Source organism: Cimex lectularius, unplaced genomic scaffold (assembly GCF_000648675.2).
Source record: "Cimex lectularius strain Harlan isolate CLEC.00 unplaced genomic scaffold, Clec_2.1 scaffold415, whole genome shotgun sequence".
Taxonomy (NCBI): domain Eukaryota; kingdom Metazoa; phylum Arthropoda; class Insecta; order Hemiptera; family Cimicidae; genus Cimex; species Cimex lectularius.
In genome coordinates this window covers 2,590-71,439 of record NW_019393002.1, presented here as the reverse complement: position 1 = coordinate 71,439, position 68,850 = coordinate 2,590, and the positions used below count along the sequence as shown (strand labels likewise).

At 32.7% G+C, this 68,850-nt stretch overlaps 10 protein-coding genes and 1 non-coding gene across 30 annotated transcripts in view; 3 read left to right on the top strand and 8 right to left on the bottom strand.

The window, feature by feature from the left end:
- Positions 1–11,135, bottom strand: part of LOC106666461 (unconventional myosin-IXa-like) — a 23,702-nt gene extending 12,567 nt beyond the window's left edge. The window contains exons 1-18 of one of the 5 annotated variants that reach the window (XM_024229729.1): positions 10,834–11,135; positions 10,127–10,772; positions 6,831–7,074; positions 6,385–6,755; positions 5,773–5,935; positions 5,561–5,696; positions 5,302–5,492; positions 5,065–5,240; positions 4,792–4,992; positions 4,214–4,349; positions 3,949–4,147; positions 3,820–3,886; positions 2,343–2,579; positions 1,002–1,230; positions 777–934; positions 477–702; positions 232–411; positions 65–162 (exon numbers count right to left, since the gene is read on the bottom strand). In XM_024229729.1, coding sequence (XP_024085497.1) covers positions 65–162; positions 232–411; positions 477–702; positions 777–934; positions 1,002–1,230; positions 2,343–2,579; positions 3,820–3,886; positions 3,949–4,147; positions 4,214–4,349; positions 4,792–4,992; positions 5,065–5,240; positions 5,302–5,492; positions 5,561–5,696; positions 5,773–5,935; positions 6,385–6,755; positions 6,831–7,074; positions 10,127–10,467 — 3,353 coding nt within the window. In that variant the 5' untranslated portion in view covers positions 10,468–10,772; positions 10,834–11,135. Of the gene's footprint in view, positions 1–64; positions 163–231; positions 412–476; positions 703–776; positions 935–1,001; positions 1,231–2,342; positions 2,580–3,486; positions 3,535–3,819; positions 3,887–3,948; positions 4,148–4,213; positions 4,350–4,791; positions 4,993–5,064; positions 5,241–5,301; positions 5,493–5,560; positions 5,697–5,772; positions 5,936–6,384; positions 6,756–6,830; positions 7,075–7,195; positions 7,737–10,126 lie in introns of those variants that run through there. The other 4 variants (XM_024229730.1, XM_014393660.2, XM_024229732.1 and 1 more) reach the window with 4 other exon arrangements.
- Positions 11,136–13,663: 2,528 nt separating this feature from the next.
- LOC106666507 (regulator of nonsense transcripts 1-like) lies at positions 13,664–24,641 on the bottom strand. The gene is given in 19 exon segments (XM_024229738.1): positions 13,664–14,522; positions 14,594–14,773; positions 15,747–15,898; positions 15,977–16,144; positions 16,203–16,452; positions 17,875–18,108; positions 18,188–18,414; positions 18,478–18,691; positions 18,775–19,033; positions 19,333–19,421; positions 19,494–19,688; positions 19,755–19,914; positions 19,979–20,346; positions 20,348–20,372; positions 21,228–21,440; positions 21,510–21,682; positions 21,744–21,893; positions 21,968–22,075; positions 24,170–24,641. Coding segments are annotated over 19 exon segments (3,351 nt in total). The 5' UTR covers positions 24,347–24,641; the 3' UTR covers positions 13,664–14,513.
- Positions 24,642–25,568: 927 nt separating this feature from the next.
- Positions 25,569–36,503, top strand: LOC106666494 (5'-AMP-activated protein kinase subunit beta-1-like). Of its 2 annotated transcripts, none has more exons than XM_024229742.1 (7): positions 25,569–25,741; positions 31,643–31,828; positions 31,892–32,061; positions 34,818–34,911; positions 35,601–35,718; positions 35,782–35,894; positions 35,966–36,502. In XM_024229742.1, the coding sequence occupies exons 2-7, from the start codon at positions 31,643–31,645 to the stop codon at positions 36,110–36,112; spliced, it is 828 nt and encodes a 275-aa protein (XP_024085510.1). In that variant the 5' UTR covers positions 25,569–25,741; the 3' UTR covers positions 36,113–36,502. The 2 variants fall into 2 exon arrangements, with proteins under 2 accessions (XP_024085510.1, XP_014249225.2); XM_014393739.2 differs by lacking the exon at positions 25,569–25,741 and adding an exon at positions 29,227–29,277 and having other exon boundaries at positions 35,966–36,503.
- LOC106666448 (39S ribosomal protein L48, mitochondrial) lies at positions 27,608–31,125 on the bottom strand. The gene is made up of 4 exons (XM_014393648.2): positions 30,971–31,125; positions 28,170–28,384; positions 28,005–28,107; positions 27,608–27,943 (listed from the first exon to the last, which is right to left on the bottom strand). Exons 1-4 carry the CDS (start codon positions 31,022–31,024, stop codon positions 27,752–27,754), a joined length of 564 nt encoding a protein of 187 aa, XP_014249134.1. The 5' UTR covers positions 31,025–31,125; the 3' UTR covers positions 27,608–27,751.
- On the bottom strand, positions 35,277–35,350 carry Trnas-acu. The gene has a single exon. It is a non-coding gene; the product is annotated as a tRNA-Ser (tRNA).
- Positions 36,504–37,339: 836 nt separating the features above from the next.
- Positions 37,340–39,686, bottom strand: LOC106666492 (protein KBP homolog). 2 transcript variants are annotated; one of them, XM_014393729.2, is made up of 5 exons: positions 38,863–39,686; positions 38,715–38,798; positions 38,169–38,323; positions 37,815–38,094; positions 37,340–37,745 (listed from the first exon to the last, which is right to left on the bottom strand). In XM_014393729.2, exons 1-5 carry the CDS (start codon positions 39,582–39,584, stop codon positions 37,427–37,429), a joined length of 1,560 nt encoding a protein of 519 aa, XP_014249215.1. In that variant the 5' UTR covers positions 39,585–39,686; the 3' UTR covers positions 37,340–37,426. The 2 variants fall into 2 exon arrangements, with proteins under 2 accessions (XP_014249215.1, XP_014249216.1); XM_014393730.2 differs by having other exon boundaries at positions 38,172–38,323; positions 38,863–39,685.
- Positions 39,687–39,721: 35 nt separating this feature from the next.
- Positions 39,722–41,867, bottom strand: LOC112128011. The gene is made up of 2 exons (XM_024229743.1): positions 41,788–41,867; positions 39,722–40,154 (listed from the first exon to the last, which is right to left on the bottom strand). The coding sequence occupies exons 1-2, from the start codon at positions 41,802–41,804 to the stop codon at positions 39,860–39,862; spliced, it is 312 nt and encodes a 103-aa protein (XP_024085511.1). The 5' UTR covers positions 41,805–41,867; the 3' UTR covers positions 39,722–39,859.
- Positions 41,243–46,374, top strand: LOC106666493 (proton-coupled folate transporter-like). Of its 8 annotated transcripts, XM_024229740.1 has the most exons (12): positions 41,631–41,732; positions 41,822–41,861; positions 43,958–44,109; positions 44,175–44,363; positions 44,424–44,663; positions 44,728–44,902; positions 44,982–45,171; positions 45,231–45,384; positions 45,445–45,540; positions 45,610–45,837; positions 45,897–46,053; positions 46,199–46,374. In XM_024229740.1, the coding sequence occupies exons 4-12, from the start codon at positions 44,207–44,209 to the stop codon at positions 46,305–46,307; spliced, it is 1,506 nt and encodes a 501-aa protein (XP_024085508.1). In that variant the 5' UTR covers positions 41,631–41,732; positions 41,822–41,861; positions 43,958–44,109; positions 44,175–44,206; the 3' UTR covers positions 46,308–46,374. The 8 variants fall into 8 exon arrangements, with proteins under 8 accessions (XP_014249220.1, XP_014249218.1, XP_014249219.1 ...); XM_014393734.2 differs by lacking the exons at positions 41,631–41,732; positions 41,822–41,861 and adding an exon at positions 41,243–41,521; XM_014393732.2 differs by lacking the exons at positions 41,631–41,732; positions 41,822–41,861 and adding an exon at positions 41,243–41,613.
- A 1,948-nt stretch (positions 46,375–48,322) lies between these two features.
- LOC106666568 (peroxisome biogenesis factor 10-like) lies at positions 48,323–51,325 on the bottom strand. 4 transcript variants are annotated; one of them, XM_014393853.2, is made up of 5 exons: positions 51,261–51,325; positions 51,100–51,207; positions 49,355–49,512; positions 49,052–49,294; positions 48,323–48,988 (listed from the first exon to the last, which is right to left on the bottom strand). In XM_014393853.2, the coding sequence occupies exons 2-5, from the start codon at positions 51,128–51,130 to the stop codon at positions 48,641–48,643; spliced, it is 780 nt and encodes a 259-aa protein (XP_014249339.1). In that variant the 5' UTR covers positions 51,131–51,207; positions 51,261–51,325; the 3' UTR covers positions 48,323–48,640. The 4 variants fall into 4 exon arrangements, with proteins under 4 accessions (XP_014249339.1, XP_014249340.1, XP_014249338.1 ...); XM_014393854.2 differs by having other exon boundaries at positions 51,100–51,197; positions 51,261–51,301; XM_014393852.2 differs by having other exon boundaries at positions 51,100–51,321.
- A 1,205-nt stretch (positions 51,326–52,530) lies between these two features.
- On the bottom strand, positions 52,531–61,259 carry LOC106666524 (regulator of microtubule dynamics protein 2-like). 4 transcript variants are annotated; one of them, XM_014393789.2, is made up of 8 exons: positions 61,205–61,259; positions 55,092–55,329; positions 54,925–55,035; positions 53,804–53,912; positions 53,630–53,729; positions 53,305–53,519; positions 52,806–53,039; positions 52,531–52,738 (listed from the first exon to the last, which is right to left on the bottom strand). In XM_014393789.2, exons 2-8 carry the CDS (start codon positions 55,256–55,258, stop codon positions 52,685–52,687), a joined length of 990 nt encoding a protein of 329 aa, XP_014249275.1. In that variant the 5' UTR covers positions 55,259–55,329; positions 61,205–61,259; the 3' UTR covers positions 52,531–52,684. The 4 variants fall into 4 exon arrangements, with proteins under 4 accessions (XP_014249275.1, XP_014249273.1, XP_014249274.1 ...); XM_014393787.2 differs by lacking the exon at positions 61,205–61,259 and adding an exon at positions 57,879–58,014; XM_014393788.2 differs by lacking the exon at positions 61,205–61,259 and adding an exon at positions 57,875–58,009.
- LOC106666523 (protein sly1 homolog) lies at positions 58,374–64,586 on the top strand. Its single transcript, XM_014393786.2, has 15 exons — positions 58,374–58,485; positions 58,639–58,798; positions 61,403–61,616; positions 62,014–62,101; positions 62,170–62,259; positions 62,315–62,456; positions 62,520–62,744; positions 62,832–62,922; positions 63,323–63,458; positions 63,514–63,698; positions 63,752–63,831; positions 63,892–64,030; positions 64,084–64,275; positions 64,393–64,482; positions 64,555–64,586. Exons 1-15 carry the CDS (start codon positions 58,458–58,460, stop codon positions 64,582–64,584), a joined length of 1,890 nt encoding a protein of 629 aa, XP_014249272.1. The 5' UTR covers positions 58,374–58,457; the 3' UTR covers positions 64,585–64,586.
- The last annotated feature ends 4,264 nt before the right edge of the window (positions 64,587–68,850 follow it).

The window sequence follows — 68,850 nt, the reverse complement described above, 5'->3', positions numbered from 1 at the left end:
GCTTTTTATAAATCATCATTCTTTAACAATTGATTATTATTTATTTGAATATAAAAAAACTCACTCGACAACTGATAATTCAACAGGAACTTTAGCGGATTTCTTTGATGATTCTTCAGCTGATCTAATTTCAGCCTCCTTTCTAATTCGTGTTACTTTCATCTATGAAAATAAGTTGAGTAATTATAAGATTAAAGGGATTCTGAAGTAATGCTAAAAAGCTGAACATACATTTTCGATGTTAGATCGTATTAAATAACCTTTAGCATGAGCTTGAAATATGACAATGCCCCTTTTAAGTTTCCTCAACCAAGAAGACTGAGAATAAGAACGCCATGCCCTTTGAATGTGTACTGCTGCCAATTGCAGCTGCCTCTTGTGTTGTTGGACCATTACCATTCTCCAAAATGCCTGAAAAAGTTTTTTTAAAATTTTATTTTGTAACAATAAAACAAAATAATATGCAAAATCATTACTTGGATTGTTATGACTGCTGATTTAAGCCTCAAAAATCTTGATCTTTCCAGGATTGCCCTAAACCATTGTTGGATCCTCACGATACTTGCCATAATTTGCTGATGGAGTCTATAATCTAATTTCACCTTTTCACACTCTCTCATGAATATTTTACTACTTCCAACTTGATAATTATCCCGGTTAAGGTTCAGAGTTAAAAGAAAATTTCTGACGTCAGCTTGGGAACTTAAAAAAAAAAAAAGCATAAATAAAAAATAATAGTGTAGAGATAGAGAGATTTAAACAATAATTATACAAACCTAAGAAGTCCCTTTGGTAAAAGTATTCTATAAAGTTGAATAAATTCATCATACGTTAGACGAACGTTATACCCTGCTTGCCGAATTCTGACTGTCTCCAACATCCCTGTATACCTAAGTTGCCTTTGAACTGTATCTTCATCAAACGAATTTGGTACCTAAAATTTTGCATAAATTGCTATATCTTGTTTTGTCGAAGCACAAAAAATGCAATAAATTTATTACCTTGTTACTGTTACTTTTAATACACCGAATAAAGAAGGGGTTTGCTTGATTCAAAGTGTCCATTAAGCTCAAAAGAGACTGTTGAAATTGAGCGGTTACAGTCATCGGTTGCTTTCTAGCTTTCCCCATTTGTCCTAATGATTGTGTTCTTCCTGCTAAAGTTTTGACACTTTGGAGGTTTTTTAAACCCTTTTTGCCTCTTTCCCTAGGTCTGAAAGACTTATTTTTCCTAAAATCATAACGAAACTTGATTAATTTGCAGTCCAAAATTTGACCTCTGATAAAGTATCAAAAATAATAGAAAATAATTTAGTTATAAATGGTTGTAATTAAAGTTGAATATTTATTTATCAAGAAAAAATGTTAAAAGGAAATCCCAACATATTGTAAAGTAATTTGTTATTTTATTGCACATTATGTTTTCAATCAGAAAATAAATTTTACAAATATGAAATTTAGTGCCCCAAGGTGTATACTAAAAAATGCAAAATTTAGATGGCTGGCTTTACACCAAAAAAAAAAAAAAAAAAAAAAAACCAATTAGATCAATTTATTATAGCATGTGAAGTTCTCCTACACTTGCTGTTAGGCTGTCAGTCCATTAAATTATTACAATGACCAATCATTTTTCCATTTTCTAAAGGAAAAATGTTATTATAAACTGAATATAATTAGAAACTTTTCCAATGACTTGGGTGTCAGTTTGTTCTTTGTGAGTGTTGTATTTGTATGTTTTTCTGTTTTTTGTACCTGATATAAAATTTTACATTATTACAAAGTTTGTTTTATCTGTTTCCTCAAATTAAAAAAAAACAAAAAAAAAAAACATTACTACAAAATAATTCCTACATAAAACCATTATATTCATATTTTTTATAATAAAATTTGCATTGCATAACTTTCCTACCCTGGAAGTAGAACAAAAATGTCCACTATGATAAATAGTGCAAATAAAAATAGGATACAAAATATAAAAAATAAGCTAAAAAGTAATGAAAAAAGTTGGTTTACTGCAATGGTGATTATAATAGCATCTAAGGTTTAAAGCGTACAGGTGTTTATTAAAATAATATTTGTGAATATTTCGTCAGCTTGATAATAAAAATTAAAAATTTTAAGGTACTACTGAAGAAAGAGCTTAGATTAAACAATTAAAGGATACATATGTTAATCATGCCACAAAGCTAATTACAAAAGCATGCCAGTGAGGTGATAAGAAACACTCATTTAATAACTGGTATTATATGTGAAATATTCATTTCTATAACAGCTTGTTTTGTTGGTTTTCCTTAAATATTATCCAAAAGCCCTTCACCTTTAAAATTAAACTGTATTACATACGCCAAGATTTGGGTTGCTCTTTCAAAAACCCTAGCTTCATCAGGGCATAGAACTTTATGTAATATCGGTTTATCACAGATATTCTCCTTAACGTCGTTGTTTTTATTTCGTTGTAAATTTTTAGCTGGGCCATCGTTGTTGAAAAGTATCAATTGATTATAAGGTTGTTCCTCCTTTTCATTTTGCAACTGTTGTTTTGGGATGAAATTCTTCATGTTACCATATCGTGGATTGAATCTAAACATTCACTTTGGTTATTAGAGTTCTCTGAATTTCCTAACTTTACAAGAACATTGAGTAGACTAATGTACTGTTTGCAAGTTAGTAGGCAACTTACTCTGTATTAAATCCTATAAGAAATAAGTTGGCTATAAACAAAACAAAAATCACGAAGTTCTCTTAAAAGCATATATTTATATCAAACTAAAGCTTATTTATGTGAATTAACTTAAACCTATCAGGAAAATAATATTTTCTTGCATAATTGCTTCACAGAAAAATAACCCAACACATATAAAAATGTACAATTCCAATAAATAATTTAACATAAAAAATTGTCATTTGTATTTTTCATACTATGATACAAAAAATAAAGTACTGATTAATTTTCAAATAGTTCTGCTCACAATAGGCTTGTTTACAAGGCTTACTTATACATAATCTTATTTAATTCTCATTTCCAGTGCCAGCAAATATCAAAAATATGTCAGAATTTTCTAGTTTTTATGACTTTCCATCCTTTTAACAGATGTACTTAATGTGTTAGCAGTATCTTGTTCCAAAAACTGACATGCTCTTGTATTTTACATTATAAAGTAACAGCATACATCTAACCTTAACATGCAAGTAAACATCTATTAAATAATATTCGATAATTGTGACAGACCTGTCAGTATGTAAATTAAGATTATGAGGACAATATTTAATCCCTTATTAAATTGTAATTTTTACATTAAATTTAATCAATGTAAAGCGTACATTTCTGTAAGAAGAAATTTATAAGAGAAAATTAAGGGGAAATGAATACAAAAAAACTATAGCTTTAGAATGATTTATAAAGGATAAATAAACGGTAAATTCATGCAGAAAAACACATAGACAGCAAACATCAAAAGTTTCAAATTAACTGTCTATTTAAACTTACGCAATCCTGTTAACTGTTAGATTTACTGCAGACATGGTCACAAGTTGGCTAGACAAATACATTCTTTGTCAGGTCATTAACTACAGCTTCTGAATGAAACTAATGACAGGCATTTGAATTTGCCCAAATTTAATCTTAATAACTTGAAATTATGAATGCTAAAGTATCAAAAGTTACTGTTTTAATAAATTGATCACATTAAAGAAGTTTAACAATTCTTTAAAATCCTAACGGAATCTACAAAAGACTTTCTCACTAGCAGCAAACTCATATCTGGATTAGTAGTAATAATAATAAATATGCAACAAAAAAGGCATTTAAAAAAACTCTCACCTCAAAATAGTGTCATTGGGGGTGTGATTTCGATATCTTGTATGGAATGAACTTGGTTTGCTCCCTTCTGTCAAATAAATTATTTTTACCTAATAATATTTAAAAGTTAGATATAAACATTAAAAATACCTCTTGAAAGTCGATGCTTTCTTCCTGCTTCGTGGAAAGCAAAATAACCACGGAAAAATGCCCTCACAATTGCCCATCTGAAAACTGCGACTGGATCAGCTCCGACAAGTTCCCTTACAAATGCCATATTGGAGTTTTTCAGAACGCCAACTATTTCTTGCCTCATCAAGTCCAAATTCTTCTCTCTCATTTCAACAACCTGATTAAATTTTAAACAAAAATGTTTATTTCAAATTTAATCACAAACACTAACGTAAGAAATCACCTGATATTTAACTTTCCCAGCGTAATGTTTCACAATAAACGCTCCTTCTTTTTTCTGAGGCATTTCATAGAATGGATTTTCCTTATGCACAGAATTAAATTTTTGTAAAAGGGTTTCATTTGAAGCTCCCGGAAAGCTTAAAGAAAAAAATTAATTAAATTCTGTTCTCCTTGAGACTAAAATTTTTTTCATTAACTTGATTCAGATTTAAATTATTTTACTGGCAATTTGCAATACTAAGGTTTAAAAATTAATATTATTTCCTAAATAATAATATAAACTTACATATAAGTGAAAAAAGGAACATTTAATATACAAGTTGATAATTAATGTGATGTACTTTATGTTAGTATTCCAGAGTTTCTAGTTTTCTAGTTTGACTAATTGGCAACAATCAAAATTGTAAATGGATACAAATACTGCATCAAACCATCCAAATCATATGAAGGCAACTCAACAATTTTTTTTATTAATCCAAATAAAATTTTATTTGCCATTTTACCTATTTTTTATGTATTTGTACTTAATAAACAATTGATAATTGAAAATTGTGATTATAATTTTAAATGTTGACTTACTTGCATTGGTCATCCAAAACACACAACAATCCATTGGGCTTTCCTTCGATAAGAGATAGACAAGCTGAATTATCGGAAAATCCAATATCCCTCCATTTTATTCCTTCTTTTCGATATTCTTCTTGTTCGTATTTGAACACATGCTGATTGAAATAATACTGAAGATGTTCATTCGCGTAATTTATGCAAAATTGTTCAAAACTGTAAAAGCAAAAACAATAAATAAGAGAGAGAGGATTTTAAATTGTTTTCGAAGAAATAATTGTAGCTCACCTATTACACACTCCAAAATCCTCAAATCCAAATATGTCCAAAACTCCAATTGAATTTCCTTGGTGTTCTCTCAGTGTGTCTTTTTTTGAAAGAAGAGCATGATTGACCTGAAGCACAATCCAGTCAAAAAGAGCACCGTAAAGACATTTCGCCATGGCATCTCTAGCAGCAATTGCCTGAAAGACAATTTTATTTTCAACCACTGAGGTGATTCTGCAATTTATGCCATGTACACACCTCATGCAACTTGTAATTAATAACAAGGGTTTCACCAGAAGCTCGGGCCCTTTTTGCTGTGAGAGCAGCTAATAATGTTTCTTGTTTGACTCGAAGCAATTCGGATATTAGCAAAACTATTTCAGGATTTTTTACTGCTACAGCTTCATCATGGTGGTAAGCTGCTTTTCTTAATTGAAATTCTACATTACCTATAATGGACAGTTTTTAAATGTACCTATATAATTTTTAAATCTATTATTTTGAAAAGTCTATATACCCAACAAAAGAACAGCTGAGAGAACTGCAAATAATCGCCTCTGCTTTTCCGGAGTAAAGCCGACCATTTCCATTGATTGCTTCAGCCTTGAAAATTCATGGGCTTCGTCAACATTATCCAAAACATAACAGCCACTCTGAAAAGACAATTAAATTTATAATATGCAAACATTTATCAATTAGTAAGCTTATTTTATAAATTGAAAATATTACTCTGTTCAAATAATTATAGTAGTCTACAGAACGAAGATGAAGTTGTTGCTTATCTGTATCACTTGCACCAGCAAGAAGATAGTAAAATACATGATAATTTCTTTCATTTCTACCTTGTGAACAGATTCGTGATTTTTCTAGGAGATATTTTTGCACAACAGCTCTATAAAAGATAATAAAAAATTCATTAATTATTATAATTGAGAAATCAAACTTTCTCTGGTAGACAAAATAAAATGTACCCTTATTAATTATTCAGTTCAGAAATATTTTGAAGTAAGAATGGAATAATACCAATTTTATAATACCAATAATATTCCCATCTTAGGGTGCCGGTGTTTTTGGGAAAGGAGGAAAAAAAAAATTTAAGTAAGCTGGGTTTAAACTCAGGGCTGCTGGATTCAAACCCGGGAACTTTACCTTACAGTGATGAGCACTGTGAAACACCTTAACTGTTATGGCCACCGACACCCCTTATTGCATTTGACTTTAAATGTGTTACTTTTGTGCTCACAATAAAAGAAAAATTGTTTGTGAGACTTTAATAAAAAAAAAAAGAAAAGCTCATGCATGAAATATCTGACATTATCATAACTGATAATAAAAACCCACCCATGAACCATGCCATTCTCTCTGTAGTTAACTTGAATGAATTTGCCAAATCTACTTGAATTGTTGTTATGAGCAGTTTTTGCATTTCCGAAAGCCTCTAATACAGGGCCAGCGCTCAAAATAGTCTGTTCAACGCCACTACCGTGACTGCCTTTTTGACTAAGAGCGGTTAAATGATGAAGAAGGAAATTGGTGCTTTCTGTTTTGCCACTTCCACTTTCACCGCTTATAACAATACACTGATTCCTTTTGTTCCTCAGCATACAGTGATAAGCTGAATCGGCCACCGCAAAAATATGCGGAGGAAGTTCTGGTCCCATTCTCCGGTTCTGGTAGAGTTTAACATATTTTGGGTTGTATATCGGATAAAACTGGAAATTTAAAGTAATTACAATCATTGTTTCAATAACAACAGAAAATAGAAAATAAATAGTTTGATAAACCACCTTAAATGGGTTAACTGCGATAAGAATGGAACCAACATAAGTGTAGATATGCTCAGCTTTAAATCTTGCTCTGAGATTGTCGAGTAGCGTCTGTTCATTTAAATCAGGCAGTTGGCATAAATCTGGATATTCTCTATCGGCCGGCTGATACAAAAATCGGCAAAAATAATCTTTAATTAATTGGGGGTCCATTGTAAAACCATCAGCCCATAAGGTTTCGTTCAGTTTCTCTCTCAAATAAAACCTGAAAAACAGAAACACAAGAAATTAATGTTAGTGTTACAACTAGCCATTCATTTTATTAACTGTTAAGAATCTATTAAACTTTGGACACTTAAAAAAAAAAAAATAGTAAGCACTATTACCAATAGATAATTTACAATACTCCTGTTATATTACCCATTTGCTAACGACCGTAAGTGGCATAATATAATTTCAATCGTCTTGCTTTGACTATCAGAATTAAGATTTTCTACATATATTTAATATTAGTCAATAATCAATCATTTTTGTCTCCCTATCTTCCGTTTTGGATAGACCCACTACTGCAGATGGCAAGAAGTCGAAATAGAACTGATAAACCAAAACAGGATCTATTGGAATCAATCGATCATTGGAAACAACAAAACTATAGGTTTATCACCCTGCAGACCTCAAAGAGAAAAAAATTTCATTGTTTTTGGTTAATAATTGACAAAACAACACATACTGAAGATGACGACAACATATGCTAATTCACATCTGACAAACAAATAAAAAGACTAGTATAATCTAGGACAATCAACAATTAAAGAATCTTAAGATGAGCAAAAGACAAAAGAATTAAATGTGCAAATAACATGTGTAATAAATACACTTGTAAAGTTAAGTCTGTGAGTGGATTTACGTTCAACTGGCACTGAGTGACTGAGTCACTTACTGTACTCATCTGCTCTAGCAGGTTTCAAGATCACTCAAACACACATCAGACTGACTCAGCCCCCCCCCCCCAATTTCCTTATGACTTTCATATTAGTGAGAGTACTTCCAGAGCGATTAAATAAATAAAATTCTAGGGACAACAGTGAGAATCGCACCCACAACCATGAGGTTGATGAAATTAGAGTCATTCATGCTAACCACTCGGCTACCACCGTCCCTCCAAAATATACTTTGATTAACCTATAATAATATATCACAATAAAAATTCAATATTTAACATTATTATGTTTTAAGTAAAACCATTTGTTAAAATAGTTTTAGTCATAATAACAATGTAGGATTGAATAGAATTATTAGTTATTCTTATTTAAGGATATATGAAATGAGAATAATATAAACAAAACAATATGAAAAATTAAATCGTATTTATTTCGTTTACAATGTCAACTGATAAGATGAAAGGATGTTCTTATCACCCGCTTGTTGTTTCATTTTACTGTTTTAACATATTACAAACATGTTCTAATGGCAAATATATACAATGTTTTTTAGTTTTGTTTGTTTCCACTGATCACTAAAAAGGTCAGATACCCTGCTTCAGAGATTCTGAACTACATAGGTAGAAAGTAGATTTTTGTTATTCAGAAATATTTAAATCATTTCTTTTATTACTGAGAGGGGAAAAAAAAGGATCCAACATAATTTATCTGCCTGGCCTTTTCGTCTATTCTTACCATCTGCCCATAATCGGATATGTTTTAAGTACTATCTAACTGTATTTTTTTAAATATATTTCTAAGAACAAGGAGTTCCTTTGAATCTTTCACCTATGAATATATGATTTATTTAAAACTAATAAAACCATTAATTAGAGACAAAACAATGTTTTTTAATGCAGGGACAGCAGTGGCCAAATAGTGTTTCCGACTCGTATATGCTGCCATGCTAGAGGTCCTGGTGTGAATCCCGGTATAGCCTGTGGATTTTTAATTGTAAATAATTGGAGCAAACAGTGTAAAGTGTTATGCACGTATAATCTGGATCTCGGTATGGTCTGGATGTAAGAACAAATTCAATTGCTAATGCCAAGCTTTTGACCTATTTTAAGGTCATCATCATGGTAAAAGAAGCTGTCTAAAAATTGACATAATTAAATTTTTAATAGATGGTTTCAAATTTTTTTGTTGGCTGACTCAGTTCCAACATTGCCAAGGACTGTAACACTGAAGTGTACTGAGTCTGTCCACAAAGAAATTTTTGAAACCATCTATTAAAACTTAATTATGTCAATTTGTAGACTTCTTTAAGATTGTTTTGCCCTGATAGGTTGAAAGAAAGCTTGGCAGTAGCAATTTAATTTGCTCTTTCATCCAGGCCATAACTGACATCCAGATTATTCACAAGTAAAACAACTGGTCAATATATTTAACACTTTAAAGAGTTATGTAGAAAAACAATGACCATACATTAAATACTGCTTAAAAACTTTAAAGCAATATCAAACAAAATAAAATAAAAAAGGGAAGGAACAATGAAGATGGCGAAATGCCAAAACACGTCTGAAAAACAGCTAGGATAGGATCACTGCTAGGTAACCAACAAATATAATAATTTGTTTAAATTTTTTTGAGAATCACTACTTTTTTGGTAGAACTTTTTTTATTTCCAACTGATAACTTTATTTATTTATTTTTTTATTTTTGTTTACATTGTAAGCAATCATCACTCATCCTAATATTATAATTTGCATATAATGAAAAGAAAAGAGACCATCTAACATGTTTTTGTTAATATATACACAGGTATCGTCATTGAATTTATTTAAAAATTATTATTGTTTGATAATTACCTCTTTGATTTGTGTTAATTCAGATGAATTTTGCCATCTTCAGTGTTAGTTATGGTGATTTCTGTGGTAACCCATTTTTTAACAGAAATCACCCAAACTCAACACTGAAGATGGCAAAACTCCAAAATGCATCTAAATTAATAAACATCAGCAAGGATAGGCAGACCAGGATGATAGATAACTATCAAACAATAGATTTATCACCCTGCAGACAACAGGAGAAAATTTCACAAAAATTATTATTATTATTCCATGTAAACTGTGCTATTTGACAAAACCTGATATTTTATAAGTTATCATAAGGTTGCGGAAACATAATCAGAACGACAGTTTAATTGTGATTATAGTCAATGAAGAAAATTTGTAAAGTTTTGGTAACTGATGTCACTAAGTGATTATGATTGATCTTGATTTTGCTAAAAATATTTGAATAAGTACTTTAAGATAAGATTAAATACTAAAACAAAAAAGTGCTATTATATTTAATGTTAATTTTGAAATAAACATAATAAATAAAGAGTTATACCTATAATATTCTTCTTGGGGATTCGCCTTCGGCCAAAGAAGCATGAGGGCGACTGGACATTCCGCAGAGCCAAGTCTCCTCTCCTTGCACTCCCGCTCCAATGTGTCACCGACGACTTCAGCCAATTCGAAACCACCTCCAGTCGTGAGAGACAGCCTTTCGGCGATGCAGCTAACAATCTCTTCAGCGGTCGTCTGCTTACTCGCTTCGACTGAGAGCGCTTCATAATGCTGGGAAAGTGCTCCAACAAATACTTGTACAATATATCTGTTATTTTCCGTTTCCATCGCTTTCGTTTTTATCGGAATTCGTTGTAACTGGCTACAACTTAGGTAATACATCTGTGTTCACATTATACTAGGGCCGATCAGAAACCCTTCGACCTATTAAAACAGTGAAATCTTACTGGCCCAAGTAAAATATCGGTGATCGACATCGCGAAGAATTGACGATCCGCTTATAATATCGATAAAATTTTCGTCTTTTTTACGAATAATTACAGCCGTTAAAAGAAAGATTCGTCACCGGAAAGAAGGAAGAAAAGTTACCCAGTCCGTTCAGATTTGATTTCATTGTTTAGAAACAATAATGGTGAGTATGCGAAGGGTAAAATGTCGACAAATACAAATCACTTGACTATTCGAACCTAAAAAAAAACTTAAAAAAGTAGGATATTGTAATCGCAACTTTATAAAACCCTCGTATACCTCTCAAACACCAACAAAGTTAATTAATACATCCTCACGCTTATTAATTATTAAAACGAACATAGCTCACAGTTTTTACACTAAGCCTTGTGGTTAACATTCACTTTTTTTTCTCATTTTACGAGTTACAGCACAAAGAGAAAAACGGAACGTAAAACTTATTACTTAAAAGAATCACAAACTTAAATATTTAAAATAATAACTTCGTTACAAATTGCTTATGCCGACATTAGTTAATTTAGAGTTAATTGTCATAAGCAGTCTTTGATGTTCTCATTCACATCACAATGACTTATCAACACATCACCGCCATCGAGAAAGCAACAATTTTTATGTATTTGAACGGAATGACTAATAACACCGATCCGTCGAATTTGATCTAGTTAAAAAAAATCAAAATTTAGCCAAGTTTTTATATCGTAATACAATAAAACATTTAATGCTATGAGGCGCGTCAAAATCAGCAAATGTTGATCAAACGGAAATTTATACTGTGATGATACCTCAGGCAAAATATTTACCGGGAAATACGAATTGTACAGCTTAGGACAGATATTTTCAAACTTATGGAAATTCTATAAAACATTATTTCTTAATCCATAATATTTCATGGTCTGATTGTCCAAATAACTTCATTCGATTAATTCATCTTTTTATGTAAGGTCGTGTGTTGTTTTTATGTAAGCCGAAGGTCGTTGGTTCGAATCCCGCTCGTGACAGTAAATTTTTCATTTCAACCAATACCTTACACAAAAAAATTAATTATTTCTAAATATGATTATGCGGAATTATCAAGTAGTATGATATGGCTCTGGTGTTTGGTAAAAAAAAAGACACTGCAATTACTTGCCAAGCTTACTGCCTTTATAAGGCCATCATCAGGGGCAACAGGTTTTTGGAATCAAAAACTGTTCCAACATAGATTTGTGTTCACAGTACATGCTAACGACTCGACCTAGAAATAAGAAAAGTGACTTTATTATTTTGCATATACATATTTTTTTAGAATCCAAGAAACAGAATAACAAAAATAACTGAATTTTAAGATGCAATACTGCTATGAGGATGACCAAATCTGACATTATTTCATTGATTACATAATTCAAACAAATCAATTTATTCTTACATACATAGTAAATGTTTTTCTTTACTTTTTATAAACATGGCAAAGTTTTTATAATTTAATTTGATAGTTTTGCCAATATTAAATTATAGTGATTATTTATTCTTATACAGAAGGGCTCAGTAAATAGCAACTAGCAGTATCAAGCACTCCACCATAGATCCTCTTATTAATTGATATTATAGAGAAAGCTCTAGAAGACAAAAAATATAAATTAATTATTCAGAAATGCAGAGCTATGCACAATAGCTCAAGTGGTTAAAGCAGCAGTGTATTTAGCAGATCGTGGGTTCGAATCCTGCTTGTGACACTTTTCCATCCGAATCAAGACCTTAGATAAAAAGTATAATTAATTGACTTAATTTATATTGTGTGGTGATTAGTGACCGTTAATCGATAATTATTCAGAAATCGTGAGATGCGGTCTGGTGTGATGTAGGTTTCAGAAAAACATTTTCTGAATTAAGTCAATTAATTATACTTTTTATCTAAGGTCTTGGTTCGGATGAAAAAGTTAGTGTCACAAGCAGGATTCGAACCCACGATCTGCTAAATACACTGCTGCTCTAACCACTTGAGCTATTGTGCATTTAAATCCCGCTCATGATACTAATTTTTTCATCTCAACCAAGACCTTTCAGATACGTTATAATAAATATTGAAAGAAACCATGTGTATTCTGTATCATGTGTAGTTTAATTTATTGAGAGACAGACATTTTGAGCTATAAAGGCAATCTTCAGTGTTCATTTATTAATCTCACCAAACATAGAATTTCAAGATATGACAACCAGCAATCAATACAATTCAAGTTAACATTATTCATAAAAGTATGGTCCAATGCAACAACAGTTTGGTTAATGTAAAATCTCATATACAAGGAAAAGGTCAGCTTTATTAAACTTGAGCTGGGGAAAGTTGAATGGACGTCTGAAACATTTTGTGAGCAGTCACTTATCTTATTTTTGGCCTTTTCTTATTGATAAACGCCATATCAATGCCTTGACCATTTCTGCCACCTGCACCCCCATTTTTTTTAATAACAAAATACGTGTGCTATTAAGAAAATATTTGATATAAGGTATTTAATTGATAAAAATGTTTACCTATAGTTGGAATAAAAAAAAGCTTTTTGAAAATAAACTTTTATTATACTTTTCTTCTATTCATTTTATCATAATTTTCTTAAGTACAAGGGCAAGAATATTGGGTGTTAATGTAAATAATAGATTGACAATATGTGAAAAATAGATCAATTATTTCTGAAGTTAAACATGTTTAAATTTTAAATTATAATAAACTTTTGCCTGGCGATTCAAATAAAAATGTGAGAAAAATAATAAGATATTATTTTTAAATCAATATATTATAAAGTTTCACAAAACAAATTTTGAAAAATCTCAATAGACAACTGAAACCTGTGATCAACAAGGGTAGGATAAACAACTCAAATATTTGTTATATACTGTTTAAATCGTTGAAACGTGGATAGTTCGTTGTTTTAGATAATGATTTTAGTCATATATTTAACTATTTATAATTAAAGAAAGAAGATAAAATTGTGGAAAAATTATATATTTAGAACTTTTTAGAAGAATGCAACTATTCTAGCTTGAATAATATGCTTTATTTAAGTAAACTTTCTCCCTCTTGCTAGCTTTCGCTCCCTCCTTCTATCCTTTCCTTTTATAATATTTAAGAAAAACAAAATTTTATAACATTAATTTGTGAAAAAGCCAATGAATCGACTACTTCTTACTCCACTTGTTAAATAGATTTGTTTCTGGGTGGTTCACTTCTGTTGTTAAGCACGCAGCGGCTATGTTCTGTTTCCTACTTTTTATTGTTTGCAATGCAAACTTAATTATGAATATAATAATAATAATAAAAAAAGATAATTAAAAAAAATCACAAGTGTACAAAAATATGTAACATTTCTTTATAATATATTCTCTAACAAAATAATTCTTTCTTTTATTTCATTTGACATAACAAACAAGATTCCTCAAATAAATTGCATATATAAATAACAAAAACTGACAAGTGGTTCTGAAAAATAATGTTGCAAAACAAACATGTATTTGCTTAATGAGGAACAATTAATAATATTAAAAGATAATGCAAATACTAATCGTGTTGAAAATGGGTGCTTCTTGATATTTAGCACAAAAGCTGGCTATACACCACCTAACTTTCATATAAGAGAAAATAACGTACAGATTTAATTCAGATACTCAATCAATGAGTGTAAATATGGCTTTTAATGTGATTTAAAAATATGATTTATAATGGATTTTTCAGAATAAAAACAAAAATTAGCTAGTTGTTACAACAAAACTCCAACAGTGTTTGTAAAATGAGGTGGTTTATCTGCACTTCCCAGTGCTTTCTAGAAGTGACCGTTTGGACAGATTTTCTTTCCAGTATTTATGATTTTATATCTCCTCCTCGTAGAACGCTTAGCGCCTTGTTGCTCAGGGCTCAGTGCCCAATGTTTCAACAGCAGCCATGTTGCTTTCTTGCTGTTTTTGTGTACATCCCATACTCATGAGGTTTCTCAATAAGGCTAGAACAATGAAATACAAATTATAAACATATTATTTAAAATAATAATAATAATAAAGACGGATGATTTACCTGCGAAAAATGAGGATTTGGTGGAGTGTAGAAAGACGACCTCTCGCCTTGGTATGTCGAATCTTGAGAAAGAAGACCATCTACTTGAGATGGAAACTCACCCACCAAATACGACTCTTGAGAAAGTTCCGCTTGGGATAAGCCAGCTTGAGATAAACTAAGTCCAGGTTGAGACATACCCTGAAGGAAAAAAAGGCTAGTCAGTTTTAAATATTCACAGCTAAAAACCGGAATTTCGTGGAGTAGAAACCTTTAAAATGTGCAATAAAAATCTCAAAATGTACAAAAAAAAGGTATTAACTACCTAAACCATTAAAGCCGCTGATGCCCCCTCCCCCACAATAAATAGTGTAATACGGTAAAAAATCTTGTTTAACATATTAACCATTTTATTTACCTAATAATTAAATAAACTTCTTCATATACAATCAACTTTAAATTATAAACAAATAATACCAAGTACAACAAATTATTTATTTCATTGTAATCCAACATCAGATATATCATCTTTTCCCCCTCTCAAGTCATACCTCTTGTAATACAGAATGTGTTTCAAAAAAGACCTGGTCAATCAAGACAAATTTACCATCGGTCTTCGGTTCCGGGTAGTCCTGTAGCCACCACTTTTTCCACTTTAGGTATAACAACCTTAATGGATACTATTTAAATTAAAAAATTAAAAATAATAATGTGGTTTTGTTTTGCTTCCAAACCAAAGAAAAACTGAGAAAAAAAGAAAAGAAAAGAGAAATACACAAGTGATGGAGCAGAGCGGATCAGTGGATATCAAACCGAAAAACCGAAAATATTTACTTGGAAACTTCTAGGCATCGGAAGTTGAAAACTTTGATGAAACGCATTATAAATAAGATTTTACCCTCAATTTGTTTACTCAACACAGTTAATCCATAAAAATTATGTATTTTCACATATAAAAATAATAAAAATTTGAAGTTGGATAAAATGCAATTACGTCCCGTAAACCATAAACATGTGGAATTTCATGCAAAATAATCATGACATAAGAACATCCTTTCCATGATTCAAATTATTAATAAAAAGATAATTGCATAAGAATTAGGTCTTTATTTATAACAATATTTATAACTAGATAACGATAGAGCTTTGTGTAAAATATTAAAAAAATATTTACCTGAGACATGGCCTGAGTAATTCCTTGGCTGTAAGGCTGAGTAATATCCTGACTATTGCTTTGGCTAAGAGCAGCTAATTTATTCTTAACGTTAATTCCCTTGTTACGAACACGTCCACTTCCTAACCTTCCGCCTCTTTGATTTTGCCTTGCTGTGAAATTAAAAGAAAAGAAGTACAACATTAAACCATAATTAATATTTAAAAAATTAAATAAATAAAAACCCCAACCTTGGAGTGCTTGTTGGTGCTGATTGTAGAAACGTGGAGGGACATGAGTCATGTTCATAAACATTCCCAGTGGAACAGGCATGTTAGATATTGCTGCTTGAGCTCGGTCTGCAGATATATAACTAATAGGGTCATGAGGTCTAGAGAACAAGTCCATCCCACTACCGGCTAAAAAGTATTATTTAGTAAAATATTGTCAACAAAAGTATAAATGCCATATGACTACCTGGTGGCCTAGGATAATAATGTGAAGGATTATTTGAACCACTACTTCTGTCATAGATACTACCGGGCACCATTGCTTCACGGGCATCATAAACTGTAGTCGACATAAAATGCGTTCCAGGATTGGCAGTGTTGACTATTTGCTTTGGCTTTGAAAACTGAATTTGTGATTCCTTCAAATTATTTAGAGGACCTTCTACAAGCACTTTCTGCTCTTTGTAAAAATTCAATAAGTGATTCCATAAAGGTTGCTAAATGAATAATAAAACACATAAGACTTATAGTTTATATTATACAAAATACATTTTATTGAAAGAGGATCCAACCTATCGCACCCACAAGAAAAGTGACCTAGGTCAAAAAATTATAAAAACAGGCTTTTTTTTTAAGTTTTCGGGTGTGTGAGAAAAAAAGACAACTGTAGGTGGACTCTTAAGCCTAGTACACACTGGGATTCATTTTCTTGAGTTTGGGACGCTCTGCGACAATGAATCTCGAATCCAGTGTGTTGTATTTTAGTATTTTTTAAATCACATCTTAAATGGGATTCTTTACTCAATGTCATGCTACAGCGAGTCAGCGCAGATGTGAATCAAACCGAGCGGACCTTCCAACCATTCTCATGCATTGTTTTTTTCCCCCACTTTACAACTGATTGAAGATTTGCAATGTAGCAATGTTTGTTTCAACTTCTACATTATTTTATAGTAATCCAATTACTAAGACAGCACCCCCTAAAAGCAGGGGCCAAAAAAGCCAAGACCCACCAAGAAGGAGGTATCCTACGAGGGGGCCTTGGCACAAGTCAAGATAGCCATGGTATAAAAGGCTACCCAGTACTGTGGCTTAGCACCCTGCCATAAAACATCTTAAGGATACATCTTAACATGAATCCTTAATGAGCCGAAACCAGGTAGAACAATTCCACAAGCATGAAGCTATGCAAAGAGATTCGTAGAAGGACAATCCGCAAAACTTATAAATAATTACTGGAAGGCAACCACAACCGAACCAGGATTCTGGTTGGACTCCTGATAAGACATTGCCACATAAGAAAGCACATGTCCCAGCAGATAGGAATACAAACAGAAGAAACACTGCAGGGACAACCAAGAAGAGGAGGAGCAGACATATTTTAGTTTCTGTGAAGGTCTATTTAGGTGCAGGTTCTTGCAACTACGACAAGAAAAGCCGCAAGCAAGATCCTACACTAAAGAATCACTGGAAAAGCTATGGAGGCCAATTAATAACCTGAAGTGGCCAGTGACTTATAAAAAACAGGGGAGGGAGCACAATAGATCAATTCAGGTGAAGGCTTTGTGGCCGCCTCTTTTATCCCTGTCCCTATCCCCTACTATCTCAAAAAAATGAATACCCTTACAGTCATTCATTAACCACCATCATTGTTAGAGCAAACGACCTAACTTAAAATACTGAGAGCCAAAATATGCAAGAAAAGTGACACAACTCAAAAAGGCGTAGTTTTTAAGGGCAGTCAGGTAGAATTTTTAGTCTTGGTCAAATGAAAGACAATATAGATGGATCAAGACAGTTTTTATAGATAGTTGTGTCAATTTTCTTGTAGGTGTGCAATAAGTAAACATTAATAAAATGAAAAAACAAAACTTGTTGGATCCTCTCTCTTAAATAATTATTGAAAGTTGAATATTTACCTTGGAAAGTACTTTTGGATTTCCAACAATAATAATGCCATATTTAGCTCTTGTTAGAGCTACATTTAATCTCCTAGGGTCATTTAGAAAGCCGATACCTTGATGTTCATTCGATCTCACACAAGACATAATTATTAAATCTTTTTCTCTACCCTGAAAAGCATCAACACTGGCAACTTCAATTTCTTGGTAAAGTTTTGAGTGAAGTGCTCCTTGATACTGCATGTATTGCACCTAAAAGACAAGAATTGTTATTTAATTTCTCCTATAAGTTTATAACTGGTGATGATTTTATTTATTTTTTTAAACTTACAAGATAAGCTCTTTGGCCTTCGTAAGGTGTTATAACTCCTATCTGCTCTGGCTTGACTCCAGCTCTAAGAAACCTAGTCGTCATTTTCTCGACATTCGAAGCTTCAGTCCTGTTTAAATATGAGGTTCCAGATCCGGCGATTTCCTCCTGACCTTGTGTCACATAAAACAGCATGGGTTTGTCAGGTACAGGCCAAGGAAATTCAACTTTTGACAGTTTTCTTTCATCTAAAATAAATACAAAAAATTATTAAAATCTGTGAAATTAATGTAAGTGGCTTGGAAGTTTACCTGCACTGACACCATTCTGTAGAGATCCCTCATAAAAGAAATTAGAAGGAAACCTTGAGAGCTCAGGGTGCATACGGTATTGTACTTCTAACCTAAAAGGTCGTATACCAAGAACAACTAGCCTCTCAAATAATGACTGAGACAACCCAGCACGTGAAGCTTTTTTGCACATGACTACAGGCCCTAATTGGCAGTGATCTCCGACTAAAATTAACTTTCAAACAAACATCAAATGTTATTAAACATAACAAGGATTATTTAAGAACAAAAAATGTATATAAAGTACTAAATATTTACCTGTTTAGCCCCAAGAATAACTGGTACCATACATTCTGGTTCTGTCGCTTGCATACTCTCATCAATAAGGATTGAATGAAACTTGAGCCTTATTAACCTTGGATCCCCTGCTCCGACACAAGTACAACAAATGACATCAGCAGCATCGAGGAGCTCTTTTTCAGAAGATTTTTTCAACATTCGATATCTCTTTTCATCAACAGAAGATAATTCTCCAGTCTCATCCTTCAGCTGCTGCAGCTTCTGAAGTTCTGTATTGCTACAATATTTTATTATTTTAAATATCTAAACAAATTTTACACATAAAATGCATATTGTCTCAAAGACTATTCTGTACAACTATTCTTCCCCAGTTTAAAAATTAATTTATTATTATTATAATTTAATGATAAAAAAAATGTCTACAATTTGAAATACATAGACAGGTTTTAAGCATACCCTAAAGTACAATTTTTAAAAATTTCTGATGATTCTGTAACTTATGATTAGACACAAGATGATAAATATTGCACTCACAATAATTATATAAATTAAATTTAATTATATTAATATGCTTACCAGTCCATTTTACGAATTTGATTATGAAGGGCTAGAAAAGACACCGGTGAATCTATCGCCTCCCGAGACTTTGCACAAACTCTGACAACCTGAATTGCAAATTGTGATCAATGTAAGTTACTGAACCCAATTAAATTCGCTTCCTAATTAAAAATTCATACCTTCAATCCCGTTCTATGGATTTTTTCAGTTAATTGGTCGACAGCAATATTTGATGGAGCACATACTAGCACAGGGCCGCCGTTTTGTTTAACAAGCTGAAACACTATGGTGGCAGAGGTTACTGTCTTTCCTGTACCTGGAGGACCTTGGATCAAGGAAAGCGGCCTTTGAAGCGTATGCTTAACTGCATAAACCTTTAAAAATAAAAAATAAATTTTAGAGCGAGGATTTTACGTTGTATTTATTCAAATTATATATACTTGTGATCGATTAAGATCGGGAAGATTAGGGGCTGAGAAATGTTTTGGTAAATGCACTCTAAAAAGCATATCTTCAACATCATGGCCCAGCAACCGATGGTAAATGTAAGCAGAGACTGAGACATCGTCTACAGCAAATTTCCTCAGAGCGAACTGCATTCTACACAAAAATTAAAGTCATTAATATAATAATAATGTTTGTAATATTAAATTATAAGATTTACCTATCAAAGCTTGTGCTTTTCCATATGAAGTCGACAACAAAATTTGATGTGCAATCGGTCGGAGCTCCTACAGTCGATTTCAATTCAATTCCCACTTCTTCCCCATAATTGTCTGGAATCTTTATGACATGGCCGACTCCAGACCAAGCTTTGTGCATTTCACCCAAATAACGCAATCTCAATTCGTCTCCGTGCATTAATTTCATATCTCCATCAGATTTTGCTAGGGTAAAATATGCAATGATCTTCTTGTTAAGCCCCACATCCCATCTGACTTCAACATTCTCTTGAGTCTGGGATTCTTTCAATCTTTTGTCGTAATCAGCTTCCAGTTTGACAAGAGGGCCAAAAATGTTCTAACCATTTGTTTTGATATTGATAACCATCTTCATACCTATAAATCAAACATTTATTCATAAATTAATTGATTTCTTTGAACAATAAAAGTCATAAAGCAGTAAATAATTCCTTGATGAATTATAAACGTATCTAGCATGTCTAATGTTTTTGTTTTTCAGAAAAATTATTTAAATGTAACTCTAAACTTTTTGAATAAATATTTATATAACAAGGAGATCAGGATGAACATGTTACAATAATATAATAAATATTTATTGTAAAAATATTATGATAAAGATATGATGAACCAGTGGGTTAATCGGCTCTCATCCTAGTTTGTGAATTATTAGCATACCACCATATTTATGTTCAAATTTGTTAAATCATTATTTAGAAATCATGAGATGTGGTCTGGTGTGTGTAGGTTTAGAAAAACCTTTTCTTTAACATGCCAATGTTTCCATCTTTATTGAGATCATCTTCAGGGTCTGGGATTTATAAACCATTGATTAAATTATATTAATTCATATAAGATATGACTATATGAATTTATACAATGGTGTATGCAATATAGAAATTTTATATTTAATCAAAGTATTTGTACTCACTCAAAGTGTGTTTTCTGTGTAGAAGTGTCACTATTGTGTTAGTGAGATATTAATATTTTTTGTTTATACATGTTTGATTTTGAAGGAGTGGGGAAGGAAGTAGGGAAGAAATTCATTTTTCTATGCGTCGGCTTCTTTGAGGTGAAAGGGACCGACAATGGAGAAAAGGGGCAATGGTTTGTTGGTTTGTCTTTTTTTCCATTGTCGGTCCCTTTCACTTCAAAGAAGCCGACTCTTCATAAATAATCATTACTTTTGTTCAATCATCTTTATTGAACTTTATTAATCCAACATTTATTTACCTTAAAAGGACTTGCTGAGGTTCTTCATCAACACCTGGCTTTTCAAGGTCTGAAAATGTTGCATCTGCGTTGTCTCTCCAAAGTTCTTCCATTTTGGCTATCTGAGTTCCATTGACCTGTCTCGCTCGTAATTGATCCTGCTCTGCAGGAACTTTAACGAGCCATGATAAAAAGCACCTGTCAGAAATTAACGGTTTCCACTGCTCTTGATCCCTGCAAAGGAAAAAATATATTTAAAAAACCTTACTTTTAGGATGAAAGTAAATTTTTTAATATACAAACCAGTTCATATCTTTCAAGGAGTTTTGCGCTGCACAAGGTTGGCGGCATAAGAGCACCACAACCGAATCTGCCTTTGCCGGAATAAATCCCAACACAAAAACATTCCTTACACCACAAGAATAGCATTCTAATATAGTTTCACCTAGTGGTCCATCCTTGTGAAGAGTTACTTCCTAGATTTAAAAAATAAACATAAAAAATAATAATTCAATCAAGTAAACTAAACATTTTTACCTTATGCTTTGCCCTAACAAGATGGTTGATTATGTGGGATCCTGATGTATTCCCACGACCATTACAAAACCATTTTTTACAGACATTACACATAACAACACAACTAGGATCATGGATTCCGCAGTATTTACAAGCGTAAAGAGGCAATTCCTACAACAAAAAACACATTTTCTCAACTTGTACAATTAATTTATTCAATAAAAAGAATTGAAAGAAAAAATTACTTTATTGTAAAAGGCATCTTCCTCCTCCTCCTCAAACTGAAGTTCTCCTAGCTTCTGTGCTGTGGCAGATACCACACCATCAATGTCTATGTTGAGTTTCCCATTGACCTAGGTTTAAAAAAAAAAAATTGAAATTTTGATTTTGTAAATGTCATGTTATAAAAGAAATGTAATACATTTTGGGTGTATAAAACCTAAACAGTTTTACAAGAAAATCGCCATAAAGTGTCTTTTTATCTTGTGCACCAGACTTAATTTATTGGATGTTATCACTATGTAACAAAGTTCAAAAACCAATTCATAACTAATAAAATCCATATTCAGTCTCAAACTGCTCTAATGTACACTATTAAATTTAAAATACATAGGACAGTTGCTGAATTTTTTGTGAAGTCTAAGAATTAAGATAATATAAGAATCTAAGATAAGAAAATTTAACATAACTGTACTTTTCCTTTTATATCTTACAAATGCTTTATTAAGATGCAAAAAAACCTCTATTTTGTAAGAATTGAGTTTTAATAATCCATTTGGGAAGGTTACACAGGGAGAGCCAAAAACAAAGAAACAGAAAGGACGTCTAAATAAGCTGCCAGAAGACCCAACGTTTTCTAATTTCCAATACAGTAAAAGTAAAATGGAAAAATCATTTGTCTCGTAAAAATAAAAATAACCCTGCCAAACTATGGCAGGTTAAGAAAGACATCTGGTACCTGGAGAACCGGTTGAAAATGGAACAGGCTGTACTGGCAAGACTGCGTATAAGTTGTACAACAAAAACTCATGGGCACCTTCTGGACGGAAAGTGACTGTGTGGGCGCTCGTTATGCAAAAATAAAAAAACAGTTGAGCATATTTTCTATCGTAGAAGGCTTTATGTTTATAGGCAACATTTTGATATACAATCAATCTTTCATTATATCATGGGTCTCCTTATATGTACACCAAACAGGTATATATTTCACATAGCAAGTCACTTCTGATTCGAAGAACACCCTCTCTTATCTTGTACATGTGAAACTCCAAGTCTGTTTACATTTAATACAAATACACCCTTTATATTGTTTATATATCGTTCCAGAACGACACAACTCTTCTAGAAAACCCCTGTATTCAAAGCTTGTGGTAGGGTGTTAGGTTTTTGGAATCAAATTGGAGTCACAGGCGGTAGGCCTTTAATATCGCTTCAATAACATAACTCTAGAAACTGTTTTTCAATTTGACCTTTTGGAAATGTTTAACGATTAAAACAAAAACTGTTCCATCAAAGTTTTTTCCATTAGATACATATAATAAAAGTGATATTTGCATATGCGACTTCTCAATTCACCTGTCAATTAAAACATAATAAATTCCATTGTCCTGGGTTTTGGGGTTCGACCCCCTCCCCAACACTCATCAGGACTTTTTTGTATTTAGTCTTTGTTTTATTTTGCCAATCTTTTTATAAATTTAGAAAATGTGAAATTGTTTTTAGCACTAAAGCCAATGACTGACAATGGCGGAAAGAGTAGAGAAAGCAGGCGAATCAAAATGACTGACTATGACCCTACACGTTTATCACCCTGCAGACCTGTACATGAAATATCACAAAACATTTAAATGGTGTTTAGTGCTTATTTATACAGTGGCATAAAATAAAATAAAAAGTTTTTTAAAATATAAAATTATCCTAATTATCAGGTGTTTGCTGACTTTTATTACAATACGCCCACACGAATTGAATTAGGTCGGTTGAATTTTCTTCTAACCTAATGTTTAATTAACGTTCCATAACGGCGAAATTTTGAATTTTAAACTTCAAAATTGATCGTTTATCGCGCGAGGTGATAACGTATGATATGTTCATCATCGCACTTCGTAGCGTAAACCAGATGATAAGCCCAAGTATGGCTTGTGACTTCATTTGTCCAAAATAGACGTTCTATTAAAACGGAAAACCGAGTTTTTGCCAAGAGGAATAATATGATCTAGCAACTTGCTATCATGCTGAGACGGAATCGTTGCTGAAACGGCAAATTGGTCCGTAATTGGTATTAGGCGTAGTTTAATAGTTGTAGATGTATTAACGGGAAAAACCATAAGACGTAGCTTTTCTGATAAGAAGTCTTGGTCAAGATAACCTTAACAAACTTTTAAAATGTATTGGCAAGGATGGAAATTGATTTTTAATTTTTTTTTTTTTTAATTTATGCATTTCACCTGGATTTGACCGGCTCCGACGTCCAACTGCGACGGCTGAGTCTGGCTTTGTGAGGGTAGTGTAAAATCCGTGAAATCATACTGTGACCCTTGAGTGTCGGCTCCGATTATGTCGTTTTCCTCTGTGTCCAGAAAAGTCAACGTCTGCGAACTCGGCCCGTAAGCGTCCACACTCATCTTAATCTAAATCAACGACCCCTCGCGCTTGTTTTACCCGATATCTAATAATTGATCGATAACTATTTTATTGTCACTATTTTAGTTTGGAATTTAACGAATTACATGCTTTTTTTTTAATAAAGAAAGGCGGCCATATTTTTCGGAACCTTCCTAACGAGAGCTAAAATCAAAAACGTCGTCGGCGGATGCAAGTGCTGACATAATCTTTGACCTGGATTCACACATAACCGCCCTCGAAGACTGGCTTCTGTAGAGCGTTATTTTCTGCAACTGAGGCAGGGAGCAGCACGCGGCCACGTCTAGATTTTTTTAAAAACTTCATATAAAACAAAAATTATTTATATACTTTATATACAAAAGACTTTATAAAAATGAATTACTTCAAAGTGAACAAAACACTTACTTTTTCGCGATGAAAATAGACAACACATGTGACAATCGTTGGCAGCTCTAGTCATACATTCAAAACTCTGAAAGTCATTTTAAATTGTATAAAATGTCTTTATTACGCTATTTCTAATCTTTAAGTATGAAAGTGACTATATAAAAACAATTGGATTTAATTAATTTAATTCAGAATTAAGTCTTGTATTTAGAGTCATAATGTAATGTAAATTAAATGTTATGTAAATTAAATAGAATTGTTATTTAAGGTCTTTGTTGAGGTGAAAAAGCTAACTGAGTATTAGTTAATTAGTCTCTTTGACTCTTTATATAAGGTCTTGAGTGAAATGAAAAAGTTAGTGTCACAAACAGGATTCGAACTCACGACCTTTGACTAAATACTGCTCTAACCATTCACATTCATACTTCACTCGTTATTCTTAATTCTTAAGCTGACATACATCTAAAGGTGGCTCCAGACATGCGGGATTCACCGAATCCCGACTAGTGTGGAAGGGTGCTCAGTTATTCGCTGTACTCATTATTCAACATTTCTATTTATATTTCAATAATAAACGATTTTTAACTAGAATAGATGTACTAATGAAAGAACATTCGGTTCGGTATGGATTGGTCCAATATAAGTCTTGGAGTTCCTCGATCTGTACCAAGCTGAACAAATAATTTGGAACGTTTCTCTTCCTAATCAAAAATTGGAACAAGGTTTTTGATGCGTGGAAATGGTTTGAAAGTAAGAAGGGGCAATAGTGCAACAGTGACTGAGTTTTTAACCTACTAAAATAAACAGTAACCGCAGGTGCAGCAAAGACAGTTTCATTGTTGTCCATCACAATTGGTAGTACGTTGAGGATTCACACATCACTTGGCAAATACGCTGTTTCCGCACAAACTGGCTGGTTGTACAGACCCGGCATGTCTACACATAGGCACTCTATTTGACAAGTGCCAAGTCGAGCATCTCATGACTTGGCAAATGTTCAGGATTCGGTAAATACCACATGTCTTGTGTCACATTTACAGATTCATGAGTTTTTTCCTGCAATCTCCAAAATACTTGACTCCTTTTAAAGCACTTAATCTTAGATATTCATAAAATCAACCCCTCAATCCAACCTCTCATTCTCCAACTCACCAAATTTTGGAGTTGTTGACACCATTTCTTTGGCTTGAGAGAACCAAGAGTATTGATTGGATGCGTTCTCAGATATACCACAAGCATTTGATGGGTCTGGCACCCAGGCATGCTTTATAAACTTGAACGGTTCCAACCAACTCCTTATTGTCACCTGAAATCCTACCTAACCGACCTTTGCTTCTGATGTGTGGCATCAAGTTCTCGGAAATCACTGATAGTCAGCATCCCATAAGAGCACTTTTGGTCCCTCCTACATATCATCTACACCGATGCGGATGATACTGCAATTTTGTCCTCTAACTAGTATTCTATCCAAGCTACTTCCAAGATCCAACAACACCATGAGCTTATCGAAGACTGGAGAAATGTGTACATCAACAACACAGAGATACCAACTTCCATTAAAGTCAAATATGTAGGACTTTACCTAGACAGCAGACTGATGTGGAATCCCCACCTAAACTTAATAGATTTGGAAAACTATGAAGGCTTCTAGGGCTAAAATCCATCTTGACCGTCAAAACTAAACTAACTTTATTTGAGACTTTACTGTGACCATGTTGGACAAATGGAATGGAACTGTGGGGATCTGCCATCAGCACATCTAATCCTTCCAATCAAATTTTCAAAGACAATGTCAAAGCTCTTTACCACATCACTAACCTCACTATCCACAATAACAATTAATTAAGGTTTTTAGTTGAGATGAAAAAATGTCCAAATGTCGTGTAATCGGTTTGGATTCTCGACGACAATTGAAATGGTGTCGGAGAGCTTTAGTGAAGTGTACTTCAGCTGCTCTACCAACTGAGCTATCGTGACCTCGATCCACTCGGACATCAACTCCCCCTCTCAACCCCACCATATGAGTTTTCCCTCCTTTTGCCATTTTCCAAATGTCGTGTAATCGGTTTGGATTCTCGACGACAATTGAAATGGCGTCGGAGAGCTTTAGTGAAGTGTACTTCATTTTTAAATCATTAATTCACTACTTTCGTGGTCCGCTTGACCAATTAATACATGACAATTAATTAAGGTTTTTTGTTGAGATGAAAAAAAGTTAATGGCACGAGAGGGATTCGAACTCACGACCTTCGGCTAGATACGCCGCTGCTCTACCACCTGAGCTCTCGTGACTCGATCCACTCGGACATCAACTCCCCATCTCAACCCCACCTTACGAGCCGAAGGTCGTGGGTTCGAATCCCTCTTGTGCCATTAACTTTTTTTCATCTCAACTAAAAACCTTAATTAATTGTCATGTATTAATTGGTCAAGCGGACCACGAAAGTAGTGAATTAAGAATCTACAATAACCTCATTCTTTTTTTCATTAAACAAATCCGCTCCCGATTCTATCATGCCATCCTTTCAATCCATCCTAATCTTACTATTCAAGCCCTATTTACACATTAGGATAATGGATTGATGATGGACTCGAGACCTCCTTGCCCCTTAATCCTTCACATTGAGTGTTTTGGTGCATTCACTGGTTTCTCATGGTATATCCGGGTGCAACGCTGGCATTAGAGTTAGTGCTGTGACTGTGATAAAATATATATTATCTCATTTGTAATATGTTCTACTGTGTGTAGGCAACAAATAAAAACATTTAAAAAATTTAAAAAAAAAATCCTTCCACAAATGTTCAAATTAATTAAAATTTAAAATTTATACAACCATTGGAATTATAATTTATTTTTTTAGCACACGTAGTGATCAATGACTACTTTAAAGTTAGTTTTTGTACATGTTAATTCATTAATATTATTATTGTTCAATACAAATTTAAAAGACTTGTTTGTTTAACTATTTATTTACAAAATTAAATATGAAGTAATTACCACAATTTACTTTTTACTATTATTTCTTTTTAACTGGTCCTCCCAATTCTTCCAATTGGGTTTTTAGCTCGGACAGTTCCATATCTGGGACATAGCGTTTGACATCGTCTTCCTCTTCATGTAGGTGGAGATGAAAGGAAATGCCTTGAGGGAGAGCACATTGCAGAAGTTCTATCAAAATGGGAGCCACTGTTGAAGAGAGCTCTTCAATCTGTAATAAAGCTGGACAAATAACTTTTGTTTAATGTGACATATTGAACATTTAAAAATACCTGTATGTTTCTTTCGTATGTCGTCAATATATATTCTTTATCGATAACTGTTCCATTTGGTTTGAATTTTTGTATTTTGGCTTTCGTCGCTGGAGTTGCCCACCTTAAAATATTGATAAGTTAAGTTAACTCAGTTTAAAATATAACAAATACTCAAAAACTTACGCATCTGAAATATTTAAATCTAATGATGAAGCTATTTTGTTAGCCAATTTCTGATAACTTTCAACTAAAGCATAATCGTAGCCTTTTATTTGAATGTTGACTGGATTATACTGGGGGATCTTCGGTTTCAAACTGTCAAGGTACGGCGGGTCATGAATAGAATAACACAAGCTCCTGGCGTGGTTGTGTCTCAATAGTTGTAACGTTCTGCATGCCTTAAAAAAAGAACAAAAAAGCTAAAATGGGACATTGTTAAATTGTTGAATTGAATTGTTAAATTAAGTAGAGTAAGATTAACAGATAGTTTTATTGACAGTTTGGATTGTTTTATTGGTCCTGCCTGATGAAATATTAAACTTGTTATATTTCAACCACTAAGGACTTGGCTATGTAACGGACGCTACGTCCATCGTTAGCTGCATTTGCCTGGGTGAAGTGGTTTTTGATTTAAAATCATGCTTATAAGAAAAAAAATTAACTTAAATTTATTTCATCAAAGGAAACTATTTAAAAAACCAAATAACCCCCACTTGACAATTTGGCTCTGGAAAAGATTAAATTGAACTTGTTTTATTTATTTTTAATCTAAAGAGCGAAAAATTAATACCACTCAATAATGTTGTGTTTACATTTTAAGTCAATTATTAATCTTCTTACCTAGTTGTTATGGAAAATAAACAAATAAATACAAGTGTCTAGTTTTTGTATTTGAGTGTTTATGCAACAACTTTGCATGATTATAGCTCACAAAAAGCAAAACAGGAAACAGAGAAAGTCACGGTTGTGTTCATTACTTACATATTAAGTGGCATGTCTTTTATGGGGAGCAAAGGGAAGTACCCTTTCTCTGCATACTATACAAATACACAGTACTTTGCCTGTAATTGTATATGCATATGGTACCTAAGTTGGTTAAAAACTCTCTCTCAAAGAGATTAATCGGACTGTTGATACTGCAGTTTTCCTGTTGAACTATTTAACATCAACGACTGTACAGTTGTTTCCTAATCAAGAGGTCGGTAACAACCACCGCATGCAAGATACTTTACAGATCCATCATCTAAACTGTAGGATGGCACGATCAGGAATGTTCACAGACTCAAAATATGTATGTTAAACCTGTATATGCTCTTGAAATTTGCTTTGTTTTATTTTTCATTGTAATTTTTCATGCATGGGCCAGACCACTATTGAGTGCTATCTCTACTGATCTTTAGGAGTCAGTGTCAAGTTTATTGATTTATTACATAGTTCAAACAGGAACCCCAAAGAAGAACAGTCAAAATATAATTTTTAAAAAAATTAATAATAATAATAAAAAAATAATAAAAAATAGGTGACAGCAGTTTATAAAAAGTAAACCAACATGAGAACAATCAAAAACACATATAAATAAAAAAAGGGAAATTAAACATTACAAATCACAGCAGTACGAGAGATATCCATATTATTCGTTAAAAACTCAAAAATCTTTCTTCTAAAGACCACTTGACTGTCAAAAAATTGATCAGCATGACATTCAAAGAACGGGCAGGCTCTATAAACACATTTCATGGGTGAAAGATTGGTTCTGTAAGCGGAAATGTAAAACAGTTCAGTCACTCGCTCTAATGCAGTATCAAACAACTCTGGATTTCACCGCCGATGAAGTAACTGCCTTTAGTGATGCATGGTTGTCCGAGTATATGGTTATTCATCTATTGACAATATCCAGCCTTTTTATCTCCGTGGCACAGTGTTCTATAGTACAATAATACTTAAGCTGAGTTGTGATAGAATTTCTTGAGTATAAATAAAACCATTTGAAATCTTTCAGCCTGATAGCGAAAAAGCAACATGACGCCGAGTGACCAAGGAGTACATAATCAATGTGACTTGTTAAAACTAGATTTAATTAGGTATTTAGTAGCTTTTCTCTGAATTATTTGTAGATCATTTGAATGAGTTTTGTAATAAGGAGACCAAATTAAATCACTGTCTTTCAATTAATTATTCAACCTTTTTATGTAAGGTCTTGGTTGAAATAAAAAAGTCAATGTCACAAACGGGATTCGAACCCACGGCCTTTGGCTAAACGCAGCTGCTCTACCACTTGAGCTATTGTGACTTCGATCCTCTTGGACACCAACTCTCCATCTCAACCTACAACCAATCCAATTTTCCCTCTTTTTGCCATTATCTTAACCTTACATAAAAAAATAATTAATTGAAAGAAATAACTTGGTCAATTGACCACTAAAATATAAATGAATCAAATCACTGTATTCAAGAATAATCCTAACCAGAGAATAAACCAAACTAGAACACTTATAAAGTCAGATGTCATACGTTTAATGAAACCCAAGTTGTCCTATTGATCATGTATGATTAATGATCCTCAAAGGTACACTTCTTATTAAACACCACCGCTGAAACAGTAACCAAGTAGACCTCCTTTAGAGGGCCACCACCAACGGAATGTGATATGGAATACCGTTTCAGAAAAGGACTTTTTTTGTTGAAAAAATAAATGCAATAACATTTATGAAGATCAAACAAAAGCTTTTTAGGAGTGTGCCGGACATAAAAAGCAAATTTTTGTAACAGTGAAAGTTAAACAATGTAACATTAGTAGATTTGGCTTCTGATGTGAAAACAATTCCAGGCCGATCACAAATGTCATTAATTAATTAATAATTTATTACTTGTAATACTTGCTCATTCTTTTTAAGGACGATGTCTAAGATAGAGTCAACACTACTGCAATATTTTGTGTGGCATTTTTTTTTACATTTAAACGAAATTGTTAAATTACAACTCACTTTTCGGAGATGAAACGGTTTAAACATACTTTGAATTCTCTTCGCACAGCTCATATAATAAATACGTATACTTTATTTCTTAAAATAAGTCCAAACTACTTATGTGATTATTATCAGGAAGTTTACGAGTTTGTTTTCTTTATCAACGTTGTCTTTGACCTCTCGTGTTGAAATGATAGCCAAGACGCTTAATAATATTTATTAATAATAATAATAATATTATATATATTTTATGGAATAAATGCAATTTATAAAAATATTTAAATATAGAAAATATAACAAGATATAAAATATAATATAAAGAATACAACGACCAACATAATTGAGTAAGGAGTGATGATTATAATTTCAATTAAACTGTAAACTTTGGAAAATAATATTTTTAGGGTTTATTTAGGGAAATTTGTAATTTTCGCTAGATAGTGTTAACCAAGAGTTAGCTGGGGCTGGGGAATGACGTCTTGTCACGTTGACAACAGTGACCGGTCAGCTGTTTTCAACTCCATAAACGTACCAAGTTGAAAAATCTATGTTTTGACAAGCATGTAAACATTTGAAGAATTTGATTAATTGGTTCGAAACGGAAATAGCTTGTTATGCCGTCGATTCGGCTCTGGATCTACGGGCGTTTTAAGTTTGTCTGAAAATTTTTTCTTTTTCACAAATGTAAAGATGGGAAATGCTGGAAGCGCCGGAGGAAGGGACAGACACCAGAAAGGTGGCGAACTTCACGTGCCTCATTCACCTTGTAAAGACGAACAAGCTTTCGTCTTCGACAAAAAAACCGAACCGAATTTGGTGTACCAAAGCTCCCACGAAGACGACGACGAATTCGCCAAGGACGGGACACCGAATTCCGTGAGTGTTTTCATCTTCGAAAATTTATATTAAATTGAATTCTTTTCTTTTTGTTTTCATCAGGAAGGAGGTGCCTTCAACATTCCTCGCCAAAGATCAAACACTGTGTCCGAAGGTACACAGGTCAATGACAATAAAGTATTTCCTACAGTTTTCAAATGGGACGGAGGAGGCAAAAATGTCCTCATCAGCGGTACTTTTTCTAACTGGAAGACCATTCCGATGGTCAAAAGGTAATATATCAATGCTAACAATTAAAGCAGTCTGTATTTCAACTCAACCTCTGTTTCTTTCAAGTTCAACCTTAAACTTCAACCTAATCTCTACTGATTATTTGGAGAGATCATGAGATGCGGTCTGGTCTGGCTTAGGTTCAGGAAAACATTTTCTTTATCTTGCCAATGTTTCGATCTTTATTGAGATCATCTTCAGGGTTCAAAGTATTTGTTTTCTGTGTAGATGTCATTATTGTGTCGTGTTGAGAGTGCTGTAGAGTGAGAGTTAGCACTCTCAACACGACACAATAATGACACATCTACACAGAAAACAAATACTTTGAGCCCTGAAGAGATCTCAATAAAGATTGAAACTCGCACGATAAAGAAAATGTTTTTCTGTACCTACGTCCCACCAGACCGCATCTCACGATCTCCAAATAATCATTAATTAATGGTCACTAAACTAAACACCACACACTAATCTGTACTTTAAATGTGTGTGCTTAGTGACCGGTGATTCAATAAATGGTTGAAGTAGTGAGGAACGCCAGGTCAACAATATTCCTCCAATTCAAAATCTCTTATCACTGGGACTCAATTTACGATACCCTTTATCAAATCAGATTTCCCACTGCTAAATTGAACGCAGATGTAAACTATGCTATAAAAAATCACCTAAAACGGATGATAAGAAAGACACAATTCAGGCCCAATGCATCAGCACATTAACAAATCACTTAAAACTTAAATTTTGATTGGTTCCATGAAAGTTTTAATAAACTACAAAAAATGTAATTAATAGTAAGCTTTCATAACTAAAAATTTGATGTCTCTCTTGTGTCGATTACCAAACTGTGATATAGATTAATATATAGTATTAAGATTACTTTTATGGAAACACATACTTATGTAGCTTCACTACTAACCTTGTACTAATAATTGTGGGATTATTCCTGTAAATTAAACACCTAACATAAATAATCACAGCACATCACTAAAAACATTTATAAACACAAAACAAAAAAACCTTTAAAAAAATAACCCAGAAATACTCATTTGTCTCAACCTACAAAGGTCTCAGCAGACAAAACAAACTGCCGTAAATAATGGCGATTATAAACAAAACTGGGTTTTTTAATGACCGGTTGTTTAATAATTTGTCGGGTTTGTGAGGTGCGGTCAAGTATGAGGAGTTTAGAAAAACACCTTTTCCCCCCATTTTTTTGCCTTTTACACTTTCACACAACACCCACTAAAATAGCACCACATTTCATGCCATGAAGATGACCCGAATAAAGGTCAAAACATCGGCAGAAAAGTGAAAAAGGTGTTGAAAAACTATCTCATTCTTGACTGCTCCTCCCGAAATCAAAAAATTATAAACAAAAACTTAAAATTATGACGGATATAGTGGGCCAGGGTTTTTGAACTAGCTTATAAGACATGCTTCTCAGATTGGACTTTCCTTGTTGGAATTATTGGAGTCGAGGTCATCGCATTTGTGAATGACCAGTTGATGTGGTTGCTACGCAGGACAAATATGACTTTGGAAGGATTTCAAAAGAGTACATTGTGAAAAAATGGTCAGTAGAAAATAAAATAGAATTCAACCCCAGCAAATTTCAAGTTCTACATATGAAATGAAAAAGGACAAATGTGTCAATGTACATGAGGGGTGAGCTGATTCCACAGGTTGAAGAATTGAAGCTATTGAGCGTGTGGCTGGACACAAAATTATCCTGGAAATTACATGGGGAAAGAATATGTGAAAAGACATGGCAACTAATAAACATGATTTCTCGATGTGTGAAGGTATACGGGGACTGGGTTCTCTGGAAATGATTTATGAAGGAGCAATCCTTCTGTTTTAATGCTGTACCTGTATAGGGATCTGTACTAGACAAAAGTTTAATGTTCAAAAATTATGAAGTAATCAGAGAAAAATTGCTCTGAAGATTATTTGAAGATATAAGGCGATTTTGTAAATCAGACCCCACCCTGATCCTGATCAAGCAGAGCAACAAAATACTCCAGCAAACACTTCAACAAAAAGAAATAGTCATGTACACATATAAATCTCAAGAATAATTCACCTACTCCCCCAAATTGTCGGAGCTGAAAAAACTTGCATTTTTCCCCCCTGTGTAAGTGTATTGATATTAAAGCTAAAATTGTTCAAGGGGGCAATATAGTTTTATTATGTTTTGAGGATTTAATTTTGTGAATTTGAAGGTACTCGAAACGTTAAAATGTAGAAGATGCCTGAGGGACGAAGTTGTTTCCTTTAAAATTTATGCTATTGGACCCCTCATTGTTTTACCCCTGGATCCTCCATTTTCTGAACTAAGAAAACAACTTCTAATAAACAAACACTTGTAAATTTTTTAATGAAAAAGCCTCTTAGATGCGAACAGCAAAAAGATAACTCAGTATTCTATGAATGACAGATCACTATTAGATTTTACTTTCTTGCAAACATTAATGTTTTAGGAAGTCTCACAATCTATACAAACACCTGGCACTTTAGTTTTTAGTTTCAATCTGGAACATTCCCATGTAAAACGTGTGTTCCTTACCCCCTTCCTGTTCACTCATAGCTTGGCAATAGGAACACTTCTGTTTAATGATGATTTTAAAAACAGAGGAACTGATGTAAAAGCATGATTTCTTGAATAATAGAATGGATTTTTTTCACAAATTACCTTCCTCAAAATAACAATTTTACTACATTACAGTCAAATAGAAATTTATTACTCTGATTTTTTTTACAGCCATGGAGATTTTGTTACAATCATAGATCTGCCTGAGGGTGAGCATCAGTATAAATTTTATGTTGATGGGGAATGGAAACATGACCCTTCATTGGTAAGTTTATTACAATTTGTCTCTTTAAATACGTCAACCTTTTCTGTGGCATACATCCAGTTGTTATGCAGAGTTTTTGGGCTTCTTTAAGGCTTTCTAGCTCAGATATTGTGTCTCGTGGGCTATGTCTAAAAGTATGTGATTGCTCATCAAACAATTATACACAGTGTAAAACTTAAAAAAAAACCTTATCAAGTGCAGCAGGAATATTCAAAATTGGGACTCATAAAATAAGGACAACAAATCTCATTTAAATAATGTACTGCCATTGCAATTTTTGCTCAGAGTTTTCAGAAATAACAGTTCTCACAATAATAATAATTAATATTTTTATGTGAGGTTTTTGGTTGAAATGAAAAAGTTACTGCCACGAGTGGGATTCGAACCCACGACCTTCGGCTCAGTACGCCGCTGCTCTGACCACTTGAACTATCATGACACCATTTCAGCCATAAACTTTACATAAAAAGATTAATTAATTGAAAGAAGTAATTTGGTCACTAGACCATTAAATATAATGGATTTAATAATAATAATAATATTGCATTACTTTACAACAATAATTTTGGAGTGTATCTAAAAATAATATGGCACAAAACATGTTAAAAACTGAATACTTATGACAATTTTTTAAAAATAGATTTTTTGTAATGACCTAAATAATAAAATAATGCTGTAAAATATTTTAGAAAATAGTTGAAAATGGAATGGGCTCAAGGAATAACTTGATAGCCGTTAAAAACACAGATTTTGAGGTGTTCCAAGCATTAGCTATGGATAGCGAAAGTGCAAATCACACTCAACCAGGTAACAAATTTACCACAATTTACTTTTTTGTGCTGAATTAAAAATATTTGTCATAATTTTCAGGTAATTACGGGCAAGAGATACCACCGATGAGGCCATGGGAAAAACCTGCAGGTCCGCCAGTGCTTCCACCCCACCTTCTTCAAGTCATTTTAAACCGGGACACTCCCATATCAGTGAGATACTTAATATTATTCTATTTCTATAAGGTGTTTTAAAATAAATTTTTGAAAAAAAAAATTTACAGTGTGAACCTACTCTTCTCCCTGAACCGAATCACGTCATGCTTAATCACCTTTATGCTCTTTCAATCAAGGATGGTGTCATGGTTTTGAGTGCAACACATCGTTATAGGAAAAAGTATGTTACCACGTTGCTATACAAACCAATTTAAGTTATAAATTAATGTAGTGGTAAAACATAATTTTGAGAGAGAAAAAACCAGCACTAGAGAAAACACCAATATTTATAAGTGGTCATTACGAGGATTAGTTCATAAATTAGTTGACTCTGTTAATCTTGACATTGCTTCTATTTTTTTTCTTTTTATGATGAATGTCATTTTTGCTATTGTCAAAAGTCAAGGTGCTAATTTTATGTTTTACAACCTATTCTAATTTAACGAATTGAATGTGTGATATTCAACTTTATTGAGGAATGAGTTGTGAGAATTTCAGTTGTATATGTAATAATTACGGCTGCCTTCAATATTTTAAATGGCATTGATTATTTGGATGATGATAATAATAAAAAAAAATGCTGTACATAACAAGTTAATATTATAATAAATTATTTTTAATTAAAAGTTAGTGTTTTATTCATCTCTCATTTTAAAATCAGCATGTGTCAAATTCAAAAGCATATATACTCAAAGGCAGAAAAAATAAATAAATAAATTAGTTTAAAAAAAGGAGGGAACTCATATTTTGTTATTCCAAAATATATGTATGTATTTTTATTATAATATTAATTATAACACTTATTTTTAAATAAACCAAATTAAACAAGATCAGAAATTCATGATTTTTTTAATAAAAAATATTTAATTATGATGGTTTAAAAGAAAATTCACCAAAATACCAGAAAATCATTTAGTAATAGATTAAAATTTAGCTAACACTATTCTATCCCTAAATGATTTTTCAGTGTTTTGTTGAAATAATAAATATGAAAAATAAGTATGTCATAATTAATATGATGTTGAAAATACAAATAGTTTGAAATAATCAACAAAAAACAAACGTCCGATTTTTTTCATCTTTGAGTATATATTTGGTTTGTAAAAAAAAAAAATAATTCTTGTAGTATGAGAGGGCTTAACGTTCAACTACTCTTTACCTGTTGTGGACTTGATGCTTCTTTCATACTATTCTCAATTAAAAACTCATGGTCTGTAACAAGATTTGAACCCAGAACCGCTAGCGGCCATCCTAACCACTTAGCCACCACAGTTCCCTATGTTTGGCTTGTAATTAACTTTAGCTTTGTTTTACATAGAATCCTTAATTTAAAGTGATGAAACATCTTGTCAACACCTTAACCAAGCAGCCACCTTTTATGAAAGTATGTATATATATTTGTACATTTTTACTATTATTACAAAACAATGAAATAATATAAATTTCTTTAAGAATATATAATTAGACATTTGACTTCATTTGTTACAAGTGGTTACACAATATATATTCTATCTTTATTGCACTTTGTGTCAGAATTGAAATGTTGGTTTACTTTCAGCATCATATGTTTCCAAAACGTTGAGTTGATTTTCAAACAGATCAATGCTACTATCAATATGCTTCTCTAACTGTTGGCTTTTAGTAGGATTATTCTTGAGTTGGTCCATTGCAAACGTCTTTATCTCTTTTAGCATTTCCAAATCAGAATGAAGAAGGTCGAGATGAACTTGTGCGAGTTCTTTCATTATTTCTACGTTGGTGTCGACAAAAGCAATCGGGTCTAGTTGAGCCGATAGATTTTTTATTATGTTCAATATCGACTGGCGTTTTTGAAACAAAATATATCTCCTGTGTAAGATGAAATCATGGGGAAAAAATGTTAGGATGTATAAAGTAAAAAAAAAAAAAAAATCTTACTCGGGTGATTTAGGTTCAAAAAATGCCAAGGATTTATGAAGCTCTGAAAAATCCATCATCAAAGAAATGTGCTCAGATGGAAATTCATTAAATTCATAATACTCCTTTGCCCTATTAAACCACTCAATAACAAATTCAAACAAATCTTTGGCCTGATTTGTTGTTCTGATTATTTCACATGTAACTAAATTTTCTATGCTAGACACATCCAACTGGAATTTGAGAGCCTCGATCTTTTCATCAGTTTTACCCAATGTCATATCTGTCCTTTGGGATTCATCTATTGTCAGAGTTATACATTCAGCTACTTGTCTTTAAACTTTTAATAAACTAACTTTACTTTAAATAATTTACCACCTTTTCCTTCACTGTGTGATTTTTGAGTTTTCTTGATGTAGTAAATTTCTAGATATTTTTTTTCTGAACTGACAAACATTGAGAGGGCGTATTTTATCCATACCAAGGCAAGATTGGCTTCTAAACCATCAAAGAGATTTGCGACATGTTTCCTGTTTATAGTAGTAGTAAAAGCAAAAACATTTAAGTTTCACTTATGAATTACAAATTTGAAACATGATAATAATTAATAAATTATTTTTCAGAATTAGATAAATTATTATTTTAAATTAAACTTTGTTCTGAATTGGCTTTAAAGGTTTCTCCGTCCTTAAAGTTATGGAAATAATGAAAAAAATAGGGTGACATAATTTCTTTTTCACACATTAATTAGGTGAAACTTAACCACTTGAGCAATTAAATTTAATTACAACTATATAAAGGATTGTAAAACTTATTCAAACTGCATGTGAATATAAAATTTATCAGGAGGAATTTGCATTTGTTTAGATCAATTTTATGGGTTAAAAAAATTGTTATTGATTAAAATTAACCATTCATTACCCATTTTCTACTTGTTTTCCTCCAAATGACTTTTTTAGTGATTCCAATTTGTAAGAAGCTACTGACAAATGATGCCTTGCACATCTGTAAAAATACAAATTCAATTATTAGTACATTTTTCAAGGCAGTTTTTATTTTTTTATATTACCTATAAAATTGCAAATGTGTTAATTTATTTGATAATCTTAATAAATTCTGTAGCCAAATGAACAAACTTTCATCGCCACGTTTTAATTGTATTTTTAATATGTGATGCTGTAAGACAACGCTGCCGACATAATTCTTTTTTGAATCGTGGATTATTTTCAGCATTTCCAAGATGAAGATGTAAGTGTTATCAAATTGACAAGCCAGATTGAACCGTGGCCAAACCGTTTCATCTGGTGAAAACAGCTCTTCATTTTCGCAATAGCCTTCATCTATTGAGCTTTCATAAATATCAACTGCTGTTTCAAGAATCTCTTGTGCGCTACACAAATCGTCGTTCATTTTACATATAGAAGCGATTTTATGTATTGTTTGCAAAGATACAAAAGAGACGTAATTGCTTTTTGAATAAGGGTGAATATTTTTAAAGTTTTCTATCAATATGTCCATAGCGAGTCCAAAATTTTCAAACAGGAGGAGGAAGTCAACTTGAAAATTGAGTATGACACCTTTCATCGCCAGAAGTCGATGCCAAACATCAGATTCTGATTCAGCGGTTTTCATCTTCGTTTCGATATCATTTATAATACTGTCACAATTTAATCTAATTAAACTGATGTCCCAGTACGACTTCAGTTGCTGCGATACTCCTTGCTTTTTTGAATAATCCTTGAGGTCACAGTACTTCTGGTGAAGCTGTGCAAATGTTACTTCATTAGCCATGTCTTGTTTTAAAAGTAAAGTTGAATGAGTTGTTTCTAGTTCATTGTATTACTAATATGTTCAGATGTTTTTTGTTATTGTTTAATTTTGTATAAATAAGACAAAATTTGAAAATCTGTTTTTCTCACTGTATTTTTTAATGGATTAAACATGTTTTATATAGTTTTACTATACAAAAATACTTAGTAGCTATTCATATAAGGGTTTTAACAAATTTATAAACAAATTATACAAGTTGCTATGTTTTGATTGACTCAAAGTGCTTGATAACTGTTTTAGAGTTTTATATATTTTTTCTTTTCTTCTTTTTGAAGGCTGTGACCATATTGGTCATTAAATTTATATAAGTCAGCAGAACTGGCTCCATGAGTGTGATGAATAGCACAGTGATAGCCCCAGACTAGGAAAGAAAGGAACTCCGTGGATGCTTTTAAATTGAACATTGAGCATAGGGCTTTATCGATTAGGGGTCGTTGTCTAATCATTATAGACACCTCTAAGCTCACTGGAGATCCTTTAAGCTCAAAATCTGGGGAGGGACTCCCAAGACCGATGAGCACTCGGCAGCACCTTAAAAAATAAGTTAATAAGTTCTTTAATAAATGCAAATTGTGTTATATGAAATGAAATAGCCTTTACCTATTAATATATAACTATAATAGAACTATAAAAAAAGTAAAATAATTTCTATCATAGAGGAGAGCTTAACATTCAATTACTCATTGAGTTCGCAAAAAAGGGGTCAAAATACTTTTTTCATACTAATCTCAATTAAAATATATATGCTTAACAATATAGCTAATTATTTCAATTAATTGTTCTTTTTATGTAAAGTTTGTTGAGATGAAAAATTTAGTGTCACGAGCAGGTTTCGAACCCACGACCTTCAGCTCAATATGCCGCTTCTCTCACCTCTTGAGCTATCGTGACTTCATAAAAAAGAATAATTAATTGAAATAATTAATATGGTCAATTAGACCACTAAACATAAATCAATCAATATCGTTAATTTAAAATTAACGTTTTAACAAAAAAAATAAAATAAAAAAATTAAAAAAATAAATAAATAAAATAAAAATAAATTAATAAAATTAAAAAAAGGACAAAAGTGTAGACATTTTTTGTAGATTTATTGGAGGAACATCATGAATAGAAGTGATAGCAGTATAGACCATCAGGTTGTCAGCAAAGAGGGAAATCATTCATAAATACATTGAAAAGGAATGGGCTGAGTAACGACCTATGAGGTACACCACACAAGACTGCTATTTTTTGTAAAGTTAAGTTTCACAATTTGATATCTATTGTGCAAATAAGGGCTTAACTAGATGTGGAGAGAACCGACCAAAGATGTCGAGTATTCGGATGAGACAATCAATCTTTATGACTTTATCAAATGTTTTGGCAATCTAAGTATTATGTCAACCTGTTGTTACTTAGGGCTTTGGTCATGTCTGTTTTGTTATTCTAGATCAGCTTTAATTACCTATTTATGTTTTATAATTGTACTTATTTTTAATAGGTTTTGCCTGTAAATAAATAAATACATTTTTTTCTTTAGAGGAAAATTAATCATCATCCTAGACTAATTTGTTAATATAATTTTTGAAAAATTTTAAACCGCGAAGAGACATGACATATACAAATCAAGGAACTCAAATGATAAGTACCAGTTGGTCGTTTGATATCACTAAGTTCATCGCCTATCGCAATCGTTTGTGATGTTTTATCCAATGATTTTTAAATTTGATTTTGGGTCAAAACTTAGCAATTTTGTAGGGATTATTACGTAATTGCTATATCGACGGTAATACGTTTTAAGATTCGACGAGGTTCACACTTCACAGTGTATACAACTAGGGAGTTGAATGTTGTATATGTTGTTGAAATGTTTAAAATTTGAAAACTGTACAGAAAATAGAAGTGTCATTGGCAAAGTATGTATTTGTTGATAACTAATAATTCGTTATCTAGACCTTCAGATTTTTACAAGGTCATAAGTTTGTAACTTCATCATTTTTCCATGTCTGTGAGTACTTTTATTTTTAAATGAAAATTGAATATACTAAAATCGAAACAGTTTGACAGGGTTTCGTTGTCAATTTCCATTCGTGAATCATACCAAATAAAATTATCAAACTAATTGAAGTAAGATAAAAGTCATGAAATTGATTAAATAATGTATGTGCTGTTGAGTTCTTACCAATTATTGTTGTTCATTCTTTACTTTTTCACAGACAGAACTTTCCAACTGTTATATTTTCCAATTTTAGTCTGGTAAATAGCAATGTTTTCTACTTCAGAGCTTTTTTTTTGTACTTCTCTTAATTTATTGCATGTTATTTAATGTTTATTTAAAGCATCGGTCATTTAATTTTTAATGTCCATTGATCTATTGTTTATTTCATTGTTAAATGTGTATTCGGAAATTGAATTTCTGTTAGTGTTAACTTAGTCCTTTGCTGTTGGTTTACCCAACTTTAAGGAAGGCTTCACGCTTCTGACTTCGCACACAATTTTTTAAAATTTTTATTTATTTTTTAAAAACAGTTAGCGATGTTGCGCTTATTATCCTTGTTTGTAAGCAATGTGATGAGATTTAGCGTTTGCACTTGATCAGTTTTTGTGTGGAATTGTTCAGAAGTGCCATTGCGTTGCAGTTAGGAATCCTAGATGTGAAGTAAGTGTAAGCCTGCCCTGATGTTTAGCGCTAGCAATAATAGAATATATAGCATGCTTAACTACTTTTTGTGAGGGGTAAGGTAAGGTTGGCACAATAAATCAGAGAAATATATTCATCAATATGCCTGTCTTAATATTGTACTAAACAAACTGAGCGACAAATAATCAAGACAACCCAGCCACAACTCTGGTATGGTATGGTGATAAGGATACTAGGAAACGAGGTTTGTACTCCCCAGGCAATGCAGCCTTCCGGCTTATTCCTAGTTCCTTAGTTCAGTGCAATAGACTCAATCCTTCTTCTTAGATGTATTAACTGTTGCTGTTACAATTTCATTCTCTAGATTTTTTTCTGTGTGCTATGTTAAATCGAAATTGAACAGTTGCTTCGCATGTTGTCTAGATATTTTCTCAGATGCCAGTGGCCGGTTAAAAGTCATATCACTCCTCTGAGTTTAGCCCTCTCCAGTTGCAGCAATGAGTTGGCCAGTTTTGGTGAGGGTTGTTTCATAATAAGTTTACTATGTCTAGTGCCGCTAGAGTTTATCCACTTCTCCTTTTGTTTTGTTTGGATCCATTCTGCGATGGAGGATTCTATATTTAGTCCAAAAACAGGAGGTTCGGGGCCTATGTATAGTCTTGCAGATCCTCCTCTGGCCAGTCTGTCTCATTAACCAAAATTCTTCTGTGCCCAGGCATCCAATATATCATCGGGTTGTTGTGTTTCCCCAGGTTTTGGAGAATTTGGATGCACTGACTAATTTTGATGAGATTATTTTACATGTTAATGCTTTAATGGCTGCTTGGCTATCAGATCTTATGAAAATGTTTTGCCAGTGTAACCTCTTTTAAGATTTTCCAGGGCACAAGCATTGATGGCATGTATTTCTGCTTGAAAGAACGAAGTGTACTTCCCTAATGACCACAACTCTGAGGATGAGATCTTCTTGCTGCTTCTGGGTCCAGTTGACTGTGTTCGAGTTTGAATTTGAATTTTCAGATCATCCCTTTTATACTGATTTCCCAACCAGGGTAGGGGAGGAAAGGAAAAGCAAAATATATTGGGCCAGATATTCAATTTCCTTCTTGCAAGAGTGGCCACACAATAATTCGTAATTCTCAGTGGTTTTCATAGCCTACTGATCTCATGTCGATAGACATCCTGTGAAGTATTACACCCACCCAGCTGATTATGACAATGGACGAACTGTGTCTGTGACAACCTTCTTAAACTAAATAACTCCTTGACTTTGGTTATTTAGTGGACAGATTATTAATTTTATCATGTTCCGATGACTTCCAGGTTTGCAGGAAATCCCTTTGCTCCCTACCATATGGGCGTCAGATTTACAGCCTTATTTCTAACATCTATTTTTAACTTATTTTAAAACTATTTGTAACGTGTGCTAAGACTGGTTTATATAGTTGTGAGTTCTGTGTCTTTCCATTGAAAAGTTTTACTGTAATATGGCTACCGGCTTTGTTTGATTTGTTTTTGATATTTGCAAAATCAGCTTTACACTTATGACAGCCTGATCCTGACATTTCAGATAATGTAACATCCAATATAAACAATCGTGTTACCAACTATTCGTTCTAATGATAATGAATTAAGAATGAATATAATCAGAAATGCATTCACTATAAATGGTGTTTTATATTTTGCCTTGTTAATTTTACTCTTTTTTCAGGTGACGTTAATAATCAAGGCACTATAAAACAGGGGATAAATCATTAAATCATTGCAGTTTTTTGCCTTGGAAGCTTAAAAGGACATCCATTTTACGAATAAATTCTTTTAAAAAAAATCTATTTATAATAGCTTTAAAGAATAATTTAATTTGTATGTATGTCATGTAAATAATTCAAATTTGATAGATGACAATATTCTGCACTCTTTCATTTTAGTTACCTATACAGTTAAAGGAAAATCTAGAAATATGCCTGACAACTCAGATAACGATGAAGGTATAAGTGTGAACGAGAGTAACAGTGGTAGTACCAATAGCAGTGGCATGACAGGGACCTTTTTTAATTATTCTTTTATCACAGTTGAACCGATTTTATTTTGTTTATTCTTCTCCTCATCCTTATCAGGTGAACATGAATAGATAAATATTGAAATTGAACTTATCAATTTTGTTTATTTATATTTAGATGCGCTATCAATGAAAATTCTGCTACAGAAAACATGCTTAATTACCTTTAACTATACTGCGGAACAGTGTTCTGACGAGAAAGAACATTTAGTTGAAAACGGTTTACAGGTGTATGTGGCAAATCTTATGCTAGTCAAATCTATCCTTGATTCTGTGGTTGGTATATTTCTTTCTTTTTTTATTGGACCATGGATGGACACACATGGAAGAAAATCTTTCCTCGTGCTACCTCTATGTGGTAATAAAGCCAGAAAGGCTAGTTGCAAAGTTCTCTTGTAATTCTTTTTTTTTTCTTTTTAAAGGTTATAGCTGTTATTATATAGCTTGGCTTATTTTTGCAAAAATAACAACGGCATCTCCTATCTATTTATTGGTTATTTCATTAATACCCATGCTGTCGGGAGGTTTAGTAGTGTTGTTTGCAGCAGTTTTTTCCTATGTTACTGACATCACAACAGAATCCAACAGAGGTCTTAGGTGTGTTATTAGTTATCACAGAAAATTTATTTTATTTTCTTTCAAAGCTGTTTAAAAGTAAAATTTGATTTATTTTTAGAATGACATATCTTTCAACATCTTATGTTCTTGCCGTTTTACTTGGATATTTAATATCACCTCTGCTGTTGTGGCTATGCTCATCAGACGATACATATACATCAGTAATTTATGTCATAGCAGCTGGTTTTACTTTGCTGGTCTTGTATTATGTTATACTATGCATTCCTGAAACTGTTACTTTTGTTGCGGTAATTAATAAACTTCAAAAAACTTATTATAAATTGTTACTAAGCAGTGTTTTTTCCAGTGTGATGACGAAACACCAAGCCTCCTTCAAATATTCTCTTTTGACAGTATAAAGCAAATGGTAAAAGTTGTTTTCGTTAATAGAGAATTTTACGGCTTGTTGATTTTTGGCATTATTTGTTTTGTAATAACAATTGAACTTAGTGTGGTTTTAGGTAATAAAAATATAACTTTCATTTAGTTTAGTTGTTTTCAATGGTCTTAATATGTTTCAGGTGATTCTAATTTTCAGTATTTGATTTTAAGAAAAGTTTTAAATTGGTCAATGGACGATTATAACTTTTATTCAGCATCGTTGTGCGCTTCATCAAGTATATATTTAATTACTTAAACAGTAGTTTTATTAAAATTTAATAATGTATTATAATTATATTTTAAAGTTGTGGCATCACTACTGGTGATGTGGCTATTCACAAAAGTTCTTCGTGTCCGAGAATTATGGGTAGCTTTGTTGATCGGTGTCATGGGCTGTTATTCTTCAATATGCCTCGGCTTATCGCACTCAAATTTGGACTTTTACTTGGCTGGAAATTTAGGTGTTCTAAAGGTGATATTTAGCCCTGCAATGAAAGTAGAGGTGTCGAGGATATTTCCTGCTCAGGACATGGGTAAATCGAAATTATTAAAATAGTACATAATGCTGATGTTCATGACCTATAAATTTCAGGTAAAATATTTTCAATTGTGTCCATTATCGAGGCAATAGCCCCACTCATTTCTTTTGTTTGTTACACTGCTGTTTATGACTCAGTAATTAATGACAAACCTCAGCATTTAAGTTTCTTATCAGCTTCATGTTGGCTTCTAATTACACTATGTCTAATGTAAGTATTGTGATTATTAAAATGTTTTGATTTTTCTTCGTTTTAAAGTATTGTTGTTATTATTATTATTATTATTATTATTATTGACATAGTTATTTACAAACAATAATGAATCCTGACCTTTATTTCAATACTTAATTTACAGATTGATCATAACAATTCAACATTGTAAGAGGGAAGATGTTGATGAAGACCTACTTAACCCAAATGAGGCCGAAATCAATCACAATGCAGATAATTTGGTTAATTGTTAAGTTGATCGACCATGATAAATACGTGATTGGAAGATCTGGTTTCTGGTCAGGGTATGAAGAAAAAAAACAAAATACGACTACTTGCATTGCTTGATCTTTATAAGCCCTGAGGCAAAAAGCCAAAAGCTTGGCAAGTAATCATCTACAAATCACGTAATTGTTAATGTTAATTAAGAGCAATGATAATTACTCAGTTTATATAACCACTAATGCTCAGAAATTTGAACTCAACATTTAAGTGTGTAATAATCGGAATGAATTAACTCCGGTGTTCTAAAATATATTAAATTGCCCGACTTAACATTCCTTGCAAACGACCTATATATTTTACACTTAAATTTACTATTATTATTATACACACATACAGTTACATATTAAATTCATATAATTTTTTAAAAAATTTACAATGTGATTTGATGAAGTAATTATTAATTTGACCTGTGATTATAATAATAGTTTACTGTTATTAAAAAAAAGTATTTATATTTTATCAATTGTTATATGTGTTAAGAAAATATATTTATTTTAAAAATATTGTTATTTAATCAATAAAACATCAATTAAGAAAAGTAATGTACATTTTTTTTATAAATCTGAGAAAAAATCTGTGAATGTTAATGAATTACTTACGAATGTACACATGTGATATATTGGAATCATGTACATATTATTATAAATATATATTTTTTCTAGACTTGAACTGTGATGTGATCATTACAATACCAAATTTTATTATTTTTTATTATCAAGTTATTCTTAGTTATACAAGTTATGGTTTCGATGTAAGAAACTAATTTTTTAAAAATAAGGTTTATTCAATATAAACTACAACTTTACACAAGGGTTCTAATTTAAAGTGTCTGTACTGTTCGGAGTCCCGAGAGGATCTGCGAAAGAAAGGGGTCATACAATACAATCTACATTTTATGCTTATAATCTATTCTCGGAATTTGTATATGGGAAGAATCGTTTGTTGCTGCATTAGTGGTTTCGTGCAGGCGTAACTNAAACTAATTTTTTAAAAATAAGGTTTATTCAATATAAACTACAACTTTACACAAGGGTTCTAATTTAAAGTGTCTGTACTGTTCGGAGTCCCGAGAGGATCTGCGAAAGAAAGGGGTCATACAATACAATCTACATTTTATGCTTATAATCTATTCTCGGAATTTGTATATGGGAAGAATCGTTTGTTGCTGCATTAGTGGTTTCGTGCAGGCGTAACTTACATATAATCAATTAATTATACACCATTTTTCATTTTCAAAAAATTGTGTACAGTTAATTGAGTAAAGTTTTATAATGTACTTTTATTCTTGTCATTTTAATGTTGTTTATTGTATTAATCTTTAAATGCATTTGGTAGTCTAAATTGACTGTATTAATTATTTAAATTAATTATAATTTTAATCCAAGATCTTGGTTGAGATGAGAAAGCAAGTGCTAATGACCATAGATTAAAATTATAATTATTTATTGTTTTCTTTGGTGTTTGATCAGCCTTCTCAGTTTAAATATACTTTAAAGGTCATCCCCAATCTACCTTTAGGAAAGTATATTATTTATTGTACTGAATTAAACTGTTTAATTGTTATGAAGTTTATCATGATGTAAAAATAATTAATACATATATGTTTTGTTTGAATATTAATTTTTAAATTAGAACAATAAAAAGCTTAGGTTTCAAAATGTATCAATTTTATCAGAAACAAAAAACTTTTATAACTGAAAACAGCTCTCAAAATGTTCTCATTTTTCCACATCTGTTTTGTTTCCTTTTTTTTATTACCAGTAAATGTAGTATCCCCAATGCAGCTATTATTTTATTTTTTCATCATTATATGTCTTTTACTTACACACTTTTGCTTTTTGGACATCAATGTTGTTAGTGTAAAGCACATAAATCCCATATAATTCTGGTAAAGTTAAACAGAGTACAGACAATAGAGAGAAATTATTACCAGGGGCTAACAAATGGTAAAAACTGACTGAAAGGAACATTTAAACGAACCAAGAAAAACTGAACTTTGTTTATTGGTAAACAGTTATTAATAAAGGTATGATTAATAATAATAAATATTAATACAGAACTAGAAAATATCTAAATTTGTAGGTGTTGTGTATTTTTTATGAGTAGTGAATTTATTGATCAGTGCTGTTGAAGAGGAGAAAGTGTTTAAAAATTGTATTTTATAAATTGATTAATTACAAGAAATGTTTTCAAGTTTTTTAAATTAAAAATATTTATTTCTTCATAAAATATTACAAACAAGCTAGTAAAAAACAAGCTTTTAACAGCATATCACAGTTTTTGGTCAGGTCACAGTTATAGTTTAAAAGTAATTTTTTAAACAGACGATTCTAGAGGGAACTGTTGGTTCCCTACATATGGGGCATTGGTTTTCGGACTGGAGCCATTCTAAAATGCAGTTCCAACAAAATATATGCCCACATGGTGTACATGACGGATTCTGGTATGTGCTTAAACACATTGCGCATTTTCTATGTTCAGATAAATTTTTAGCTTGCACCATTTGACTTTCTCCTGCTGGCAACTTAACATTGTAATTCTTCATAATAGCGATTGTGCTTGTTATGAGCAACTGGATCATTGTGATTCCTCCTAATACTCTAAAAGCTGGAATCGACTGTCTATCTTTAAGCCAAAATCGGGATAATATCTGTAAATATATATATTTTTGTAATAATTACTCAGTTAAAAAAAAAGAAAAAATATGATTTACATAGTGAATACCAGTCAGTCTCTGGCTTAGATGGTATGTGCCCCAATTACAGAAAAAGTACGCCTTGTGGATAGTATCAATGTGCGGTAACAAACTTTTAAAAATTAACAACATCTTCAGCAATCGCCCTTTTGCCTCTGGTAATATGTCATTATTTTCCTTAATATATTTTTCCACATTCTTGCAGCATACCAACACCATCAGCATGCCGAATGATTCAAACAATGACATTAAAAATCTATTCTGCAATAGATGAACAGATTAACATTAAAATATCAAAACTGTTTCATGATAATTAATTACAAAATATCGTGGGATGGATCGTAATGTGCTGTTGACTTGTACTATGCCTGTGTACTCCTCTCCAATAGTCTGAAGGCCACTCATGGTAGTATTGTAGTAATAGAACATACTACTAAATCCTGATATGAGACGTTTATACTTCATGGAAAATCTTGGTCCTAAAACACAACAAACATGCAGTATAACAATTGCTAATACCAGTAGTAATTATGCTCTGAGTAATCTGCCATTTATACACTAAAAAAAGACCTTTGTATTTTATTGTTTATTTCAAATCAAGTATTTTATCGCTATATTAATTACAACATACTCTTTTAATGTAAACCAAATTAAACAAGATCGAAATTCATGGATTTCAATAAAAAATATTAATTTATGATAGCTTGAAAGAATAGTGATAGATGAAAGTTTAACTAACAATTTATGACCTAGTTTTGCTCTTAATGCATATTACCATCCCTTGTCCTCGTGAAGGGCCTTAATTCTTCTAGGCATCAAGTAAAAAAAGTGACCAAATTTTGAGACAAATTGTAAAACAATCACATTCTTCAAAAAGTGCAAATTGAAGTTGTTCAACGCTTGTAAGTGATGAATGATGTTCGACTGATCTCTTTATCATATCCCATAACTTTTCTATGGGATTCATGCCAAGAGATCATGCTGGTTAATTCATTGTGGTAATCCTTACACTCTCCAAGTAAAGGATGACAACCTGAGCTACATGTGCTCGAGCATTTTTATGCATTAACACGAAGTTGTCTCCAATAAATGGACTGAATGGGATCATAACTTCTAGAATAACGTTCTCAAAGCCAAAGCTCCATTTTTATGATAACCAGTTCAGTTGATTCATCTCATATCATAACTAACTGTCTTTGAAAAGGTGACTCAAGCATGGTACATGAATCAAAGCATTCTCCAAACACAGCCCTTGTCATCTGGTTGCCACAAACCAAATTGGGACTTATCTATGAAGATGAAGATTGTTGTTCAAGTGTCGCTGATTTGCAAATATTGCCTTTTTACTCGATGTCTCTTTACTAATAGAGAAACTGATTTACGATATCTAGAGACTACCTAACAAGGAAGCTGTTAAATGACAATAAAGTAGTGTAATATGACAATCGTCTCTAGCCGGTGTACATCCATGGTTGACCACTACTAAAATAAATACTTCTGGTTTTCTTAAACTGCAGTAGACCAAAGTAGGTCAAACTTGTCCTGACCTTCAAGTATAACACATTGTTTCTCTGAAGCGCCGAAGAATCCCTCCTGTTGTAGAGTGATTTACACTGTCTCCTGGCGACTTTGCGCTGCCTGTATCCTTTTTTTTAATAATGTTATGACCCTGACACTATTATACTTGTTCAAACCTGGCTGGAGCTATTGACAAAAGTTTAAGAATAAGAATATCAAATGAAATCAATGTAGGAAAGAGATTAACTGAGCGATGTTTATGCGTTGCAGAATGGAAGGACTAAATGCTACTTTTTGTGCAAATGGAATTAACCAGTACAAAAGTAAATAAAATAATTAAACAAAGCATTATTTACTGTTATTTTGACTACAATAGCTCCTAATTATCTGTAACTAATGTAGACAATATACACATAATTATAATAAACACCATGGCAGGTTGTCGTTGAGAGGTATAGCAAGTGCTTATATTTGCTGAGTAAGTTAAGTATTTAAGTTTAAGTCATTTACTTTTTATTTATTTAAAAGGGATTTTGACAAAAATTTACCTCCAAATTCCAGAGCAACATCTTCAAACATTTTTTGAATTTCGTTAATCAACGCTTTGTCTTTCTGAGCACTTCGCAAAATTTCTGCTGGTCCAGCTCTAACGAAAACTACCATTTTGTTAAAATAGCGTAATAATTTACTGATAAAATAAAATAATTACTTTAAAAAGATTTTTCATAACGTATACACGAAACTGAAACCTAGCCAGCTTTAACCTTCTAAAAACATTGCCATGTATATAATAATGAAAATAATAATAAATATGTTTAGTAATAAAAATGTGATCTACAGAAAAAATAAAAAAAATTACTTGCTTGCATTTTATAACAATATAACATATATTACATTATTTATGTAAACGCGATGTACAGCTAGAGAGACAGTTTGATATTCTGACAAAGATGTACCAAATTTGAAAACTTGTTTAATTATTTTTATAATTAAAAATGTTATATCTTTCGCGCAATACATTACCTTGTATATCTATATTTTTAATGTAAAGTGGGCTGATATGAAAAGTAGTGTCATGAGTAGACTCATACTCATGACATCCACCCTAATTTTTCATCTCAGCCTACTTTGCATTGTATTAAAAAACTGGGTAAATAGTAAAAAAACTAATAATAATTATCTATATTTGATTAAACTGACCACCGTTTCATCAGCTTTTGAATGTCATGTTAAAAGACATTAAAAAACTGTACTAAATCTTAAACATCTCATGAGCAAATTCTTATTGAATTCACAATGTCAATATGTTTGACATAAAAATTTGTACAATATGACATCAAATCTTTCTAAAAACCTCCTGTGAACTTTTCTTTTGGAACTTTAGCTCGGTGTCAGTCTATATAGTCTTCCAGGCCATATTTTCAAAGCTAATGAAGGAAGTGATTTAAAATTGTTATATAAATAGTGTAGTTGTGATGAAAAAGCTAGGGTCATGAGCAGGACTTGAACCCACGACATATGGCTGAAAACACTGCTGCTTAACTGCTTGAGTTATCATGACTTTGGTAACCCCGAGGCACCAACTCTTCATCTCGACCTACAATTTTTTCCAATTCCTCTTTTTTGCCCCACATACAAATTATGTGTAATTGTTTGCATTCTTGGAGAACTTCAAGTGGCCACGGGGAGATGTCACTTTAAACAATTGCTCAGCAAGGACTAACTAAAAAAAAGTCTTTAAAAAAATTTAGTTTCTATGCATAGCCAATATCTTGTCATCGTCAATTTGTCTTTTCTCTAATAGTGAACATTAAATTGATTAAAATAAACTGGTAATGTTTGTAACTATAAAACTATGATTAACTATAAAAATGAAATACATTTGTGCAGAATGAATAAAAACGCATGCATTTAGATGTTTAACATTAAAAATATGAATAAAAAGGATGGGGATGGGTGGTGTATTGAGATTATTACAATTTCTATAACTATCACATATTTATTCAAGTAAAAGTAACTTAGTCAATAAAATAATGTTTGTTCACATTAGTCTACAATGAAATTTGATTATTTACACAAACAACAGACCAAAGATTTAATGTCTGTAGGTTTTAATTTTAAGACTTTACTTCACTATGTTTGGTATTTTTTAATTAAGATCTGGATTTCTTCTTCAATCTTCCTCTCCTTGAATAAAACAAAAAATAATCAATTAGTTTATATTAACCTAAAAGATTATTGATTATTTATATACTTCTATATTTTCTGCTGGTGCCATCTGAGCTTTTTCAAGCCACTCTAATGCGACAGAGTCTGCCCCAAGTTCAATAAAGCACTTTGCAATGAAAAGTTTGTTTTCTTTCCAAGGGCGTAATGCCAATTCATCGGCCTTGGTCAAAGATGAAATCGCCTCTGCGTATGTTGATTGTGGAATTGGCCCATAAATGGCTTCAACAGCTTTGCGTTGTAGCCAAGGTAACCCTGCAACCTGTAAGACAACAGAAATTCAATATGATTTGTATAGTTATAAAGTGTAAGACTGAAAAATGAGATGAAAAGATGAAACTAAAGCAAGTTTGTTTGCTGAACTTTCTACATTGTAGCTAACAGGGCTATATGAACATTAATACAAACAATTCAAAATCATACTCACCAGAAGTTCACAGATTAAATTTTTTTAGACATACAAAACTTTAATTTCATTTTTTTAAATAATGTATACCACAAAATTTTTAAAATGATAGAAAATTTACCTCATATTGAAATCGACCTAAAAGGTGGTAGAGAGTTGGGTCATTTGGCGTTATTTCTAAAGCTTTTAAGACATGATTTTGAAACTCTAAACCGTCTCTTATTTTATCCCTAGTCCCTTGCCATTCTGCCCTCGCACCAACACAAATGGCATACCATTTGTGAACTTCCGAAATTGAAGAATCAAGAGCAAGGCTTTTTCTAGCATATTCTATACCTATAAACAGTCATTTTTAATAACCAACTCAAAAGAAGAATTTTCAACATGAAAAAAATGTTAAAAATAATTAAAATATACTGTTTATAATTCTTGAATTATTTATTTACCTTTATTTATATAATCTTTTTTTGCGTTGCCTTCCCTCTGCAGCGATATCTGATAGCAGGCCATGGCTAATCTCCATAAAATTTGACAGTTTTTATCATCCTTACAAAATAAACACACATCTTAATGAGTTGTTAGAAAAAATAGAAAATCACTAATTGTTTTTTGTACTTTACCTTATCATACAGCTCCAGTAAAGTATGAAGGACTTCTATTTTATCTCCTTCTAAGTCTTTTAGCACCATGTCTATGTATTTGAAATTTGTTGACAGGTCTTCTGAATTTCTGTATTGCATAAAACATTTAAAATTCATCCAAACATATTTTAAGTGTATAGATTGAGGGAACAAGAAAATTAGTTCATTCAAGTAGTTTATAACTTTATGAAATGTACATTATAGTACAAAATTTAAAGAAAAGTTAAATAAATGAATTTATGTTATGCTGAAACCGACTCTGTCTATGTACATTTTACACTCTTTTATTACAAAAATCATCAAAGTTTAAACAGCCAGACTACCATACTTATAGCGGAAAATGTTTTGTTAAAGGGGTAAATTTGGATCAGAATGGGTTTATACATCCTGACGATTATGGTGGCAGAATTGTAAGGACATCGAATTATTGCATTTGCCACATTAATGGTTTTGTGAATCCTGGCATTGTCCTTAAAATTTACTTTGAGAATTATTTGTAAAATGTTTTGTAAAGTAATCTGACCCTTGTACACAACAACCTATGTGTAGTGGTTGTACGACAGTCTTGTACGACAAGATTTACTTTACTTACTACTTAAAACAATCCTCATGTGAGTAGTAGGTGGCCAATATTGAAAACCAGCTGTCATCCAAGAATTGGCTGTGAACTTTCCAAACAAATACTATAGCACTGAAACCTTTTATCTCATAGCGAAAATTTACCAATCCAGTGTTTAAATGTGCAATGATAATTTCGATTAGATTACAATGATTTTAGTGTTAACTTTCACTAAAACTATTTTTCTTCATTAGAGTGGAAGAATTCTCTACAAATCAATATATTATTTCTAAAGACAGATCTCGTTTTCCATGTAATTGAACGGAATCATATTCCTTTTATACTATTTTTACTACTTTTTTGTCTAAGGGGAAGACATGAGACAAAAAAAGGCACCTATTGTTCATTGCCCATGAATATTCTAAAAAAGTACTACATTATTATAATCCTATCCGTATTTTAAGCAAATTATAAAAACATATATATAAAAACACTTTAAACATTTCAAGTTACTCTTTTTTTTAATAACAATTATACTTACAAATCATCATCTGAGTTAGAAAAGTCAAAAAATTCGTCTTCTTCTCCATCAATAACACTAGGTGATGTGCCAATGGCTTCAGTCAAAGAAGCTCTGCTCTTTTGGACCTTCCTAACAATGTAACAAATAACACAATGGCAAAGCAAAATAAAATCCATACTACAAACCTCAATTCTTTCAGCTCCTCCTTAAGCTCCTTCAATGATTGCTTAAGTTTTTCACATTTATTTTTCTTTGTGACGGATTCATAAATATAAACCCCTATGGCACCGAACAAGACTCCAGTCCCCAGTGCCAAGACTGTGATGGAGATACGTTGTGCATTAGAAGACATGGGGGAGTGGTCTTGTTATTGTTTTTTATATTTTATATTTATGCCATTGTGTAATTGTGTTTATCTGTCTCCTAAAAACAATATTATGAAATGTTATTAAAGTAGGTTCTGTATATATTAAAAAAAGAGTCAATATAACAATGGATACTTTCTTGAGTGGCTTGTAATCGACAATTTACTGTTTTATGATTTGAGCATTATATATATAAAACTTATATTTTTGATTGTACAATTAATTTTTGAAATTTCTTTAATTTTACTATTGGTGATACTAATAGTTTAAGATAAAATAATCAAGAAAAACCCATTGTTTTGTACATTTTTAAACTTATATTTTGAAAAAAAAATCATAATTAAAAAATAAAAATAAATTAAAAAAATTAGCAACTATACACTTTAATAAAACATACAAAATAAAAATACATTTTTATTATGACAATGAAAAATATATTTTAGCTAATTGTAAGCAAGTCAAACAAAAATGTCTGAAGGACCTCTGTCAAATTATCTCACCTCTCCCATTCAAGCTTCTTCTATATAATAGAAATTTGTAAATTTAAAATTCCTTTTGAAATCCTCAACATACATAATTAAATTTGATTGGAGTTTACAATTTAAAATAAATTAATTCGTAATTCCATTGATAAAATGTGAATTGCCAACCACTACCAAACCAGGTGTCCTACTATTTTTAAATTCCATCCATGTCTGACATTAAATTTCTTCAAAAATTCCTCCCAAACATCGTCAACCTACATAATAAAATTTGATCGGGTACAAGAGATTACAAGGAGTTTATAAATGAATCCATGATTCCATTGATAAAGGCAAATTGACTTCTTCCCTAATTAATATCGGCATTTTTTTTAATTTTTATTCTCACTCTTTGTTTCCATAACTATCATTCAATGTTAGATTTGTCAATACTTTTGTAAATAAGAAAGCAAATAGTATTTACAAATCTGCACATTCTTCAATTATTCAGATTATAATAATAATAATAGAAAAAAATAAAAACCCCAATTTCACCATCTCGTTGCCTTTTTTATGTCAATTTTATTTATAAATAAGAGTAACATTTTGAAATGTGTGGTATTTAGAGACCGTTAATTAATGATTTTTTAGAGATCATAAGGTGCAGTCTGGTGTGATGTAGGTTTAGAAAACCATTTTCTTTATCATGTCAACATTTCAATGATCGTAATAAAGATCAAAACGTTGGCATGATAAAGAAAATGGTTTTCTAAACCTACATTGCTGTACGCTGTCTTGTACTATGGCACATGCGACCTCAACACTCCACTACCCAACAAGTGTTTCGTGTTGTGGACCTCATATCCTCATCCCTCGAGCGCAAATAATACTATGTAAGGGCCTTTCTTGATGTGTCCTAAGCGTTGAACCGCGTGAGGCATGAAGGCCACCTATAAAATTAAAGCACATCCTTCTAAACCCTCTATCTAATCCTTCGTTCCTACCTAGATGTAGATGTAAATGTATTGGTCGGGGTGTAATATACTGCACCCATCAAGAGCTATTGTATCCCCCGTTCTCTGCCTGTCGAAGGTGAGTCCTATTTCATCAAGGAACTTGATTATTAGGCCCGGTTTCAGTGCTTGAATCTCTTCTACTGTCACATTGTACATCCCAAAGCACTTCCTCCTGTAGCACCACAGTTTGTTAATAGGTGTGTTGGTGTCTCCTCTGCCTCTTTGCAGAATCTGCATGTGCCGTCTTGGATTATTCCGATCTTCTTTAAATGTCCATTTAACTTGCAGTGTCCTGTTAGGATCCACAGTTTTTTCTTGCTTCCTTAGATACATTTTGTCACTTCTTTCCTTTTGAAATTTGTTAGATTCTTGGATTGTCCTTCTGTCTGAGGTATTGGTAGTGTGAATTCGTATGCCTCAGAAGGGCTCGGGCTCTATCATTGGTAGAGCAGCTTCTTTCCTTGCAAGGGTGTCTGCTTTCTCGTTGCCTTCTACTCCCATATGTCCTGGGACCCACCAGAGGCTGACTTTGTTTTGCCTACCTAATAAGTTTAATTTGGTTTTGTAGTTCAACACCATCTTTGAACTAATGATATTTGAGCTTAATGCTTTGATTTTTTCCTGGCCTTCTGTATGATAAGAATTATTTTTTTACTGTCCAGAACAACACTTATATACACTGCATTTTATACAGAATGAAACTGATCAAATATGATCAAAAAAGTGTAATTATTTCAAACTGAAAGACTAAATTCTAAATATATATCACGATTAAAAAGAAAGAAAATTGACAAAAATTAAATTTTTGCCTTCGACTTACTCATGATATAATTACCAACAGGTTCACTTCTAGTTTAAATATGCATTACATATTTGTTGATGTTTTTTCCAAATAAATCTATTTGATATAGGTTTTAAAGTATGGCATGTATAACAGGTGGTTGTTTTATGTAAAATGACAGACAGTGAGGACTATTTCTCAGATCTAACTGTATTTTATGTTTTTAAACTTGTCTACCCTAAACTGATGGAAAGGTTTTCTATGTAGATCAATTGTATGATACACTTTCATGGCATAAAAATATTGTAAAAGTGCAAATTATTAGTTAGATAAATATCGTCAGACCTACAGGACTTGAAAGGCGTTCAAAAGAAGCGGCCGACCTGCCAACGTCGTGGCATACCTGGCATATGTATGGTAATTGTCAAATTTAAAATTGAGGAGTTGAGTTTAGCCACATAACAACTTGGGAGGTTGCGCTTTAACATCAACAACAAACGTCATCATTACAATGCATCATTTTAAATAAAAATTGGTTATATTGTTTACAACATTTTCTTATTAATTAATAAGGCCTGACATTTAAAAAAAACAAAAACAAAGTTTCTTTTAGATTGACCCTATATAAGCTGACATCTATCAGAAATGTTTATTTCAAAATAGAGTTGATATTTTAAAAGATAATTTTTTAAATATTTTAACAATAATTTCAGCTGTGACATATTGTAAACATTAGTTATATTGTGTATTGATTTAAAAAAAGCTAGATTATTAATTAAAAAAGTACATAGGAGAAATTAAAGAGTTTGTTCTTTCTCCCTGACGGCTATCTGTGACATTCATGTTCGTTAACCTTATGTTTTTCTAAACGAAACCTCCGAACACGTCAACTTCAGAAATTGTCATTAATAATTAAATAAAATATATTATGGCGAGTCTACGAGACAAACAGATAGGTAACTTCTTGCCTACAATTTAAAACATAGCTTATTTGAATTTTAATCAAGAACCAAATTCACAAATTAATCATAGTGTACAAATTGTTCACCCAATTTTGCCATTCTATGCTTAACCATCCTAGAGTTAATATTTTCTTGTTTTTTATTTAGAAGCCATTAAGCAGATGCTGAACCTGAACGAACCGGAGTCGAAGACCATCGCTCCAGAGCCGGTGTGGAAAATCTTGATATATGATCGCTATGGGCAGGACATCATATCTCCTCTCATATCTGTCAAAGAACTCAGGGAAATGGGTGTCACACTTCATGTGTAAGTGATTTGATTAAATGCAAATACAGAGTACTTTTCTTTCAGCTACTCACCTTGCTGAAACAACCGTTGCAAATTTAACATCCGACAGGCGAGAGATAGCACAGACATGCTTTTCCAAAACGTCCTGTCATTTTTAACAATTAATCTTGATTGTTTGGTTGTAATGCAAATTTACTCATTTATTTACTCTTTAGAGTTAATGCTGGGTGTTGGTCAGCAAGTCGGTGAAGTCATGTTAAACCGGTGGGTCACTTATTGGATCCACCTTCACTTGTAGTTTGTTAAACTATTCAAACCTGTGAATGAAAACGGACTCAACAAGTTCTAAATGCTGGTTCAGCATGTTTACTCATTGGGAAAAAGTATGGTAAAGTGGTTCTTCTACACTAGACAGGTGGTCCTTCTGTATGATGGGAATTACTTTTTACATTGTTAAGTGTTCAAAGGAAATGAACAGGCTGACCACTAGCCAAAAAAGTGGCTACCTTACCCGTAAGACCTGAACCACAACTAAATACTCCCAAGTTGTGCTTAATTTAGAACAGGAAAAATGGGTTGAGAATGAAAAATTCATACACTGGACAAACACTCCAGGTATGAGGCAAGCTAAGAGAGTTTTGAAAATCTCTCAAAACGCAAGGCGAAGGAACTCGTCTCTCTCAGCAGGGAGGATTTGAAAACAATTATAGCCTCTACATCGGCCACTTCCCTCTTAACTACCATCTTAAGAAGATGGGCAAAGCTGAGACAGAAACATGCTGGCTTTGTCACGAGCAACCAGAGGCATATATCCTTAGTAGATGTAAAGCGTTAGCTCATTTATGGTACCACCTCAGGATATTTCTTATACCAAACTAGATCCATGACTAGGCACCAAGGAAAGTGCTCAGTTTTATAAGGAATAGTGCACTTTCCAAGGTATGGCTATAAGCTGTAGGGGGTTCCAACAATAGACTTATTTAGGTTGTGAGGAGAGGAGGAAAGAACAGCACAAAAATGATAAATGGTGTAGTTAGTGTGTTGTTCAATCTTTTTAAAAAGATTGTTCCTACTTGCAGTAAGTTATTTTCAACGATCCGGATTTCGAGCCTACAGCTCCTTCAACCTGATGATAAGCTGTAGGCTTGAAATCTGGACAATTGAAAACAACTTACTGTAAGTAGGAATTATCTTTTTAAAAAGAAAGAACTACATACCCCAAACCTTATTTAAACAAAATAATTTAAAAGCAGGTATGGTTTGTCCCAGTTGGGAGTTCAAACTTGGTTTAAAAGTGACTGAAGTTGGTTTCAAAATTGATCAGTTTCAATGATGATTCATTCACTCGAGGACTTAGAAGAGGAAGATTAGTTATCAACAGCTACTGAGATAGCTTCCCAGCACATGAATCGACTGCTCTGAATTATCTTTATTAAATGTAAAATTGGAAATTTTCTAGATAAATGGGTATCATACAATTTATTAACTGACACCTTGTTCATTTATCTCTCTCCCTTTAAGAATCTAGAAAATTTTTTAAACTTAAAATTGGTAACTTCAGGTAGTTTATCGACGCTTCAAGATTATTAGCGTATAATTAGTACATAGGCATACACAAAATAGCAAGCATTTAAACATAGAAAAATATTGGCTTGTTAAATAATTTGATTTTATCCCTCTTGTGTTTTGCAGATAAATTCAAATTTTCATTTATTACTGCAGAAATCACATCGAAAAGTTCATTGCTCAAAATCTTGAGAAGTTCTTGGAGGAGGAAATTAAAAATTACACATAAGATGGTAACAGGCAGGGGAATGAAATGGTTCATATATTGTTGATTAAATTTGTTGACAAGTACAATTTTGGGGACCGCGGTAGCCGGGTGGTTAGCATGAGAGACTCTCACGCCGCGGTCGTGGGTTCGATTCCCACCGTCGTCTCTGGCCCTTTTTTCACAATAACCCCCCCCCCAATTTGAACACACATATATGAATTGTCACATGGCTAATATGCATAGTTCGCATAACGCAAAAAAAAAAAAAAAAAAAAAAAAAAGTACAATTTTCATTGATTACCATCAAAAAATCCTATGGACTTATTTTACAACCCAATATTTAACAAGAGAAGAGATGTTACAATCAATTATTAAAAAAAAAAAAGTGTAGACGATTCTTAAAATAAAATTTAAATCTGCATTTCCATTACTAATCACTAACCACTAAAAACGAGATTCACTCATGAAGCGGCTGTCTTGGGTTAACATTTCCATGGGGTGAAATAAGGGTGAAATAAGGCCATCAGTTTTTGTGAGACAAGCGTGATGCTCATATCTACAACTTCTGCAGCATCAACATTTGCAATCATGGTGATATATTATGTTAAGAATAAAAAGAAAAAAAAGAGAAGAAAACCACATTTCCTTACACGCATCCTCCATCTTGTTCTTATTAAGATGACATTTATCTTTTCCATCCCACAAAAATCAACAATAAATAATAATAATAAATGAATCGATAATATATAAATTAATTTCACATGTTTTCAAATAATTTAATGGGCAAAACATTTGTTTAAAAAGTATAACGTTGTTTAATCGCTCATCAATTTTTAATTTTTTTCCAGATATCTTCATTCGGATAGGGATCCGATTCCTGACGTGCCTGCTGTTTATTTCTGCATGCCGACCGAAGAGAATTTGGGCCGAATCGGCCAGGATTTTCAAAAGAACATTTACGACGTTTACCATCTGAATTTCATATCTCCCTTGTCGCGGCAGAAGCTGGAGGATTTGGCCGCTGTAGCTCTGCAAGCCAACTGCTTTGCAAATATTCACAAAGTTAGTACACGACTTCCTCTCATGTTCTTATGTTATGTTTGATAATCATTCTGAAATATATGCATAAAGTACATACAAGAGGAGTGGATGAAATTAATTATTCTTAATAGTTTGATCTGTGGATGAGTTTTTTTTAAAAACAATTATTAGTTGAAAGTCAAATTTTTTCTACCTATCTTTCTTTTTATCTCTATCACTTCCTTTCTATCTAGCATTCCATTTTTATTTTTCTTACATTCCTTTACTAATTAATCAAATCTCTTGGGTCATAAATATTATAAAATGGTTGTTTTTAATTAAAAAAGCGCACTTTTACTGTCAGTTAAAATTATGCTTGAAAATTATTTCTAATCATAATACTGGACAAAATGTAATATTTATATATTTAAATTTTCAGGTATTTGATCAATATTTGAACTTTATATCTCTAGAGGATGATATGTTTATTTTAAAACATCAAAATAGTGAAGCAATCTCTTATTATGGTAAGACTGTCTCTTTTGTATGTATTGTAATGGCAAATATTAAATATATTTATTTTTTCCTCCCAAAGCAATTAACCGAGGTGATATAAAAGATACAGATATGGATTCTATAATGGATTCTATTGTCGATAGCCTATTTTCTGTATTTGCTACACTTGGTAAGTGAAAAAGTTAAAAAAAAAAATCAGTTTATTTTTAAAATTCAATTTAAAGGTACCGTACCAATAATTAGGAGCCCAAGGGGCAATGCAGCAGAAATGGTAGCTGAGAAATTGGACAAAAAATTGAAAGAGAATTTGCGCGATACTCGCAACAGCATTTTCCTCATGGACACAGCCCAAGTCGGGAGATTCAGGTAAATAAAAACAAAAGCATTTTCACTTAAGCCAAATATTATATTACAAGTTTTACGGTGTAGTTTTCAGAGGCCTTTGTTAATCGTGCTTGATAGAAATTTGGACATGGCAACACCGTTACATCACACTTGGACATATCAAGCTCTCGCTCATGACGTTTTAGATCTTTCTCTCAATAGGGTTGTTATCGACGAGGATACTAATTCTCCAGGTGGAAGGCTGACATCAAAATCACGGGCTTGTGATCTTGATCCAAAAGATAAATTTTGGGCACTACATAAAGGCAGGTATGTTGTCATGTATCTCACCTTTTTTTTTTAGTTTAAAAATATTCTAAAATGCAGGAAAAAATACAATTGCATTATTTATTTTAGTCCTTTTCCTACTGTAGCAGAGGCTATTCAAGAGGAATTAGAAGAATATAGATCATCTGAAGAGGAAGTCAAAAGACTAAAAGCATCAATGGTGATTATTCAACTTGAAAGACTTAACTTAAACATCTTCATGATGAACTAAAAAAAAATCAGAAAAATATAAAGTTTATTCCATGGTGGATAAAAAAAAAAAAATAAATAAAAAAGAAGGGAAATTGGACGGTCGAAAACTGACAAGACACAATTCATTACATTAAAAATGTTTCAAATCATGAAAAGCAAACTGAATACAGAACAAACAATGAAAAACCCGGGATTTATTTGATAAAAGACGTAGACAGATAAAAACAATAAATGCCTTCACTTTGTGCTAACATAAAAAGGACTAGGTCAACAAAATAATGAATATAAAGCCCTTGAAATCAGGCAAACACAATATCTCACAATCTAAACTATTTATGCGAATATTAATAATTTTATAATTATTTCAGGGTATCAACAGTGAGAGTGATGCTGCATTCTCTATGATGACAGATAATACAGCGAAACTGACATCGGCCGTTAACTCTCTACCGCAGTTGATAGAAAAGAAAAGACTGATTGATATGCACACTACGATTGCGACAGGTATCGTATTCTAACTATCATCAGTTTAATTGAAAATGATTATTACCTTTTTCAGGTATTTTAAATGTGATAAAACAGAGAAGGCTTGACACTCTGTTCGAGTATGAAGAGAAAATTCTAGCGGGCTCTGGCTTGGAGAAACCTTTGATTGAAATAATCACCGATAGCGAAACAGGGACACCTGAGGATAAAATGAGACTATTTTTAATTTATTACATTTATTCTGATTCAATTCCAGAGGTAAAGTTTGTTTGTACTATTTTTAAATTGTAACTTAAATAGGAATATTCTAGGCTGAGTTAGACAGGTATGCTATGGCTCTGGAAGGAGCAGGTTGTGATTTAAAACCACTTGACTATATAAAACGATGGAAGTAAGTTTAAAAAAAAATTGTATATTATTGACTAAATTTCAACAATTTTTTTCCAACCAGGGCATACACAAAGATGTCATCTACTCCAAGTCAGTATAGAGGGGGTGGCACTAAAACAGTCAGTATGTTTTCAAAACTTGTTTCAAAAGGATCTTCATTTGTTATGGAGGGTGTGAAAAATCTTGTTCTTAAGAAACATGTAAGCCATTTGTTAAAAAAAAAGAAAAAATATTAAAAAAAAATTATTTATAGAATTTGCCAGTCACAAGGATTGTCGATCAGTTAATGGAATCAAAAGGTTGTGAAGATTATCGATATTTTGATCCAAAGCAGCTAAGGGCTACAGAACCTGTAAAAAATAAGGTTGTCATTAATGAAGCTATTGTCTTTATGGTAGGAGGTGGAAATTACATTGAATATCAAAATCTTGTAGATTATGCTAAAGTAAGTGTTCATTGTTTAATATTAAGAATCAAAATATTAATTGTTTAAATAACACTAGAAAGCTCATGTCTGTTTTTTTAATACTAATTTTATCGTTAAAAATATTTTTTTGTTTAGAGCAAATCTGGTGCAGGCACAGGTGCTGGAAATAGGAAAGTTGTATACGGAGCTTCATCAATAAACAATGCAAAGCAGTTCTTAAAACAGGTAAAGCATTAAATTGTTATTTGCCCGTAACATGTTCATTCTGCCAATTTATCATGATTTGTTTTTATGTAGCTATCTCTTTTGGGCAAAGAAATGAACTGACACAAAAAACAGCTGGAAGAAAATATATGCGACTTCCTTATCCTCTCATGTTCATTTAATCCATAATGGATAAGAAGATTTTTTGTAGGGGATATATATTTTTAAACTCAAAATTGTTACCTGTATATATAAATTAATATTTTTATTTAATATTATTAGCATCTTTCTGTATATAATTATCAACATATACATAATGAGAATAGACATATTTGTTCTGTTTGCTATTTGTTAATAATTTAATGTTTTTTTTATATACGTACTCAGGAGTAAGGTTGTTTTTATAGCACCTCAAGCAGATAAATATTTTCTTGAAACAGAAAATTAAGTTTAAGGGGTATAGTTTTTATAGCACCTTTACAAGTGTTGGAGGAATACCAGGACAACGAGTTAACAGCTGATCAGCGGGCCAGCTTAGCTGAGGTTTGGAGCTGTAACAACTCCAAAGGACATCAATTTGGCAATAGATGCATTGAAAAAGGGGCTGTCCTGATAACCTGTGAGATTCAAAGGGTCAAGGAATGGTTTGTGGCAACGGTACCTACCATCCATCCGTAGGAAGGGGCCAACTTTAGGGTAGGCCTCTACGGAGAAATCATAAAAACCACTTGGGTGGCCAAGTGGGTGCCAGATCCTGACCTTCTGGGCACTATGGACACTACCACCATTCTCAGTTGATGGGATCCCAAAACCCCAGGTATACCGAGCAATGGAGAGTCATCAGCCAGAGAGTAGAAAGCAAAAGTCAAACACTGGTGGTAGACATAGATAATGTATCCTTTGGGGGCCACTTAAAACTGTATCTTGGCTTTATAATGATAACTCTAAAGGTCATCAAAAAAGCAGTAAAGACTGATGCTGAGGGTGGTTCAAGCAAACCTCCAGCACGGTAAGGCTGAAACACTTTCACTTTGTCGTGTGGCCAAGGAGAACAACAGCGATGTAGTCGTTATCCAGGAACCGTGGCTAGTAAAAGGTAAAATAGGTAGGCTGGGAGATTAGGGAAGAAAAATCGTATACGACCACACGCAACAAAACAAGAACATGCATTTCAATTCATTAGACTACAATGTCTAATCACTTACGAGCTCTGTTCCAGGGACCACACAGTAATTAGACTAAACAATATGAAGAAAGGAGTCAAGATGGACATGATAACAATCACATATAATGTGTTTACCAAAATTGGATGAAGATAGAAATCGATTCATAAATGAAAGTGGAATTTATCCCCAAGGCTATGCAGATGACATTGTAATATTAGTTAGGGGAAAGTTTGACACAACATTAAAAGAGCTCACCCAAAGTGTGCTAAACATGGGGGAACAATGGTGTTCACAACGGGGGTTAACCCCTCAAAAACTACCCTAATTGCTTTCACCAAGGAAAGAAACAGAAATACGTTTCCATGTTTCTTTCACCAAGGAAAGAAACATAGAAATATGTTTCCATGTTGCTTTCACCAAGGAAAGAAACATAGAAATATGTTTCCATGTTGCTTTCACCAAGGAAAGAAACATAGAAATGCGTTATCATGTTGCTTTCACCAAGGAAAGAAACATAGAAATATGTTTCCATGTTGCTTTCATCAAGGAAAGAAACATAGAAATACGTTTCCATGATGACATGCTGCAGTTAAAAAATGAAGTTAAATAACATGGAATAACCTATGATAAGAAGTTAACCTGGAACCCTCACCTGCAGCATGCCATAACAAAAAGTGAAATATTGCTTATGACGACAGAAGAACCTTAGGCAAATCTTGGGGATTAAAACCAAAAATGTCCTATTGGCTATACATTCTTAGAAATGAGGACTGGCTATATGTTCCCTGAAACATTCTTTACAACATGCTATAAAGCTCAACAGACTATAAAAGAGATGAACAACTCAAGAGAACATCAGAAACAATGATATGGTATATGGATGGCCGTAAAACAAAGATTTTTTGTACAAGCCCAAAATATGAGCAATCGAACTCATTAAGGAAATACACTTCGTTCTTTCAAGCAGAAATAGATGCCTTCAACACTTGTGCTCTAGAAAATCTTAAAAGAGGTTACACTGGCAAATAAATTGTCATAAGGTCTGATAGCCAAGCAGCTCTTAAAGCATTTTCATGTAAAAAATCACATCACAATTAGTCAGTGAATGCATCCAACATCTCCAAAACTTGGGGAACCACCCCGACGATATCTTGAGTGCCAGGGCACAAAGGAATTTTGGGTAACGAAAAAGCAGATACACTGGCCAGAGGAGGATCTTCAAGACCATACATAGGGCCTGAACCTATACTTGGGATAACAAAAACAAATACAGAATCTTCCATCTCAGAATGGATCCAAATAAAACAAAATAAGAAGTGGATAAACTAGCAGCACTAGACACAGTAAACTTATGTTAAAACAACCCTCACAAAAACTGGCAAACTCACTGCTGCAGTCAGAGAGGGCTAGACTCAGAGGAGTGATGGGACTTTTAACCGGTCACTGGCATCTGAGAAAACATCTGCACAACATGCAAAACAACAGCTCAATGGAGATTTAACGTAGCACACAGAAAAAACCTAGGGAGTGGAATTGTAGCAGCAACAGTCAATGACCTAATACATCAGAGGAAAGATTGAGTTGATTGTTCTGAACTAGAAAGGTACTTGCAATTTTATTCAAGCAACTTGAATGCTCAAAACAAATAAAAACAAGAAAAGAAGAGTGGAAGGAGGTGGTAGCCACAATACAACTAAAGCCATAAGCTGGGCACTTGAGAAGTTTAGCCCATATAAGGTGCAAGGAATAGATGGAACATACCCAGCGCTACTACAAAAAGTCAAGAGATTCTCATGCCATACTTAGTAAAAAATAATCATAGCCTGCCTAGCTTGGAGCTACGTTCCAGAAGATGGTGAGCAATACGAGTAGTGTACATACCAAAAGTAGGACAACCTAACATTTACAAGCCCAACTCGTACAGACCTATCAGTTGTAAGTCATTCATGTTGAAGACATTAGAAAGATGGTATAGGGCCACATTCGTGTGCGACAATTTGTATACCAGCCAGGGAGATCTTCAGAGCCCTGGATGACCTGTGTAAATGCCTAATTAAGTCCATAAATGACAAGGAGATAGCTCTAACACTTTTTAAGGATATAGAGGGAGCCTTTAACATTGCAACAACAGCCTCTCTATATATAGCAATTAAAAACTGTGGAGGCTCGGAAAAGGCATGCCAATGGGTGGAAGAAGACCTAGGAACAGGATAATCACATCCAACTTGGCAGAGCGACCATCCAGGTTAAGACAACCAGGGGATGCACGGGTGTGTTCTCTGACCTCTACTGCGGACGACACTGGTAGACAAACTCTTACAAATGTTGAAACGAGGAGTTTATTGTCTAGGCTATGCGGATGACCATGCCATAGTGGTAAAGTGCCGCCATGCGAACATCGTGATGGATCTTATACAACAAGCACTCAGTCTGGTGGACAGGTGGTGAAAAAGAGAGGAGGATTAACCCCCATAATGATTCCATTCACAAGGAAGAGGACAATAGGAAGCCTGAAACCTCCAAGTCTAAACGGGTCCCCATTTTTCAAGGAGGTCAAGGGAGGAGATACATGCAGATGCTTGGAAAAAACCTTAGCCCCTCTCATCACGTCATCAAAATCAGATAGGCAACACGATGCACCTTCTCCAAATTAAGCGGAATTGCAAAAGCAAAAGGGGAATGAGTCCAAAAGCCCTGGCGATTGCATATAAGAGCATATATCTACCGACCTTATGACAGATAAAGGTACAGCTTGGTCACAAAAGTTACAAAGTTGGAGCAAAAGGATCCTAGAAGCACCAAACATCGAGGAGCGGGCATGAGTGAAGTGGGTATCTCCGAATTTCTGGGCCATGCAAACCTTGATTGGTCGGGGCAACTTCTTGGCATACCTCTTTAAATTCAAAAGGACCAACAGCCCTTTATGCCTCGAATGCGCCACAAAATTCTCTCTTGTGGATTCTTTGAAAAGGAAAGAAAAGGCCTAAAGGCCCACTTCATCAACAGTTGCCCCCAACTTTAAGCAAACTTGTTCAGGACCAAAACCGCTTCCAGGCACTCAAGACATTAAACCTGAAAATTCTTGGCTGTCAAATATGGAGCGCATATTTATTTATTTATTCATTCATATATCTATATATTTATTTAATTAACGGTAAATACACTTTAATAGGCTCATTAGGTTAGTATGGGCTGGTTTACCCTCCTCAAATTAGTAAACATC

Bases quoted from the DNA above. Each gene is read 5' to 3' on its own strand.
- LOC106666494 (XM_014393739.2), top strand. From the start codon at position 29,242: ATGGCACGATCAGGAATGTTCACAGACTCAAAATAT. The intron at 29,278-31,642 runs GTATGTTAAACC...ACAAATGTAAAG, and splicing joins TGTTCACAGACTCAAAATAT to ATGGGAAATGCTGGAAGCGC. The intron at 35,719-35,781 runs GTAACAAATTTA...CATAATTTTCAG, and splicing joins TGCAAATCACACTCAACCAG to GTAATTACGGGCAAGAGATA.
- LOC106666448 (XM_014393648.2), bottom strand. From the start codon at position 31,024: ATGAGCTGTGCGAAGAGAATTCAAAGTATGTTTAAACCGTTTCATCTC. The intron at 28,108-28,169 runs GTAAGTTTTTGA...CAATATTTTAAG, and splicing joins GATTTAAATATTTCAGATGC to GTGGGCAACTCCAGCGACGA. The intron at 27,944-28,004 runs GTATTTTTAAAT...GCTTTATTACAG, and splicing joins CATACGAAAGAAACATACAG to ATTGAAGAGCTCTCTTCAAC.
- LOC106666492 (XM_014393729.2), bottom strand. From the start codon at position 39,584: ATGGCTAATGAAGTAACATTTGCACAGCTTCACCAGAAGTACTGTGAC. The intron at 38,324-38,714 runs GTAATGAATGGT...TACTATAAACAG, and splicing joins GGAAAACAAGTAGAAAATGG to GAAACATGTCGCAAATCTCT. The intron at 38,095-38,168 runs GTAAATTATTTA...CTCTGACAATAG, and splicing joins ACACAGTGAAGGAAAAGGTG to ATGAATCCCAAAGGACAGAT.
- LOC106666493 (XM_014393734.2), top strand. From the start codon at position 44,207: ATGCCTGACAACTCAGATAACGATGAAGGTATAAGTGTGAACGAGAGT. The intron at 44,903-44,981 runs GTGTGTTATTAG...ATTTATTTTTAG, and splicing joins GAATCCAACAGAGGTCTTAG to AATGACATATCTTTCAACAT. The intron at 45,838-45,896 runs GTAAATCGAAAT...TATAAATTTCAG, and splicing joins ATTTCCTGCTCAGGACATGG to GTAAAATATTTTCAATTGTG.
- LOC106666568 (XM_014393852.2), bottom strand. From the start codon at position 51,214: ATGGTAGTTTTCGTTAGAGCTGGACCAGCAGAAATTTTGCGAAGTGCT. The intron at 49,513-51,099 runs GTAAATTTTTGT...GTTGTGTTTTAG, and splicing joins TGTTGCTCTGGAATTTGGAG to GACCAAGATTTTCCATGAAG. The intron at 48,989-49,051 runs GTAAATCATATT...ATATATTTACAG, and splicing joins GACTGACTGGTATTCACTAT to ATATTATCCCGATTTTGGCT.
- LOC106666524 (XM_014393789.2), bottom strand. From the start codon at position 55,258: ATGTCTTCTAATGCACAACGTATCTCCATCACAGTCTTGGCACTGGGG. The intron at 55,036-55,091 runs GTTTGTAGTATG...TTACATTGTTAG, and splicing joins GAGGAGCTGAAAGAATTGAG to GAAGGTCCAAAAGAGCAGAG. The intron at 53,913-54,924 runs GTAAGTATAATT...TATGCAATACAG, and splicing joins TCTAACTCAGATGATGATTT to AAATTCAGAAGACCTGTCAA.
- LOC106666523 (XM_014393786.2), top strand. From the start codon at position 58,458: ATGGCGAGTCTACGAGACAAACAGATAG. The intron at 61,617-62,013 runs GTTAGTACACGA...TTAAATTTTCAG, and splicing joins GCTTTGCAAATATTCACAAA to GTATTTGATCAATATTTGAA. The intron at 62,102-62,169 runs GTAAGACTGTCT...TTCCTCCCAAAG, and splicing joins TGAAGCAATCTCTTATTATG to CAATTAACCGAGGTGATATA.